Source organism: Kogia breviceps, chromosome 8, assembly GCF_026419965.1.
Source record: "Kogia breviceps isolate mKogBre1 chromosome 8, mKogBre1 haplotype 1, whole genome shotgun sequence".
Lineage (NCBI taxonomy): Eukaryota > Metazoa > Chordata > Mammalia > Artiodactyla > Physeteridae > Kogia > Kogia breviceps.
In genome coordinates, this window is record NC_081317.1 from 95,301,865 (window position 1) to 95,373,953 (window position 72,089).

At 38.6% G+C, this 72,089-nt stretch overlaps 1 protein-coding gene across 1 annotated transcript; it reads right to left on the reverse strand.

Moving 5' to 3' along the window:
* Nucleotides 1–26,115: 26,115 nt before the first annotated feature.
* On the reverse strand, nucleotides 26,116–53,959 carry DIRAS2 (DIRAS family GTPase 2). Its single transcript, XM_067039802.1, has 2 exons — nucleotides 53,790–53,959; nucleotides 26,116–27,647 (listed from the first exon to the last, which is right to left on the reverse strand). Exon 2 carries the CDS (start codon nucleotides 27,609–27,611, stop codon nucleotides 27,012–27,014), a length of 600 nt encoding a protein of 199 aa, XP_066895903.1. The 5' UTR covers nucleotides 27,612–27,647; nucleotides 53,790–53,959; the 3' UTR covers nucleotides 26,116–27,011.
* Nucleotides 53,960–72,089: the final 18,130 nt, after the last annotated feature.

Genomic DNA, 72,089 nt, shown 5'->3' on the forward strand with positions numbered 1-72,089 from the left:
ATGACCACACAGAGAAAAAGTGGTTAGAGGGTGGTATCAGGCAGTTCTCCAAAGTAATATGAATGGTCAAAAAATTTTTGAAAATTTATCAACATTTCTTGCAAATTAAAGTCAGACCTAATTTTTGCATATCAAATTGACTATTTTTATTATTATTATAATTCATAGGATTGGTGAAACTTCTGGTAAAATGCATTTATACCTTGATGTTGGAGTATGAATGTACATATTTTTGGAGTTCATAAACTGCCAAGTCTCATAAAACAAAATTAAATGTAAAAACCTTAACCCTATCATTTTCTTTCTTTTTTAAAAAAAATTAATTGGAGTATAGTTGATTTACAATGTTGTGTTAGTTTCAAGTGTACAGCAAAGTGAATCTGTTATACATATACATATATCCACTTACATATATCTACTCTTTTTTAGATTCTTTTCTCACTTAGGCCATTAGAGAGTACTGAGTAGAGCTCCCTGTGCTATACAGTAGGTTCTTATTAGAACCATAAGTTTGTTTTCTACATCTGTGACTCAACTTCTGTTTTGTAACTAAGTTCATTTGTACCTTTTCTTTTAGATTCCACATACAAGCAATATTATGAGATATTTGTCTTTATCTGACTTCATTCAGCATGACAATCTCTACGTCCATCCATGTTGCTGCAAATGGCATTATTTCATTCTTTTTTATGGCTGAGTAATATTCCATTGTATATATGTACCACACCTTCTTTATCAATTCCTCTGTTGATGGACATTTAGGTTGCTTCCATGTCCTGGCTATTATAAATAGTGCTGCAATGAATATTGAGGTGCATGTATATTTTCAAATTATGGTTTTTTTCTGGATATATGCCCAAGAGTGGGATTGCTGGATCATATGGTAGCTCTATTTTTAGGTTTGTAAGGAACCTCCATACTGTTCTCCATAGTGGTTGTACCAATTTACATTCCCACCAACAGTGTAGGAGAGTTCCCTTTTCTTCACACCCTCTCTAGCAATTATTGTTTCTAATTCTTTGATGATGTCCGTTTGGACTGGTGTGGATGAGGCCTCATAGTAGTTTTGATTTGTGGGTCCCTGATAATTAGTGATGTTGAGCTTCTTTTCCTGTGCTTTTTAGCCATCTGTATGTCTTCTTTGGAGAAATGTCTATTTAGATCTTCTGCCCATTTTTTGATTCGGTTGCTTGTTCTTTGATACTGAGCTGCATTGTTATTTTCTATCTACACCAACTACAGCAGAAACAGCCCAACTCTAAAGACTCTGCAAAGCTTCTTTAAAATGTGATTGCAAAAGTCTCAGTTAAGAGAGTCTTCAGGGACTCTTGAGAAGATGGTGAAGGAGTAAGACACGGAGATCACCTTCCTTCCCACAGAGACATCAGAAATACATCTACACGTGGAACTGCTCCAATAGAACACCAACTGATTGCTGGCAGAAGACCGCAGACCTCCCAAAAGGCAAGAAACTCCCCCAAGTACCTGGGTAAGGCAAAAGAAAAAAGAAAAAAACAGAGACAAAAGAATAGGGACAGGACCTGCACCTGTGGGAGGGAGCTGTGAAGGAGGAAATGTTTCCACACACTAGAAGCCCCTTCGCGGGCGGAGACTGCGGGGGGCGGAGGGGGGAAGAAGCTTCAGAGCCACGGAGGACAGCGCAGTAACAGTGTGCGGAGGGCAAAGCGGAGAGATTCCCTCACAGAGGATCGGTGCAGACAAGCACTCACCAGCCCGAGAGGATTCTCTGCTCACCCACCGGGATGGGCGGGGGCTGGGAGCTGAGGCTCGGGCTTCAGTTGGATTGCAGGGAGAGGAGTGGGGTTGGCTGCGTGAACACAGCCTGAAGGGGTTAGTGCACCACGCCTAGGCAGGAGGGATTCTGGAAGAAGCCTGGAGCTGCCGAAGAGACTAGAGACCTTTTCTTGCCTCTTTGTTTCTGGATGTGTGAGGAGAGAGGATTAAGAGAGCTGCTTAAAGGAGCTCAAGAGATGGGGGTGAGCCGCGGCTATCAGTGCAGACCCCAGAGACAGGCATGAGACTCTAAGGCTGCTGCTGCAGCCACCGAGAAGCCTGTGTGCAGGCACAGGTCACTATCCACACCTCCACTTCCAGGAACCTGTGCAGCCCGCCACTGCCAGGGGCCCGTGAACCAGGGACAACTTCCCCGGGAGAACACACGGCATGCCTCAGGATGGTGCAATGTCACGCAGGCCTCTGCCACAGCAGGCTCACCCCGCACTCCGTGCCCCTCCCTCCCCCCGGCCTGAGTGAGCCAGAACCCCCGAATCAGCTGCTCCTTTACCCCAGTCTTGTCTGAGCGAAGAACAGACGACCTCGGCGACCTACAAACAGAGGTGGGTCCAAATCCAAAGCTGAACCCCGGGAGCTCTGCAAACAAAGAAGAGAAGGGAAATTTCTCCCAGCAGCCTCAGAAGCAGCAGATTAAAGCTCCACAATCAACTTGATGTACCCTGCATCTGTGGAATACGTGAATAGACAACAAATCATCCCAAATTGAGGAGGTGGACTTTGGGAGAAAGATATATTATTTTTTCCCATTTTCCTCTTTTTCTGAGTGTGTATGTATATGCTTCTGTGTGAGATTTTGTCTGTATAGCTTTGCTTTCACCATTTGTCCTAGGGTTCTGACCATCCAGTTTTTTTTTACTTTGATTTTTTTTTTTTTTTTTACTTTTTAAAATTTTTTTCTTAATAGTTATTTTTTCTTCTAATAACTTTATTTTATTTTATCCTACTTTATTTTATCCTCTTTCTTTCTTTCTTTCTTTCTTTCTTTCTTTCTTTCTTTCTTTCTTTCTTTCTTTCTTTCTTTCTTTCTTTCTTTCTTTCTTTCTTTCTATTTTTTCTCCATTTTATTCTAAGCCACGTGGATGAAAGTCTCTTGCTGCTCCAGCCAGAGTCAGTGCCGTGCCTCTGAGGTGGGGGAGCCAACTTCAGGACACTGCTCCACAAGAGACCTCCCAGCTGCATGTAATATCAAATGGCAAAAATCTCCCATAGATCTCCATCTCAACACCACGACCCAGCTTCACTCAATGACTGGCAAGCTACAGTGCTGGACACCCTATGACAAACAACTACCAAGACAGGAAAACAGCCCCATCCATTAGCAGAGAGGCTGCCTAAAATCATAATAAGGGCATAGACACCCCAAAACACACCACCAGACGTGGACCTGCCCACCAGAAAGACAAGGTCCAGCCTCATCCACCAGAACACAGGCACTAGTCCTTTCCACCAGGAAACCTACACAATCCACTGAACCAAACTTAGCCACTGAGGACAGACACCAAAAACAACAGCAAATATGAACCTGCAGCCTGTGAAAAGGAGACCCCAAACACAGTAAGATAAGCAAAATGAGAAGACATAAAAACACACAGCAGATGAAGGAGCAAAGTAAAAACCCACCAGACCTAACAAATGAAGAGGAAATAGGCAGTCTACTTGACAAAGAATTCAGAATAATGATAGTAAAGATGATACAAAACTTGGAAATAGAATAGATAAAATGCAAGAAACATTTAACAAGGACCTAGAAGAACTAAAGAGGAAACAAGCAATGATGAACAACACAATAAATGAAATTAAAAACACTCTAGAAGGGATCAATAACAGAATAACTGAAGCAGAAGAACGGATAAGAGACCTGGAAGATAAAATACTGGAAATAGCTACTGCAGAGCAGAATAAAAAAACAAAATGAATGAAAAGAACTGAGGACAGTCTCAGAGACCTCTGGGACAACACTAAACGCACCAACATTTGAAATATAGGGGTCCCAGAAGAAGAAGAGAAAACGAAAGGGACTTAGAAAATATTTGAAGAGATTATAGTTGAAAACTTCCCTAATATGGAAAAGGAAATAGTTAATCAAGTCCAGGAAGCACAGAGAGTCCCATACAGGATAAATCCAAGGAGCAACACACCAAAACACATATTAATCAAACTATCAAAAATTAAATACAAAGAAAACATTAAAAGCAGCAAGGGAAAAACAACAAATAACACACAAGGGAATTCCCATAAGGTTAACAGCTGATCTTTCAGCAGAAACATTGCAAGCCAGAAGGGAGTGGCAGGACATATTTAAATTGATGAAGGAGAAAAACCTACAACCAAGATTACTCTACCCAGCAAGGATCTCATTCAGGTTTGATGGAGAAATTAAAACCTTTACAGACAAACGAAAGCTGAGAGAGTTCAGCACCACCAAACCGCCTTTACAACAAATGATAAAGGAACTTCTCTAAGCAAAAAACACAAGAGAAGGAAAAGACCTACAACAACAAACCCAAAACAATTAAGTAAATAGGAATAGGAACATACATATCGATAATTACCTTAAATCTAAATGGATTAAATGCTCCCCCCAAAAGACACAGACTTGCTGAATGGATACAAAAGCAAGACCTGTATATATCCTGTCTACAAAAGACCCACTTCAAACCTAGGGACACATACAGACTGAAAGTGAGGGGATGGAAAAAGATATTCCATGCAAATGGAAATCAGAAGAAATATGGAGAAGCATTTCTCATATGAGACAAAATAGACTTTAAAATAAAGACTATTACAAGAGACAAAGAAGGAGACTGCATAATGATCAAGGGATCGATCCAAGAAGAAGATATAACAATTGTAAATATTTATGCACCCAACATAGGAGCACCTCAATACATAAGGCAAATACTAACAGCCATAAAAGGGGAAATCGACAGTAACACAATCAGAGTAGGGGATTGTAACACCCCTTTTACACAAATGAACAGATCATCCAAAATGAAAATAAATAAGGAAACACAAGCTTTAAATGATACATTAAACATGATGGACTTAATTGATATTTATAGGACATTCCATCCAAAAAGAACAGAATACACATTTTTCTCAAGTGCACATATCTTGGGTCACAAATCTACCCTTGGTAAATTTAAGAAAATTGAAATTTTATAAAGTATCTTTTTGACCACAAGGCTATGAGACTAGATATCAATTACAGGAAAAGACCTGTACAAAATACAAACACATGGAGGCTAAACAATACACTACTTAATAATGAAGTGACCACTGAAGAAATCAAAGGGGAAATCAAAAAATATCTAGAAACAAATGACAATGGAGACACGATGACCCAAAACTTATGGGATGCAGCAAAAGCAGTTCTAAGAGGGAAGTTTATAGCAAGACAATCCTACCTTAAGAAACAGGAAACGTTTAAAATAAACTACCTAACCTTGCACCTAAAGTAATTAGAGAAAGAAGAACAACAAAACCCCAAATTTAGCAGAAGGAAAGAAATCATAAAGATCAGATCAGAAATAAATGAAAAAGAAATGGAGGAAATGATAGCAAAAATCAATAAAACTAAAAGCTGGTTCTTTGAGAAGATAAAGAAAAATGATAAACCATTAGCCAGATTCATCAAGAAAAAAAGGGAGAAAACTCAAATCAATATAATTAGAAATGAAAAAGGAGAAGTAACAACTGACACTGCAAAAATGTAAAAGATCATGAGAGATTACTACAAGCAACTCTATGCCAATAAAATGGGCAACCTGGAAAAAATGGACAAATTCTTAGAAATGCACAACCTGCTGAGACTGAACCAGGAAAAAATAGAAAATATGAAAAGACCAATCACAAGCACTGAAATTGAAATTGTGATTAAAAATCTTCCAACAAAGAAAAAGCCCAGGACCAGGTGGTTCCACAGGCGAATTCTATCAAACATTTAGAGAAGAGCTAATACCTATCCTTCTCAAACTCTTCCAAAAGATAGCAGAGAGAGGAACCCTCCCAAACTCATTCTATGAGGCCACCATCACCCTGATACCAAAACCAGACAAAGATGTCACAAAGAAAAAGAACTACAGGCCAATATCACTGTTGAACATAGATACAAAAATCCTCAACAAAATACTAGCAAACAGAATCCAGCAGCACATTAATAGGATCATAAACCAGGATCAAGTGGGGTTTATTCCAGGAATGCAAGGATTCTTCAATATATGCAAATCAATCAACGTGATACACGATATTAACACATTGAAGGAAGAAAACCATATGATAATCTCAATAGATGCAGAGAAAGCTCTCGACAAAATTCAACACCCATTTATGATAAAAACCCTGCAGAAAGTAGGCATAGAGGGAACTTTCCTCAACATAATAAAGGCCATATATGACAAACCCACAGCCAACATCATCCTCAATGGTGAAAAACTGAAACCATTTCCACTAAGATCAGGAACAATAAAAGGTTGCCCACTCTCATCACTCTTGTTCAACATAATTTTGGAAGTTCTAGCTCCAGCAATCAAAGAAAAAAAGAAATAAAAGGAATGCAAATCAGAAAAGAAGAAGTAAAGCTGTCCCTGTTTGCAGATGACATGATACTATACATAAAGAATCCAAAAGATTGCTACCAGAAAACTACTAGAGCTAATCAATGAATCTGGTAAAGTAGCAGGATACAAAATTAATGCACAGAAATCTCTGGCATTCTTATACACTAATGATGAAAAATCTGAGAGTGAAATTAAGAAAACACTCCCATTTACCATTACAGCAAAATGAATAAAATATCTAGGAATAAACCTACCTAAGGAGACAAAAGACCTGTATGCAGAAAATTATAAGACACTGATGAAAGAAATAAAAATGATACTAATAGATGGAGAGATATACCATGTTCTTGGATTGGAAGAATCAACATTGTGAAAATGACTCTACTACCCAAAGCAATCTACAGAGTAAATCCAGACACTATAAAACTCTTAGAGGAAAACATAAGCAGAACACTCTGATATATATCACAGTAAGATCCTTTTTGACCCATCTCCTAGAGAAATGGAAATAAAAACAAAAATAAACAAATCGACCTAATGAAACTTAAAAACTTTTGCACAGCAAAGGAAACCATAAACAAGACCAAAACACAATCCTCAGAATGGGAGAAAAAATTTGTAAATGAAGCAACTGACAAAGGATTAATCTCCAAAATTTACAAGCAACTCATGCAGCTCAGGAACAAAAAAACAAACAACCCAATCCAAAAATGGGCAGAAGACCTAAATAGACATTTCTCCAAAGAAGATATACAGATTGCCAACAAACACATGAAAAAATGCTCAACATCATTAATCATTAGAGAAATGCAAATCAAAACTACAATAGATAGCATCTCACACCGGTCAGAATGGCCATCATCAAAATATCTAGAAACAATAAATGCTGGAGAGGGTGTGGAGAAAAGGGAACCCTCTTGCACTGTTGGTGGGAATGTAAACTGATACAGCCACTATGGAGAACAGTATGGAGGTTCCTTAAAAAACTAAAAATAGAACTACCATACCCAGCAATCCCACTACTTGACATATACCCTGAGAAAACCATAATTCAAAAAGAGTCATGTACCACAATGTTCATTTCAGCTCTATTTACAATAGCCAGGACATGGAAGCAACCTACGTGTCCATCAACAGATGAATGGATAAAGAAGATATGGCACATATATACAATGGAGTATTACTCAGCCATAAAAAGAAGGGAAATCGAGTTATTTGTAGTGAGGTAGATGGACCTGGAGTCTGTCATACAGAGTGAAGTAAGTCAGAAGGAGAAAAACAAATACCGTATGCTAACACATATATATAGAATCTAAGGAAAAAAGATGTCATGAAGAGCCTAGGGGAAGGGCGGGAATAAAGACACAGACCTACTAGAGCATGGATTTGAGGATATAGGGAGGGTGAAGGGTATGCTGTGACAAAGTGAGAGAGTGTCATGGACATATATACACTACCAAACATAGGGTGGATAGCTAGTGGGAAGCAGCCGCATGGCACAGAGAGATCAACTAGGTGCTTTGTGACCACCTAGAGGGGTGGGATAGGGAGGGTGGGAGAGAGGGAGATGCAAGAGGGAAGAGATGTGGGAACATATGTATACATATGTATGTATAACTGATTCACTTTGTTGTAAAGCAGAAACTAACACACCATTGTAAAGCAATTATACTCCAATAAAGATGTTAAAAAAAAAAAAAGAGAGAGAGAGAGAGAGTCTTCAATTAATCGAGTGTTTAGGGAAATTTAATTTCCTGGCTTAATTGAGCACTAAGCAGAAAAACTTCTCCAAATGTTTTCCCAAAGTATACAAGACACACTTTCTTGACTTAGTAAACCTGATTTAAATTTTCTTCTATAATTAAGTCACTGACAGTGCCTCGAGCTTACTATTCTCCTCACCATCCAATAGCACACAGACTGCTTGGTGTTTTATAGACATTTTTAGTTTTTTTCCAATCTTCTACTAATTAAGGCTGAAAAGGACATCTCTGAGCAGAAGATTATTTCTTCTGTATTTCAAATTAGTTTCAGATATGCCTAAAGTGGAATGTTAGGTCACTGGGTTATAACATATTTCAGAGTTTTTTTTAATGCTTCCAAAAATGTTTCCAAAATGCTGAATAAGTTTTCACCAAAGTGTTGCCAGCCCTCAGTATTATAATATTTTAAAAATCTTAAAATACAATTGTTTGTGATAAATATAACAATAAACTGGTAACTGACGAGCCGGGACACCAGTGAAGAAGATTCTAGTCAAAGTAGGATGAAGATGGGTAGCAAGCAGGAGGGGAAGAAAACACTCAGAGAACAAAGTCTCGGAGGAGAAAAGAGGTAAAACACTTGCATACATTGCAAGCAACAGTGTCCTGGTAAATTTTTAACAACCAGCTCTTCAGGAAAGGAAGGGGAGGGAAGGAGAATGGAGGGGAGAGAAGGAAAGGAAAGCCCTAATCTGCAGAGATTGTTAGGATGTACATGTTTCTGTTGTGGCTGACCTCAACTCACTTAACTTGGAGTTAGGAAAAAATGCACGTAGTTGACTGTTGTGATGCAGTAGGAGCTGGCACCAGCACACCACTGACTACAGGGACCAAGGGGACTATTAGAAGGGGTAGTAAGGATGAGGATCCTTGGGTGTGAATGTATCACCGCATCCTCCACACCGTGCCCTGTGAGACTTGCCACCCAACAGTTCTGGACACTTACAGGGACCTCTAAACAGAGAGCTGGGGGCTGGATGCTCTGTGTGGTCAAGAAAAACACATATCCCTTGACCATGGCACAGCTGAACCCCACATGAAATTTCCTATGCTTGAGAAGAGGTGTCCTCTAGGAACCATCATGTTCCCTAATCTTTTCATGAGGTCTTTTTCAATCTGACCAGACAACAGATGCCTTGAACCATGCATCAGACTTCATAGCCTAGTCAGTATCTCTCTGTTTTTTAAAACATTTATTTATTTATTTGGCTATCTTAGTTGTGGCACGTGGGATTATCATTGTTGCATGTGGGATCTTTAGTTGTAGCATGCGGAATCTAGTTCCCTGATGAGGGATCGAACCCAGGCCCCCTGCAGTCTTAACTGCTGGACCCCTGCAGTCTTAACTGCTGGACCACCAAGGAAGTCCCCATAGTCAGTATCTCTTATTGGTCATCTATTTCTACTAAATTTGAAAAACCTAACAACCTAACAATGATTTTGTCTATGGAGCCAGTAACACTCAAAAGCCAGAAGTTAAAAATTTCAATGGAGAGATCATAGCAAATGGATTCTTAATGTAGTCACTTATTTCATTTGGCTTTAGAAAGAGCTTCTTCATTGGCTGTTTGTTTGGTTTTTAGCATTTGGATATGGTTTTAAAATAGTCATTGGTTTATTTCGCTAACAAAATTAGAAAAACATAAGATATTGGGAAAATGTTGATGATTGAGGCTTCTCATGAAATCTTGATATCCTATCCATGACAGAGATTGCCAGTGTATTTATCATGTCTTGTATTTTCTGTAGTTCTGATGCTTTGACATCTGGAGCTTTATTGACCCTGGAAGGACTGTCCATCCCAGGGTTAGCCAATTCCCAGAGACAATAAACAACTCACCTATGAGCACACTTTTTTAATGCAAGTCAACTGATGCAGAGCCCACATCCCAACCACCTCCTTTCTGGGGCTTTCACACTCAGGCCCTTCCCTAATCACCCCAAAGCCAGATAACAGACAACAAAAGACAGCCCTTTGGCTCCAGTCTGCTGAAATTATTCAAACTAGCCAGTCCTAAACTTGTTCACCCTGTCTTGCTCAGCTCATTCCTTCCCACAGAAACCACAATAAAGGCTCTTGTCCACATTTTCCCTTCTCATTCTGCCTCCTGGTACTTCCCTGATGCTCCCCCACCCCACAGCATGGCATGTCAATGCTCCACTTCTTAAGATCTATGAGTATAACAAACTATCTTTTCAATGACAATTGTTTCCTGATCTGTTGGTCTAACCATACCCGAAAAATAATAAAACCTACATTTTAAAATAGCCAGTTGCCTCTCAATACCCATTTCCCCCTTCTTAATAGCAGATCCCCAACTTCTAGAAAAGCACACTGCCTCCCAGATAGAAAGTCTTTCGTAAGTGTTCCTAGCCACTAGCAGTGGTTATATGAATAAGTTCTTCTCAGCAAGGGGCCAGAAGTGTTGTGGATTATGCATATTTACCTTTGTGTCCATCCTCTTACTGTCAGCCTGCAGAGAGTTTGATGGCTGGAGTACCAGAAACCATAATGGGCCATTAGTATGTGTCCTACACTCCAGAGAAGGGGAAGCTGAATCATCTAATGAATCTAGATTCCTCATGATTTCATGAAGCCATTGGACTCCTTTCAGTGAGAAAGAAAAAAAAAAATCTATTTTGTTTCAATAACTATCATTTGAGATTTTGCTGTTACATTCAGCCAAATAAGTACATATAATACGTTCTCCTTAATGTAAAAATATCATAATATCTTGACCTGAAGTAAGAGTTCAAGCCTGTCAAGGTACTCAATGTGTCCCCAAAATATGTCACTTGATCATGCTACTGACATTATCAGTATCCAAAAGAAAATAGTTTAACTCATCTTTAATGTCAAAAACTTGGTAAGTGCCTTTTCTTTCAGCTGTCAACATACTAAGGTGCTGAAAAGCAACATGCTATATGTCCTGGCCTCTCCACTTTTTCTAAACTTAGAAGACTGCCAAGGTACTGGTGTCTATGATTTGATCGTATTCCCAATTTTCACTTTTTCTTTGAACCATGAATAAGGAATGTGAGGCAGATCATTAACCACCAACTGCTCTGGAGAATAAAGCAGTACATGATTTGGGACTCAGGTGAAACCTTTCCCTACTGGTTCTGACCACAGTGTACCTTCTGCAGAACATGTTTCCGTCTACAAAATAATCACAAATTAAACAAATGACAACAGAACATCTTCTTTTATAGCATGAATTCTCTGTTGACCCCCCATGTGTCCCACTAGTACACTATGAACTGATTCAAGTATGGAACAGAATCAGCAAACACACTAACACATTGGTCACTGTCCTTCTACATGGTAGGCCATTAGTATTACACAATATCTAACAATAAATAAAGGAATTTTAACCAAAAAACAGTTGTGCTTTCTCTCTGAGAACATCTGTAATAAACAGAGAGTCTGGTCTTATAGGTCCCTCTGTGATAGTATGACTTGTGTCTCTTTCTATGACAAAAATACAACTTATGGCTTATTCATTTTCTTTATTAACAATTCATTAATTTCACACTTAAAAATATTATTTTGTATTTGTTCTGTAAAAATATGAGATCATGATTGCTTTACTCATGATGGTAAAATTTTGATGAATTGATAAACTTTCTGAAAGGACAACTCATTGACCTGATGAGTCCAGACACATAATATCAAATTGTCAGATATTTTCCTCTTATTTCTTTTTTTTTAAACATCTTTATTGGAGTATAATTGCTTTACAATGGTGTGTTAGTTTCTGCTTTACAACAAAGTGAATCAGTTATACATATACATATGTTCCCATATCTCTTCCCTCTTGTGTCTCCCTCCCTCCCACCCTCCCTATCCCACCCCTCTAGGTGGTCACAAACCACCTTCCTCTTATTTCTTAAACACCTTTGTTTAAAGGGTGAGGGAGGAGATTCCTGTCTTAGAAAATTATCATGCTCACAGATTGACAGATTCACTATATTCATAGAGACACTCCCAGTGCTTTATGACATTATATGTTTAGTGTTTTGCTATTCTTTCATCTTGCCATTATGCTTCATTGAATCATGAGTTAGACATTAAAAAATGCAATTTAACAAACCAAGAAAGTCCATGCAACAAGTATGAAAACACACTAGCAAAGGTGAAGTACCAGCCCAGAGAACGTGACAAATCTCATTGCCTCTGGAACAGCTGCTGAGAATACAACTATTAGGAACTCAATGGGATTTCTGTGAAAGTCAATTTGTTTTATAGTTCACATTTGTAAAATGTATAGAATTAAACAAAAACTGTTTCACTGTCTTTCCCTTGAAAACAATGAAAATCCCTACAGGCTACTCAATTGACCACACTTTGAATCATTCTGGCTTATGGAACAAAAGCAAGACATCCTGGAATGCCTGAAGAGGCCTCCAATGGACCAACTTTTCTGCATAATTTCTGTAAACTAATTTATTTTTAGTTGACATTAGTCAGCCTAAATTTGAGAATTTTAAAAAATAACCTGTCAAAGGAGAATTAAAAAAAAAAAAACATTTACAAGTGTGACTCTGGCATGTTCTAAGAATTTCATCCTTTATAGTACCATATTTATTTGTATTGTATAGGTTTTATTTATTCACTTGCTATTTTAAGAGGAAAAGTTTGATGAGAAGGAAATGCTAATCTTTGAGATCGTAAACCAGGAATAATGTATTAGTCAAGATAGAGTGGTTACACTTCTGTAACAAACAACACCCAGAATCTCAATAACGCACAAATAGACAAAGGTCTGTTTCTCCCTCGGCGTATGTATACACTGCAGGTTAGCAGGAAGCTTTGCTCCCATCTCACCCTTGTCCTCACTCTGAGATGCTGGCCAATGGACCAACCCCTGTCTGGAACATCACCACTCCTGGGCAAGAAGTGAAGCAGAGCTCAGAAGGGCCCCTTATTGAGGATTAAATGCTCCAGCCTAGAAATGACAGGTATTTCTTCCATGCACACGCCTTGGCCAGAAATGGTCAGATCCAACCTGATGATAAGAGCACCAGGAAGTGCAATCCTACCCTTATCCAGAGTGGGAGGGTGGAAATTGTTTGGAGAACTGCACAGAATCCCACCATGAGTGATTAGGTGGGGTTGGCTGCTCCTTCTAACAAGTGTTTACAGGGCATTCCTGGTCCAAAGTACGACTCAGGTTGCCAAGAGAGTTCAACAATGATTTCAGGTTAAATAGTATGGAACAAATCAGGACAGACTCAAAAATCAATTCAGAGTAACAAAACATGTCATAAGAGCCAGAAAAGACAGGAAAAAATGAATCAAGAGGAATTCTGAATAGGGAGAGAAGTCTTTTTTGATTTAAATGACTGGGGAAGTCTTCACAGAGGAGATTTTGGATGGCAGTCTTAATATAGGAAAAGATTTTAATTTTCAGGGATGGGACCAGGAGACAGAAAGAAGGGATTTCTGATCAGAAAAAACAGCATGGTAAAAGAAATGCATTTTGACACACCCACTTTATAATTGTATGTTGTCAGTTTTACAATGACAATGATATCTTAAACAAAGTTCATTTCCTCACCCTCCATGGAGTTCCTGATACTTACCTTATGGTTGTCTTATTGGGGTATTGGGGATACTTACTTATATCAATAGTATCTAACTCTGAAGGCTGTTTTATTACTGTGGTTGACTGGGGGCTATTGAGCACTTGGAGAGGTACTTCCTGAAAGCTATGTGTCTTTGTTATTAGATGAACCACAAAGAATGTAATCTTGAATTCTGACAGGAGGGAAATAAACATTTCACATCTACTTTATATCCCTTGTTGCCCCTAATTAAGAAACTGCAGAACTTTCATTGTAAATTCATTATGAGTGGCTCTATCTCCACTTAGCTTTTTTCTGACCCCTAGATCTCTCTCTTTATAGCAATTCAGCTGGAAGTTGGTAGTTTACATAAAATTTCAATACCTAAGCTAACTACCCCCCATGTTATTTGGGGCAAAGGAAGTGTGAGGAGTTACAAGAGCAAACCAATAAAAGCAAAAATAATAATGATAACTATCATTATGATAATAAAAGCTACTTTTAAATATCTGAGTCACATGCCTTCCTCTTTGGGTCCACCAATGACTAGTGATATACTAGGATGGGAAAAGACTTCTTTTAGTTAGGAAAAAGTAATGCAATTGGAAAGCAAATGAGAGAAATACAGAAATGTGAAAATAGGAGAGCATGCGAGGTCATATCCCACCTGTAGCAGGACAGCTGTGGGGTAGAGCCATTGCCTCAGGACAAAGGAATGAGGTAGCCACTGAGTGTTGAATGTAAGAAGTGCTGAGCACTGATCACATTCATGGTATCAGAATCAGGGCAACAGCAAATCAACAGAGCTAAGGTATGATTGATAAGGGGGCCATGGGACTTTGGTATTTGCAGGCACTGAAGAAACATAAGGAGTTGTCAAGAATGGAGCACATGGCATGCTGGGATTGGGCTAGGTAAGGATGGGACACTCCAGACCACTGCTGGAGTTCGGACCCAAGGCCAGGGAGATCACCTCACAGTTAGAGCTGACCAAACTGCTCTAGGTGGTGTTGTGGGTGGGCACTCTCTACCTGGATTATAATTTCCTCTCAAAGCCAATCTTGGGACATGCTACACATAGAGGAGGTTATGACCCTCACACCAATTTCACCACTTTGCTTCCTGGAAAATATTCATTGAAGGGGAACTTAATTTAATAAGCATCTCCCACACCCCAGGAAATTTATGAAGCTGACAGGCCTTCTCAATTAAAGCTGGCTAACAGTAGTGGTTCTTAATCTCTATCCCACATTCCAAGGCCAAAGCCACATTCCAGACCTACTAAATCATGATTTCTGGGGGGTAGGGCATGGATATTTATTGGGCTCAGGGCAGGCCATGACAAAATATGTCAAAGTGGCATATTGATTATTTTGAATTAAGGTTCCTTAACAAATAGCCAGTGCAAGAAGGACACTCTGAACCTCCTTTGTCCCCATGAAAGCAGGAAATAAATCTCCAATGTTAAAGGTATGCTTCTCTGCACCAGGAAGTACAGAGAGACCTTTATCACCAGAAATAGGGAATTCAGGGCCCAGTATGTAAACAAACTCTGTTTAGATTCTTCACTAATTAGTACCCAAATCTAAGTTTCTTTGTCATGTCAGTTCTCAAAAAATGTAGTTTCTTTGTCTAAAAGGTATAAAAGCTGTCTGCTTTGGTCACTTCTCTGGGCCTCATATTCCTATGGAGCCCCCATAAGTACATAATTAAATTTGGGTTTTCTCCTGTTAGTCTGCCTCGTGTCATTTTAATTATTAGACAAGCCAAAAGAACCTAGAAATGTAGAGGAAAGTTTCTCCTTCCCAACAATTGGCTTAGTTGGCAGGATCTTCACTGGCTGGAAACTACTTTCTTTCAGGACTGGTGCAGGTAAAGAGATTCTGGGAACTCTGATAAACCACCACAGAATGTAAGAATTCTTATTGCATGAGCCTCCTGAATCTCTGTTTGCAAGGTCTGGTGGAAGTAAAAGTGGTGAGAGTCCTTTTTTCTCTTTTTCTAAATGTATTTATTTATTTATTTACTTGTAATTTTTATTGGAGTATAGTTGCTTTACAATGTTGTGTTAGCTTCTACTGCACGGCAAAATGAATCAGCCATACACACACACACACACACACACACACACACACACACACACACACACACACACACATATATATATATATATATACATCCCCTCCCTTTTGGATTTCCCTCCCATTTAAGACACCACAGTGTATTAAGTAGTTCCCTGTGCTCTACAGTATGCTCCCCTCAGTTGTCTATTTTATACACACTATCAATAGTGTATATGCGTCAATATCAATCTCCCAATTCCTCCCACCCCACCCTTTTCTTTTTCTATATTTAGATTAGCGGAAAGTATTTGTAGAATTTGTTCCTTGGATTTGACAGCTCTGGTGAAAATTTGGTAATGAGTACACCTATTCATCCCCTTTTTTTCCTAGAGATGGTCACTGTTTTCTCTTTTCTCTGTCGTGTTGTTCGTCATAAGGAGGAAAAAAATAGGGCAGAACGCTGGCATGGGCCCCATAAGGCTACTGTTCAAGCTGACCTCTGGTACGTTCAGGGAGCTCAACAGACCCACATCTGTTTAGATAAATTTTGCTGGGTGTCTCCTAGGTAAAAACTAGATGAGGTTTTTCCTTTTATTTTACCTTATGTTCTGAGACCTTGGCTTTGTGACCAGTGAGAATATATTTTCTGGCCTCTGCTATTTGGGAGGTGCAGCTTACTGGGGTGCATCTGGTGGCCAGGTGAATGAATAGACTGGAGTTCCAAGACACAAAATCAGAAGCAGCACTCTATCTGTCTGTGCCAGCTTTCAGGGGAGTTTGTCACAAAGGGTCACAGTCCATCAGGGGCCTTTGTTGTCTCAACTATCGTTGTTTTGTTAGTGCTGGAAAATACCATTCCATTAGCACCTGCTTGGTGTCATAGATTATTAGGTTTGTAACTGGATATATCTCATGGTTTCCCTGTGAGAACTGAGACACCATTTTCACCGCACCATCCTTACTTACCACCTGTGCAATTAAGGTCTTTACTTTCTCAGGTTATCTTTGAGAATGAACTTGTTGAATCTTGTGAGGGCTGAACTCTTTTGTGAGATGCCTCCTGCATCCTTGGTTAAGCCATAAAAAGGCTTATTATTGGTTTGGGTCACTATTAAGATCCAGCATGCCAATAGCCAGATGATAACCCTTTAAATTAAAAATCTAAATTGATATTTTTTACAATTGTCTTATTGGTATCTGTGGACAGACCAATTAAAAAGTGGATACAAAGAGATATAACAGCTAACCTTACAGACTCCCTAACAAGATGAAAGAACAAAAATTAAACTTAGAACAAAATTGAAGTTCTCATCCAATATAAATGTCCCTTCTTAAAATATAACCCCATCTCCTCAGCAAATTCCCTTAACTCCCAAAACTCCTTCACCTTTCCCAGAAAAGCCCTTAAACACCCAACTGCTTATTTTAACTTCCCTTTCTCTACAAGATTTACAGAGAGAGGTCCAGCCTAATTTCTAGAACCAAGGTCTACAGGTTACTCATATTAGTGCTCTAACCAGGAAATAAATTAAGCAGCAGCACCACCCAGGATGGACAATAAGGTTTTGTCCTCCTGTCCTCCCTTTTGCTGAGCCCTATAATCAGGCTTACCAGCTTCTGGTCTTCCTATGCAATGTCCTTTGCAGATATATGTCCTCTAGACAGCAAAACATAAAAATAGGGCTTCCCTGGTGGTGCTAGTGGTTGAGAGTCCGCCTGCCGATGCAGGGGACACAGGTTCTTGCCCTGGTCCAGGAAGATCCCACATGCGGCAGAGCGGCTGGGCCCGTGAGCCATGGCTGCTGAGCCTGTGAGACTGGAGCCTGTGCTCCGCAACGGGAGAGGCCACAACAGTGAGAGGCCCACGTACAGCAAAAAAACAAAAACAAACCATAAAAATATTTTGATTTCCATCTTAGCTGGAAGTTTTCTTCCTGATATAAAAAAGCAAATTCAAAATAGTGTGATTGAGTGAGCAAATCAACCTCTAAACATAATGAAAAAGCCTACCCGATTCTTTGAAGACAGCTTACAGAAATGCAAAAAAGTGTAAAATCAACAATATTCATTTACTACTTGAGTCTTTAGAAAAACAAAAGCGTAATTCTGAAATATCCCAAATCCACTCAGATATTTTCCTATTTACCAACAAACATTTGCAGATATTACAGAAATCAGGATATTGGATTTATAATTGGTCTGTACTTAATAAAAAGAAGAAAAAGTTTAGATAGTAATTACCCTAGAGTTCTATAATAGTCAAATACACTCCAAACTCCTAAGAGAAAACTTATATTCTTTCTGTCTTCTGAAGTTGTAAATTTTACCATGTCTATGTAAACATCCTGGAAGGTAATTAAAAATCTGCCCAGACTGAAGAAAAAAAGTGGGGTGGTGGGGGGAGTTGCCTTTTTAAAGTACATACTGTTGGAAAGACTGTCTTGTCCAAAATCTAGTGCTCCGCCTTCTTAAGATTACTTGTCAAAGACAAACACAAAGCTTAAAAGTCTTCCCCATAAAGCGTACAAAGCTTTAGCCATCTGCACATGTAAACTTAACTTATTCCAACTGTTATTTATAAACTAGTGAGTTTTATATTGTTATATGTAATTCATGACTGAAATTTTAAAATGAGAGCTATAAGATCTCTGTTTGTGTTTGTCTGTATGTATGTCTATGTATGTGTATTATAGATATAGTATTTTTCTACCTTTAGGTACAATTGCCAAATTTAATTTGTAAAAGAGCTCTATTTTATTGGCTTAAAATTAAGCACTTATCAATTAAGTATATTTAAATCTCATAAATATAATAGAAACTAACCCATATGTTTTTCAAATTTATGTGATCTAGGATAATTTTTGGTAAATAAAATCTAGTTTAAGTTTGTTGGTTTAACTAATGCAGGCGTGTCTTTAGAGTCATCAACATTAAGTATAATACTTTTTTTCTACCTAGGTTTACTAAAACTCGAATAAGTTTATCTTATCTCTGTTACAAAATTTGTCATCATGAAAAATAAGGTGATGGTTAATAGCTTGAATGTCTTGTTAAATCTTCAATCTTCAGGCGTAATCTAAGTATGATTATTTTTTTTAATGAATTAAATAGATGTAAATGAGATAAGAATGTTTAGATGAACTTTTTAAGTTAAGTTGATTGCTTTACGATATATCCATTTAGTTTCCCAAATCTCTTTAACGTCCACCCTTAGAATTTTGCTAATTGAAATGATAGGGATTTATTAAATGTCTGATAATTTCCAGATAAGATAAAATACTGAGACATTAATTGCTGAACAAGTCGATCTAATTTTGACTTCTTATTACAGAGTCTAAAGATATTTGAGTCTATTCATAAATATGACATAGGCCACATTGAAAATTTGTGCTATGAGGAAATGTATGTTTCTAGAAATTATGAAATGTATTCATAAATTTGCCAGTCTAAAGACTGCTGGTGTAACAGTTCACAACTGCTTACTTCATAGTTTTCACTAGAAATTAAAGTTTCTAAGGGTTAAGAATTCTAATTAATATATGTGATTAAAGCTACTGGAAATAATAAGGGAAACAACTTTATATGCAAGGAAAGTAGGTTGTGTTTTTGGTTAGAAAAGGTATGAGATATGAAGATGCATTTTTGTTGAGGGAAAATAAAATAATTTTTTCCTAAAATAAATCTGAATGGGAAAAAAAACAAGGGATGAAGTAAAATGGACATAGAAAGTTATAGAAGGTTTATGAAAAAGGAATCTAAGAAAGAAAATGTATGTGTGATCAATGAATTTGTTATAAAGTCTTTAAAAATAAGCTTTAATATCAATAATGTACTTAGGTAAAACTAAACCTTAATTTTCCTTCATCTGCTAAAAGAAAAAGGTTTATTGGACTATTGGTCTGCTCTTGTGAAAGTTTTTTTTTTTTTTATCTTTAATGTAATCTTCCTAGAAAAACAAAGATTCTATGTTTTGCCTTTATCGGCTTTTTGATTATTTTAAAAAAATTAAATCTTTTCTATATTAAAATGCTAAATCTTTGTATAACTATTTAACTTTCTGTATTTGCCTGTAAAGTCTTTATTTGTTATCATGGTTAAATGAATAAGTATTGTTTCACAATAAATTATGATCCTATTTGACCAAGTGTTCTAAAATCTCTGATATTTTTGACAAACTTCCCCCAAAATCAAATTCTAAATGAAGTCTTTTTGACCAAAAACTAACTTGGAGAATTTCTAGAGGGCCCCTGGAGCATCCCAAAGGATATATTCTCTCTCCTTACAAAAGGAGAGAGATTAAACTAATTAGGTGTATTTGATAAGTTAAATTACATGGGAAACATTATCAAATAAGTGATAATAAACCTTCTGAGGTTATATTGTATGGGTAAATGTTATTAATGTAACTGTTCTAGAAAATATATAAAATTCCTAAAAATCTGATATGTCCTAGTATAATGTTATTGTTTGTAATTCTAATTACTATTTTAAAATGTGTGTCACAAAAATAACCAAATTTCCTTGTCAATTACATTAATGAATTCTCATTTGATAATCATGGTCATTTTTAAGTCTTTTTGCTTTTTCAAATATGTTTCATCTTCAGAGAAATTCATGGAAAGGACTCTTAACATATTCTAAAATACTGTCTCTGATAACTTTCAGACTGTACCACTAAATTTGGTAAAAAGTTACAAAAAACTAATAGAGAAACAGATGGCTTCATAGAACTGCTAACTAAAGATCAAGATCAACAAGAATTAATTACATGGGACTGTGAATAGGATGATTATAACTTTTATGACTTTTTTGTTTGAAACACTGTTAATTTTTGTTAATGTTTTGTTTTCCAGACATAGAAAAACTTTCCTTTTAAACTATGACTTACAGAAGTTTGGTAAATTATTCCTTTGAAGCAGAATTGAAACATTTATCTTTTTCTCCCTACCTGATTCCTCCAGAATTTGAAAATTCAATGAGTATTCTTTATGGCAATATAGTTATTTGCATAAGTTCACTAAGAATCTGTTCTCTTTATAACAGGACAAAACTGGAAGCACTGGCTATATTACCAAGGCTTTGACTGAAATGTCATGCCTTTGAGAGAGGCATGCATAAACTCAGATATGACTAAACAGGTTTAAGGAACTAAGGTTGACTTAATGGAGCCAATAAAGCCCCTTGAAAACAGTCTGGTACCTTGCTTACAGGGTTCCCAGATAGCCTAACCAGGTAAAAAAGGTCACTTCCTGGCAAGTCCAGGAACCTCTGAACATGTTGGTGGACCTCAAAATCAAAGGAATTAACCCAAACCTTTAGATATTGCAGGGGAAATCTGATGACAAACGAGTCCTTAGCTTTGCCTCCTAGTCTTGTGAAGCATTTAAAAGTTCAATCTGGGATTCCTTATGAAAAATTCCAGCAAAGCAGAATAAAAGAGTCTATGTGGTCAATCACTATTCTTGCTGCACTTATGTAAATAGCCAGGCCAAGTGTAATGAAACTAGACTCATTTTTCAAATAAGTTAATCTTAACTTGTTTCTCTTTGGTAAAAATGAGGGTGATGTTGAGAGAGAAAAATTATGTCTCAGTAATATTCTTTTGTGGATATTAGATTCTGTTTCTGGAGAAGGGGGTGCGGGAGAATGGTCATGTCCCATCTCTCCTGCGAGTTGGGAGAGTTCTTGGGGCGGGTTGCCAAATGAGGAAAGAATTCAAGAGCGAGCCATAGTAAAGTGGAAGCGAGTTTACTTAGAGAGATACACATTCTATCTCACAGCAGAAAGATACACAGCAGAAAGTGAATGCAGGCCATCTCAAGTGAGAGTGGCCCTGGGCTGTGGAGGTGATTCGTTTTTATGGGCTGGGTAATTACATACCTTAACGAGGGGGAGGAACATTCTAACAATTTAGAAGATGGGGTGGGGATTCCCAGGAATTGGGCCATCTCCCAGTTTTTGGGCTTTTATGGTCAGCCTCAGAACTGTCATGGCACCTATGGGCGTATCACTTCTCATGCAAATGTATTACAGTGAGCATATAATGAGGCTCAAGGTCTACTGGAGATCCAATCTTCTACCTAGCTGGTTCTTGGGCCTCGTTGGTTCTAACTAGTTTTGTACATAATTAAATTTTGTTTTTCTCCTGTTACTCTCATGTCAATGTAATTATTAGGACTGTTACTGAGTCCAAGTTCACTCTGTTCGCCACACGACAGGCCAATAAATAGGGAGACGAAGCGTTGGGGCAAGGAATAGTGACTTATTCAGAAAGCCAGCAGACTGAGAAGATGGCGGACTAGGGTCCCCCAAAAACCATCTTATCGGGGCCTGGATGCCAGTTTTTTTAATAGAAGAGGCCTGGACGCCAGTTTTTTTAATAGAACAGAGACTGGGCGGAGGTGAGGGAGTAAAGTAAAAAGGCCACTTATCTTGCAAAATCGAAGGGGAGGTGTTAAGTTCTTCTTTTCTGCAGCCATTCACAGGTGGGCAGGGTCAGAATATCTCTCTGTGGGCTGAACAAAGGCCTTTTAGTTTAACAGTCAGGCAGAGGGGCATGGTTCCCTGTGGCAGGCCATTACGTATGCTTACAGCTATAGACAGTGATTATAATAACAAAAGCAAAGAAAAGCAAAGGTTAAAGTAAAAGAAACATATCCAACATGGAGTCAGAATTGGCTCTTCCCTGTTATAGGCCAGACAGAAGAACCTAGAAGGGTAGAGGAAAATTTTTCCTCCCCAACAGTTTCAATACGTTTCAAAACTCCACAATTCCAATGTGTAACAAAATTGGAGTGTAAGTAGATTACAACCTTGCTACGCAAACCATGGTCAGTGGGCCAGGAGCATCCATAGAACCTAGGAATCTGTTAGAAGTGCAGATTCTTAGGCCCCACCCCATCCTGCTGACTCAGACTCTGCTGAAGCACAAGGTCTCAAGTGCTTTATTTGCACATTAAAGCTTGATAAGCACTGGATGGGATGCCCTTTAATGGAGCCTAATGGGGTCTGCTGGTTGTTAATTATTTCTGTAAATGGAGAAATCCCTGAATAATGTAGTATTAATGATCTTGGGAGGGGGAGGAGGGCTGGAGTATGCCGAGAGCCAGACTGGAGAAAGCTGTTAAAAAGGCTTAAAGAAACTGAAAGCTTCTGGCTGATTGCTGTATCTGCATAGATTAATTTTCACACTGCCACAGACCTTAGAAACAGAGTCTTACATAGTCCGAGGGTTTTTATTTCCATTGAAGGCTCAAAATGTGACAAGATAGCTCCAACTGCTTTGTGCTTATAGTTAATTTAATTCTCATGGCCACTCATACTGCGGATGCTAATAATTCCCATTTTGCAGAAGCACAGGGAGGTTAAGAACCTACCCACGGTCATCTAGCTATTCAGTGGCTGAATGATGGTTTTGTTTCATTGATAGTTGTTGTCTTTCAAAATCAGAAGTCAGGTTTATTTTATAGTTGGTGCTGAGAAGAAAGAGTAAGGACCAAGGGTGTCAAACAGAAATTGTGCCCGGGAACAGTGCTGGGGCTTTGTACATCAACTCCACTTAACAGCCTGGCTTTTGTGAGGAGGCCAGGAGATTTGGGGGAAACAGGATTAAAGAGGAGTTTTTCTCCACTTCACTACTCCTATTCTAAGCCAAGGAGGGGCCCTGACCCTACTCCTCCCCTCTCACCTCACTCTGCCCGGAGCATCATGTCAGCCCAGTGACAAATAGTGAGGAAATTTCCTTAAAACACTGCAGGGCAGCTGCGGTTGCCAACCCCAGACCTGCAGGACCTGACAATCTCCTATGTGGTCAACAGGTGCAAGAAAGCAGCTGCAGAAGAACTAGGGCAAGACCATCACAGACCCGCTATGCCCTGAAGAGTAAGAAATACCACCACCTTCCAGCCATGTGTCAGAACCGAAGCTTTATTTTAATATTCTTATTTTCAGAACATCACTGGCAACTAGAAACTTGTATGCAAGAATGATTTTTATAACTGTAAATAAAATCGATCATGGAATTGTAACAGTAAATACACCTTAAATATAAATATACACATTGCTATCCCACATGTATAAAAGTCATGCTCTGTAAATGTTCTGTCCACACACTGTCTTTGTGGGGCACTGAATTCCAGGATGGATCTTTGAGGGTTTACATGTGCCCCATTAGTTATGGACATTTCCAGAGAGCTTATGTAGGAGCAACACATTACAAATTTTGAAAAAAAAGTTAAGTATCACAGCATTTTTGGGGGGATATTTAATACTTCTGTTCTATAAAGAGAGCATTTCTTAAATATTACAAATGGTGAAACAAATATACTAGCTTACAGATATGTACAATGTACTACTTTATACTTCAAAATGCAGGAAGATAAATTATATATATTATATATATATATGTATATATATATAATTTTAGATCTAATGAACAATTCAATATTGCTCTTGTGTTGGTCTTGCTGTATTGCATGCATGCCCAGGGCATGCCCATGGCTTGTCACCAGATGGAAGAGGGACTGGCAGGGACAGAACGGGACCCGTGGAGCCCCAAGCTTATTCCTGGGGTGCCATCTTCAAAGCAATATTTTGAGTTTTGTAACTTACTGTGGCAAGGTCAAAATCTTCTGTGTCCATATTCAATGCAGGACGTGTCCTCAAGAACCACAACTACTTATTTGGGGACTGGCCCACATAAATGCTAAAAACATCTGGTTCAGTGGGACTAACTCCTCGAGCCCTGAATGTCCATTGGGGAACTCCGAAAATATTATTTTGAGATAATCATCTATATCCTCAGTGCACTTCATAAAAAATGATCTCAGAATAAAGACCCATGATTGAAGCATAAATGACCTTCCAATAAGCTCACAGGCAAAATACAAAGGAAAAAAATGTGTCCTGAATGAGATCAGATTTTCAATAATTACAAGCTTCTCATATTGATCAAGCTGTAAACACTTAAAAATGTAGACACGCCTTGAGAGGGCTAAATGAATTTCTAACTTGGATTAGGAAGAATGGGGCAGTGACAGGGAGCCCACACATTGGGAGCCTTATGGACGTTACAGCCTGTGGCAAACATCACATTTTACCATTAGTTTAACCCACCCAAGATCTCTAAAGTTCATTTTGGCCATGAAGTCCTATTTCTTCTTCCACTTAACCCATATCCAGATTACAAATGGATGACATCTCTCTGAGAATAGAAATCGAAAAAAAAAAAGGTAGGGACAAGTTGAAAAGCAAATGTTCTAGAAAACACACCAATGAGATCTCACTGTGAAGGCTGTGGAACAGCCACTTGGAACAGAAGGAGCCCATCAGAAGGTGTGTCCATTGGGACTTGGAGAGGGATTTGGTGGCACCCAGGCCACTTCTCTACCCTCCCTGCCCAAGTTCTGTTCTAGGAGGCCAGAGAGGTAGGCTGACCATGGCGCCAATGGTTCTCAAAGTTCTCTACCTCTCACACACTAAATACATCACAAGGATGAGTTATTAGCAGAGGAGAGGGGATGAGATGAAGGCAAGAAAATTTAACCAGATAAAGGTTAATTTAGGATCTGTTGAGAGCACAGAACTGCCCAATAGTTGCTGCAGCAGGAGGCACAGGAAAGACACAGCAAGTGCAGGAGAGAAGGGTATGTGCAAACGTCCAAACTTGACCATCCTGCCCGAGCTGGGCACTGCTGCCCAGCAGCCGAGAAGCTCCCCTTACATGATCCTGAGGGCATCACTCTCTCTGCCTGCCAGGCAGGCGACAGGAAGGTGTGCCTAAAGGGAAAATTCCAGAGGAGGCCAGAGTGGGATGCAGACTGGAACAAACAGGAGAATTTACAGGCTCTGTCAGTGGGAATTTTCAGGAAGCAGAGCCAAAGCAGCCTTGAGGATGGCAGAAGAATAAGCTGAGTGGGCTATGCCCGGCCTGTGACAGAGCCTGCCAGACCCATTTCCACCCAGCACGCAGGAACCAGAAGTGGCCGCAATTTGGCTTGAAGGATTGAGGATGCACACGAGATCATTAGGAGGAAAAGATAATCATTTCCAGAGTGAACCCTGCATTGAACAGCTCTTAGAAGACATTTCTAATGGAACATGCATGATAATCTATTACTTGAATGCATTTCCCAGGAATATACTCGTTATAGATAATTATCAAAAACACAGTGAACAACCTTTGTTTCAACGTATTTCATTAAGATGCAAAGTATGGCACAGACATGTCCGTGTCTGTTAGAAAATGGATGCACTTCTGGTCTTCGGATGGCCTTTGTTGGCTGTTACCCAGTTGGACACAAATCGAGTTATTGAAAAGAAGAAAATCATGTTGGAGGACAAAAATGTCTAAAAAATAGCTACTTTAATTGCTTTTATTTAAAATCTGAGGGCTGGAAGAGTTATATCCCTCATGGGTCAAAGGAAGGAAACGTCACATTTCTAAAACTCTCAAAATATAACACACAGGAGCGTTATTGCAATGTTTTAGTACTGTCACAATATCCTTACGCAAACATTTTAAACGGAAATAGAAGAATTTCTGACAGAGCGGCACACTCTTAGAGAATTCATCATTGTATGTGAAAAGAAATACCCTAAAAGGCTAAAATGATATCTGCTAATAACTAGACTTAGTGAGGTGAGGACCTCCCCTCAGAGTGGCAAGGCTCACAGGTCAGCTGGGAACTGACAATGAACGTCCTCTGGTGGGTAGAGAGGCTGTGTTATTTTTAATTCAGTAAAAGAACCATGGAACCGAACAACTTTGGCCTGGTCTTCTCACCTCTTCCCACCTCTCCCCTCCCCAAGGGTTGTCACTGGCTTCTGAGCAGAGGGGATGCCTGGTTTGGGGGTGGTGCCTGCAGCTCTGGGTTACCATGCTCTCACATGCACGCAGATGGTATTTCCCCCTATTGGCACACGCTGCTTCCGAGGGCACAAGCCCTCACGCCTCCTGATGGCAAACGATGCCTCCAGAAATGGCTGGCACCCCACTCGGTTCCCTGCGATGCTGAGCATGTTAGTTTTCATTTTAAGCATTTGTCAGATTCCCTGATTCTGGAGAGGGGGTGCTTATTGGTGGTGGTGTAAAATGCCCTCTGAGGACAACAGCGCACATCTCGGTCAAAATGCAATATTTAACACGTGGGCATCTGACATGCTACCCTGACGACTGTGGGTTTCATGTGGAGGGGGAGGGGAGGAGAGGGAGACACACAATTCCTGCTCCCACGGGAGGGAGTTCACATGATCACGCACTTGCCCTTGAGCTTTTCTTTCCTCTTCTGCTGCTTGCTCTTTTTCCCGTCGATCTGGAGGCTCACGGTCCTGCGCTTCTCCAGGTTGAGCAGCTCCTGGAAGAGCTCCTTCACGTTGTGGTTGAGCTTAGCTGAGGTCTCCATGAAGGCGCACTTCCACTTGCGGGCCAGCGCCTCGGCCTCGCTGCTCTCCACCTCGCGGTTCGGGCTCTCGTCACACTTGTTCCCCACCAGCATGATGGGGATGCTCTCCACATCCCCTTTGATCTCACAGATTTGTTCATAGATGGGTTTGAGCTCCTCCAAGGACTGCCGGCTGGTGATGGAGTAGACCAGAATGAAGGCATGCCCTTTGGAGATGGACAGCCGCTGCATGGCAGGGAACTGGTGGCTGCCCGTGGTGTCCGTGATCTGCAGGGTGCAGATGCTCTTGTCACAGCTGATGACCTGCCGGTAGGTGTCTTCCACAGTGGGGATGTAGCTCTCCCGGAATGTACCTTTCACAAACCGCAAGACCAGAGAGCTCTTGCCAACACCACCTGCGCCGAACACGGCCACCCGGTAATCGTTGCTCTGCTCTGGCATGTTGCTTGAGGGCTCCAATGATCAACTAAGAAGCACCTAGCAAAGGAACCAGATGTTTGAGAAAATTAGTAAAAGAAAAATCTAGGAAAAGGTTGCTTTACCCTCTCTTGATAGCTTAAAACAAAATTGAAATGGTACAGTTTGCTTTCATTTTCCCAACACAAGAACAATTCAAATTTCATTTTATAATTCTGTAATTCTAAATCCAATAAGTATAGCTAATCCCCGGTTTTTAATAGGGCTGTTGATCTACTGAGTGGCTAACTGGAGCCAGTCTATTTCTCCTTATTGGACCATGGTTCTGAGCAGCTTTGCTCTCACATCACCCTGTGCCCAGGGAAAAGATGCCAAGTCAGTCCAAGGGAAGCAGAATCCAGGAAAGGTAATGGGGAGATGGAAATTAACCAAGCCCCAACACACACACACACACACACACACACACACACACACACAATCACAATCACAGCAGATCTTTACTATTTAACCTGAAGTACTGTGAATACCCAATACACTGGTCATAATATGTAATTTTTTAAAAGTACAAGGAGGAGGTTAAAGGCAAGGAGAATGCAATTTTTACTCAGTGTTTACATTAACTCACCAGCCTGCAGAACTGGTGTCATTATCCCTGTTGTGAAATGAGAAAACACAGAAGGAATAGGGGAATGTAATGTCCCTGACTTCACACATCCAGTGAGAGGTGAGGCAAGGATGCAAACTGCAGTATCTCTGTCCCACAGGCTGCTGTACCACAAGTTGCTGGACAGAGAGCTGGTCACAGGGGCCTGGGCACTACTCAGGCCATGGTGTGGACTCTCATTTAGCAGTAGGAGTTGACAGTTAACTAAGAAGCTTGGAGGGTCCTTTTATTAATCAAATTTAAAATGATTATGGGTGCTCTATTTTTAAGAATTATAAGAAGTCAAGTGTTACTAAGATAGTGATATAAACCACTATTAATGGTCATTAAAATGGAGTAGAATGGGGTTTCCCTTCATCACAAACATCACCCGTTTCCTGACATACATATTATCAAACATCTTTCATCCTGTTCCTTCTTTGGTAAGAAAGGACGTATGACATGCAAAAAAGTAGAGAATCAAGAAACAGTCAACATTTTTAAAACAAAGTAGACACGTAATACGGTAATATAAAGCATGGAACCCATTTTCTCCAGGCAACATTCTGCTGACTTTCACTTTTCTAATCTTAGAGTAACCAAGGGACAGTAATAAAAGGCAGTGCTCAAAGTCATTTTCAGAGACCAGTAAAAATTAAATATAATTAGCCATGGAAGGAAATGGGTATGTGCAGCTAATGTCTACTGGCAGACAGATCAGATCAAAGCCCAGGATTGTGGCATCTCATCTCCTGATTTCTTTCTGAGTTCACCATGTACATTTGCCTGCAAATCTTCTCAGTTAAATACTCAGCTGTTCTTGTGCACACTTTGGAATCCCTAATCTTTCAAAAAACTGAAGAAGCATCTATATGTGTATATATATATATATATATATATATATATATATATACATAAATATATATGTATGTATGTATAACTGATTCTCTTTGCTGGACACCTGAAACTAACATGACATTGTAAATTAACTATACTTTGATGTTTTAAATGGTTACAATTTTTTTTAAAAAAAGAACAAACTGAACCCACAGGAAGAAAAATGAAAGATAAGATTACAGTAGAAAGTAATAAAGAAGAGAAAACCAACAGAAAAAATTAATAGAACCAAAATCTGTTTTTTTAAAATATCAACAAAATTAATTTTTGCACTAGACTGAACAAACAAAACAGTAAGACTCAAATTATTAAAATCAGGAATGAAAGAGGAAACATTACTGATCTTGCAGAAATAAAGATTACAAGGGCATGACCAACTGTAAGCCAACAAGTTAAATTCCTCAGATGAAACAGATGGAAACTACTCAAGCTGACACAAAAAGAAATCAAAAATCTGAATAGAACTTTAATTGGATAGTAATCAAAAAACTATCTAAAAAGAAAATGCCCAGGTCTAGATGGCTTCACTGGTGAATTCCAGCAAACTTTTAAAGAAGAATTAATACCAATTCTTCACAGTCTTCCAAAAAACTTAATAGGAGAAAACACTTCTTAATCTTTCTGAATCCAATATTACCCTGATACCAATACCAGACAGAGATGTCATGAGAAAACTACAGACCCATTTCTCTTATGAATATAGATATAAAAATCAACAAAATACTAGCAAATTGAATCCATCAATATACAGAAGGATTAACAACATAACCAAGTAGAATTTATGCCAGCAATGCAAAGTTGGTTTCATATATATACATATATATATATAACTTGTATATAACATAACATACCATATCAATAAAAGACAAAAACCATGATACCTCAGTAGATACAAACAATTGACAAAATTCAGCACTCCATTATGTTAAAACAAAAACACTTAAACCAGCAATAAAAGGGAACTTCCTCAACCAGATAATGGGCATATAATGAAAAATACCAAACTAACACAATACTTAATGGTAAAAGATTGAATGCTTTCTCCCTAGGATCAGGAAAAAGAGTTTCCACTCTTACATCTTCTATTCAACAATTTACTGGGGGTTTTAACCAGGAGAATTAGGCAAGAAAATAAAATAAAAGCCATCCAGATTGGAAAAGAATGAAACAAAACTATATTGCAGGTGGCATGACTTTGTAGACAGAATATCTTAGGGACTCCACTAAAAACTATTAGAACTAATAAAATAGTTCAACAAGTTTTCAGAATACAATACCCATTTAAAAATTAATTGTATTTCTACACACTTGCAATGAACAATCTAAAATTAAGAAACTAATTCCATTTATAATATCATGAAAAAGAATAAGATACTTAGGAATAACCTTAACAAAGAAGTACAAAATGTATACTCTGAAAGTTACAAAATATTGTTGAAAGAAACTGAAGACCTACATTAGTGGAAAGACACCCATGTTTATGTATCAGAGGACTTAATTTTGTTAAGATAGCAATAGTCCCTGAATCACCTACACATTCAATGCAATCCCTAAGAAAATCCCAACTGACTACCTTACAGAAATTGACAAGCTGATCCCAATATTCACAGGAAAATTCAAGAGACCCAGAATAGTCAAACCTATGTTGACTGAAAGAAATAAAGAGCAAAGTTGGAGAACACATACTTCATGATTTCAAACTCACTATAAAGCTACAAAAATCAAGACAGTGTGATATTGGCACAGGATAGACAAATATATGAATGAAAAACTTCAGAGTCGAGAAATAAACTCTTACTTTTACAGTCAACTTCTTTTTGACAAGGATGTCAAGAAAACTCAATAGAGAAAGAATAGCCTTTTCAACAAATGATGCTGGACAACTGATATTCACATACAAAGGAATGAAATTGGATCCCTCCCTTATACCATATACAATAATTAACTCAAAATGGATCAAAGACCTAAATGTAAGACCAAAAACTATAAAACTCTTAAAAGAAAATATAGGCATAAATTTGTGATCTTTGATTTGGCAGTGGTTTCTTAGATGTGATATCAAAAGCATGAACAAGATTAAAAATAGGTAAATTTGATTTCAAGAAAGTAATAGGCAACCCAGAGAAAGGGAGAAAATTTCTACAAATAATATATCTGACAAGTGATTAATTCCATAACATATAATAAACTCCTGCTATTCAATAACAGCAAGGAAAACCCAAAAAACTAAAAATGAACAAAGCACTCGAATAGACATTTCTCTAAAGAAGCTATACCAATGGAAAATAAGCACTTGAAAAGATATTCAACATTACTATTACTAATTATTAGGGAAATGCAAATCAAACCACAATGAAATACCACTTCACAGCCACTTGGAAGACTTTAACAAAAATCACAAATTAAAAAAAACAAAAATAGAAAATAACAAATGTTGGCAATGTTGTAGAGAATTTGGAACCCCTGTGCATTGCTGGTTTCAATGTAAAGTGGTATAGCTGCTTTGGAAAACATTCTATCACTTCCTCAAAAGCTTAAACAGGGCTTCCCTGGTGGCGCAGTGGTTGCGAGTCCGCCTGACGATTCAGGGGACACGGGTTCGTGCCCCGGTCCAGGAAGATCCCACATGCCGCGGAGCAGCTAGGCCCGTGAGCCATGGCCACTGAGCCTGTGCTTCCGGAGCCTGTGCTTCGCAATGGGAAAGGTCACAACAGTGAGAGGCCCGTGTACCACAAAAAAAAAAAAAAAAAAGCTTAAACAGAATTACCATAAGACCCAGTGTTTTCCATAATTCTATACCCATGGGAAATGAAAACACAGCCACACAAAAAATTTTATGTGCATATTCATAGCAACATTATTCATAATAGCCAAAAAGTGGAAAAAAATCCAAATGTTCACCAACTAATGAAGGGATAAGTAAAATGTGGTAGATCCATACAATGAAATATTATTCAAGAATAAATAGATACGAAGTACTGATAGGTGCTATAGCATGGATGAGCCTTGAAAATATGATGCTAAATGAAAGAAGCCAGTAACAAAAGACCACACATATTGTATGATTCTATTCATATGAAACATGCAGAATTGCAGATTTATAGACAGAGAAAGGATATTTGTGATTGCCTAGGGTTGGGGTGACATGGGCATTGGGGAGAAATGGGAAGTGACTGGACAGAGTTTCCTTTTGAGTGATGAAACGTTCTAAAACTGACTGTGGTAATGACTGCACGACCCTGTGAATATACTAAAAACTACGAAAGGGTATACTTTAATTGGGTGAATTATATCTCAATAAAGCTGTAGTTTTAAAAAAGACATTGTATAGGGCAGCAGTCCACTGTATGTGATGACACTGTCTACTGATTCTGAAACTGATTCGGTGGGAGAAATAACGTGCTAAACATTAACAGGCTCAGCTTTATTCTTAATACCAGATGATGGAAACAACACACATCTTCACAGTAGAAATGATAAGCAAAGAATGGAATATTCATACTATAAAAAGCAATACATTGAATTAATTTATTCATACCATAAGAAAAAGCAACGCAAAGAACAATACAAAGAATAATACATGCAACAACCTGGTTGAATCTGACAGTTGAGATGTGTTAGGCAGCCTGCTGGGTGCTAGAAATGTGCATATTTTCACATGGGTGGTGGTAACAAAGGTGTTAACACTACACTGTTATAAGGTAAGGTTATATAGATTATTCTGAATGATTTTATTCTTCTAAAATTATCATGGAAATAAAATCACAATTTTTAAAAAAAATTTAAAAACTGGGAAATCTAATAGGATTCATTCTCAGACCCCAGTAAAAGGAATAATATTGTTAGAGTTCAAGTATGATAGACCTGGAAAGTAAGGCTTTGATTTTTAGTAGGAAGTTGTTCAAAGATAGGGATATTGAATAATATTCCCCAAACTGAGAAGGAACTTCGAGACTGAAAAATGAAGCAGGCAACTCCATAAAGTAGAATTATGAAGTTTATTGAAGTGAACTTACATACAGGTTGGATCAGGCAGACAGCAATCCAGAAGCATTCATAGCTGCACTTCCCCCCTGCTGAAAAGGGTACAGGGGAATTTAAAGGGGCCAAAGTGAAATATAGAATCTGACCACCAAGTGAGAAGCACGTCTGTACCTGTCAGGAACTGGGATTTTTTCCTCCCCAGCAGGGGTCTCATGAACATCTGTGCCAGCAAAGGCACTCTTCCAGTTTTCATCAGATGAAGGCAAGGGTAAAAGTTGATAGGAAGCTTATCTGGCTTGGATGTATTCTTTGTGAGTTAGGCAAAAGCTCAATCATGCAGAGAAGAGAAGGGGTAGGATTGCAGAACTAAGATGGAGCTGACAAAATGGAGTCAGTGTGGCTCAGCCTCACAGAAATAAAAGGAAGACTGGCAAAGTTTCAGTTAAGTGGTGTTGGAGAGTACAAGTCATCCTGCAATGGGTATGAGAGTGACGAGATGAGATGGCTACAAAGACAAGTGTAGATTTCTCTTTAAGGAAATTTGGAGATTAAGGAAAGGAGAAGGGACAATTGGCAAAGGTTAAGGTAAGGGTTAGATGGGTGGGAAAGAGTATCTGTATGGGTCTGCCGATGGATATCTGATGGAGCAAATCTGGAAAAAAACAGGAGCCACTGGGATTCAGGATGCACACACAGCAGGTTGGTCTTCAGGGAGAGAAGGAAGGGTAGGTGATGGCAGAGAAGCCCCGATTAAACCTTCCCAGACCAACCCTGCTGTTCAGCTTAAAAACTTTAAAAAGAAATAAATTTTTTAAAAAATGATATAATGCATGGTACTTGGTTAAAAGAAGAATAAACAAAATTGTAAAATACTCCTTTATCCATACCCAGACGCCTTCCTTAGGCCGCCCTAGTCTCTCTTTCCAGAAATAACCACTGTTAAAAAGAATGGAAACTCAGTTGTTTCCTGGTGTTCACGGTTAAATTTTAAATGATGCATTCATTGCTTGAATAATAGATCTTAATGTCTTGACTTACTGACTTTGGAACATCTCTCTCTATGAAATTAGCACTATACCTTCCTCCATTGCCTAATTTTGTTAGGTATACTGTTTTTAAAGTACATATCAGTATTTATGTTTTCCAGATATAATATTTTGTAATTTGTTTCAAAATTTAAATTGTCTTCTGTGGTTCTTCTGCAGGTTGTTTCTAAACCCTATCAATAAACAGCATTAAAAGGACTTTGTAAAGATTTTTCATTGCAGAAGTAGACAGGACTGGACCCACTGAAAGGGAAAGGTCATTTTCATTAACTTTGCTGATTGCATAATTTTCTGTGTCAGCAACACTGGGGTCTTTTTCTAGCTTTTTTGTTTGTTTTTTGCTTAAGTAATACAACTTTTGTATTTCAGTATATCACCTTCCTTGGACCCATTTTACGCTTTGGTACAAACATTACTGATAAATTCTTTTAGATGATGTTAAAATTTCTGAGCTCATGTCCTCACTTGATTGATAGAATTCTGCAGTCAAACTAAGTTCAAATTCTTTTTTCTTCAGATTTAAAAAATTATTTAATTTTATCATCCATGGTTACTGACATGAAATGCAAAGCCAGTACAATATTCTTTCCTTTGTAGCAAAGTTGTATTTTTCTCTTCTCTTTGGCAGGGTTAGGATATTCTCTTTATTCTGGGAGTCATGACATTTCACTAGGATATATCTAGAACTGCTTTTTAACTATGGTGGTTTTTTTGGGGGGGCGGGGGAGTGAAGTAGATGGTTAAAAACCTAACCCTTTCTGCAGCTTGGGAAATTTTTCTTTTTCTTTTTGAAATTACATCATCCCAATCCCTATATCTTTTTCCTCTTTCTGAAACTTGTATTACAGGATGGACCAAGTATACATGTTCTTGATTTCTCAAAATCTTTTCCTTATGCTGTCAATAAACTTTCTCATACTCTGATATTTTTCTTTTTTATTTTAACATCTTTATTGGAGTATAACTGTTTTACAATGGTCTGTTAGTTTCTGCTTTACAACAAGGTGAATCAGTTATACATATACATATGTTCCCATATCTCTTCCCTCATGCGTCTCCCTCCCTCCCACCCTCCCTATCCCACCCCTCTAGGTGGTCACAAAGCACCTAGCTGATCTCCCTGTGCTATGCAGCTGCTTCCCACTAGCTATCTATTTTACATTTGGTAGTGTATATATGTCCATGCCACTCTCTCACTTTGTCCCAGCTTACCCTTCCCCCTCCCCATATCCTCAAGCCCATGCTCTAGTAGGTCTGTGTTTTATTCCCATCCTACCCCTAGTCTCTTCATGACATTTTTTTTTTCTTAGATTCCATATATATGTGTTAGCATACAGTATTTGTTTTTTCTCCTTCTGACTTACTTCACTCTGTATGACAGACTCCAGGTCTATCCACCTCATTACAAATAACTCAGTTTCATTTCTTTTTATGGCTGAGTAATATTCCATTGTATATATGTGCCACATCTTCTTTATCCATTCATCTGTTGATGGACACTTAGGTTGCTTCCATGTCCTGGCTATCGTAAATAGAGCAGCAATGAATATTTTGGTACACAACTCTTTTTGAATTATGGTTTTCTCAGGGTATATGTCCAGTAGTGGGATTGTGGGGCCATATATTTTTCTTTTTCACAGAAGCACTTTGTTATCTCAGGAAAGGTGATATGATGCAGAATTTCAATAAGAATGCTAATTGAGATTTGTTGCTGCTGTGCTTATCTGAGATACCTCTGGTTTCATTTCTTCATTGTGTTCCTTCTCTTTCATATGGTTGGCTTCACCATATGTCTGTTGGTCTCTTGTAGCCCACTGATTTAAAGAAGAATCATATTGGCTGGGAAAGGCAGCTAGAGTGCGTTCTCTTGATGCGCATATCTGTTCACCAACAGCCTAGCCCCTATATAGGAAGGCTGTCTGGAATGACTTTACATATGCCCTTCTATTTTCCTTTTCTTGAACTTGTTTGCACTATACTGTCTCTACAGTCTCTTACACTTCTAAAAAGCGTATACATAAACAGACAAATGAGGGAAAGTATCAAGGAAAGGCAGTAAACTATCCATCCCAAAGCATCATAAAATATAAAAATGTGTGTTTTATAATAAAGATTCAAAATGAGACATTTTAAATACTGAAAATCAGGTTAGAGGTGCAATATTTTGATTTATAAGAAGTATACATTTGGTCATTCAGACGACCAAAATATATTTCTCATATATATTTGGTCTTTGTCTATGGTTCCTGGCTCACAGCTCCCCAAACTCTTGGAATTTCATGAGTGGTAAGAGCAGTGGAAGCATCTTTTGTTATAGTATTCGGCCTCTTGTCCTTTGCTCCTAAAAACACTTCAGAACAATAAAGGTATAATATGAGTGTCTTGTTATTCACAGCAAGCCCCTTTCCATCGCCTGGGTTGAGGTTAATAAGGTGACTTTGGGAAAGTACTTAAAGACTAGGGTTTGGTTGCCAGGATAACTAACCAACTTTCAGCCCCACCTCCCACCTCCTGGGAGGAGAAGGGGAAGAGAGAGCCTGGTGGTTGAATCAGTAGCCAATGGCCAATGATTTAATCAATCATACCTGTGTAATGAAGCCTCCACAAAAACTCAAAAGGACAGGATTAGGGGACCTTCCAGGTTGGTGAACACATGGAGCCATGGGGAGAATGGTGCACCTAGAGAGGGCATGGAAGCTCTGTGCCCTTTCCCCATACCTTCCCTATACATCTCTTTCATCTGGCTGTTCCTGAGTTGTATTCTTTTATCATAAACCAGTAATCTAGTCAGTAAAATGTTTTCCTGAGTTCTGTGAGCCACTCTAGGAGATTAATCGAACCTAACGAGGGGCTAGCAGGAACCTCTGATTTACAGCTAGTTGGTAACAACCTGGACTTGGCAATTGGCATCTGAGGCAGGGAGCAGTCTTGTAGGTGAGCCCTCAACCTTTGAAGGCTGATGCTGTCTCTGGGTGATAGTGTCAGAATTGAGTCAAATGGAAGGACACCCAGCTGGTGTCTGGAGAATCGTTGGATGTGTGGGGAAACCTCCTCCACATTGTAATTGGGTGCAGAATTATCAGAGGCTTATCCTAGGCCCACCTAGGATTGTAGGGAAAATGGACTTTGATTTCCTGAGTCACGAAAGTTGACTATTCAAGTATCCTTTGGAAGACACATTAAATTCATGTGCATGAGATTAAAAATAAAAAAAGAAGAAGAAAGAAGCAGCAGCATCTCAGGTAAAACCACCGTCTTTATCTGCATTATATCCTGATTTAAGCCTGCTTCAAAAAACAAATAATTGAAACAACAAGGTGCTACTGTATAGCACAGGGTCTTATATACAATCTCCTGGGATAAAGCATAATGGAATAGTAAAAAAAAGAATATATGTGTATAACTGAGTCACTTTGCTGTACAGCAGAGATTGGCACAACATTGTAAATCAGCTATATACTTCAATTAAAAAAAAACAATGACAAATGCAGGAAAATAAAAAACCAGTTGAAACCAGAGAAAAATCATAGATTACAAGAATTCAGCTGTCAGCCTTTGGAAAAGCCAGACAATTTAGTATACTATCCTGCCAAAAAGTCCCATCAACAGACTGAGATCAAGGGCACCTGCATTTCCTGAAGTTTATACAGGCTATTAACTGCTCAATTTTTGCCTTGGTTTTCCACAATGCTTTCTCCTCAGGTAGATTTGTCTTCATTACAACACTTAAACTTTATTACCTTTAAGCAAATTCCATATTTAAAGTTGGTACTTGAGAGCCTATATTTAAAACTACTACTAATAAAAGGCAAATGGGTCATTTAAGTAAAAATAAGGACTATTGCTGATACTACAACATAAATAAGTATAACTTAAAAAGAAATTAACAATTTTTAACAGAACATACATTCTCTAGGTAAGAGAGAGTACTTTGACATATTTTTAGAATCTTAATTTAATTAAGGATCCATTTCATGTACCTTCTTAGCTGAACATAAAAAATGAGAGATTTATTAGTGAGAAATGCCTGCCTGATCATAAAGAAGAGCTAAATATCCATGGCTCATCCTTCTCCAAAGAAGCAGAATCCTTTTTTCAGGAATCTTGTTTCATAGTGTTATGGAGACACCCACCTTAGCAGTATTAGTGCAGGTGCTAAAGCAGGTGACACATCTGCACCCAGATAATGGAGACCCCATCCCATATATGGGGGGAATCCCTAGGCACTCATCACAAGACTCATAATATCTGTAACAATGAAATAGAGAAGTTGTTAACATTTCTTGGAATGGAAGATCGGTAGAACAAATTATTCTTTAAGAGTTTCATTACTGAGAGGCAAATAAGCTCACAGCTTAGGCACAGAAATATAGTTCACTGATGCCTGTCTAAAACTATTCCACTAGGGGAAAATATGACGGCCAAGAAGCCCAAACAGCCAAATAAAATTCACTTAGTGACATTGTTCAGACTGAGCCTATGTTTGGTCCATTTTCTGCTTATTTCTTTTCTACGTGGGTAAGAGAAGTAAAAAGGTAAACTATGTGGATTAAAAAGAGTATTGTCCTAGTCAAAGGATCAGTTACCGAGCTTGACCCTGAATGCCCAACGCAGCATGATAGCCATGTGGGGAGATAAACACCAAAAGATGAAGACAGCTGGAGGATGCAAACTCTGCCAGCAAGGAGAAGAAATTGTTCAAAGCCAAGGGTGATGGCTTAAGGTGCTGCTGTGTGCAGCCTGGGGCCCTTCCTTCACTGTCAACCTATTGGAACATGATTCTATACGTATACTTGGTTAGGTAGATTTTTAGTTTTAGCCAAATGAAAGTTTACAAAATTGGCAAGTGAATAAAAAAGATTCCTTCACACAATCATGAACTAGTTTGTTACTCATGCTTTTGGCGTTATATCTCAGAATACATTGCCATCATGAAGATGTACCCCTACATTTTCTTCTAAGAGTCTTATTGTTTTCGTTTTTATATTTAGGCCGTTGATCCATTTTGAGTTAATTTTTGAATATGGTGTGAGGGGATCCAACTTCATTCATTTACCTGTGAACATCCAGTGTCCCAGCACTATTTGTTAAAGAGACAGGGCTTCCCTGGTGGCGCAGTGGTTGAGAATCCGCCTGCCAATGCAGGGGACACGGGTTCGTGCCCCGGTCCGGGAAGTTCCCACATGCTGCGGAGGGGCTGGGCCCGTGAGCCATGGCCGCTGAGCCTGCGCGTCCGGAGCCTGTGCTCCGCAACGGGAGAGGCCACAACAGTGAGAGGCCCGCATATCACAAAAAAAATAAAGAGACAGTTCTTTCTCCATTGAATGGTCTTGATCCCCTTATCAAAACTCAATTAACCGTAAATGTAAATTAGGCTTATTTCTGGACTCTTAAATTTATTCCATTGGTCTCTATGTCTATTCCTATGCCAGTACCACACAATTTTGTCTACAGTATGTTTATAATAAGTTTTGAAATCTGTAAGTATGAAGCCTGAGCTTTGTTCTTTTTTAAGATTGTTTTGGCTATTTGGCGCCCCTTGCAATTTGTTATGAATAGATAAATTGGACTTAATCACAATTAGAAACTTTTGTGCAACAAAGGACAGTGTCAGGAAAGTTAAAAGAGAACCTACACAATGGGAAAAAGTGTATCATATACCTGATAAGAATCTCATATCCAGAATATATAGAGAACACTTACAACTGAATAGTAAAAAGAAAAACTAATTAAAAAATGGATAAAGAACTTGAATAGATATTCTCCAAAGAAAATATACAAATGGCCAATAAGCACATGAAAAGATGCTTAGCATCACTAGGTATCAGGGAAAAGCAGATCAAAACCACAATTAGATATCACCTCACACTCACCAGAATGGCTACCATCAAAAATCAAAACAAAAACACAAACAGAAAATAACAATGTTGGGGAAGATGTGGAGAAATTAGAATCCTTGTGCAATTCGACTAGGAATCTAAACCAGTGCATCCACTGTGGGAAAGCTTTAACAAAGCATTACCGTATGATCCAGCAATCCTCTTGTGGGTATATACTCAAAATAGTTAAAACAGATATATAATTGTTATACAGATATACAACTGAAACAAGTGAAGAGATATTTATATACCCGTGCTCCTAGCAGCATTATTCACAACAGCCAAAGCAACCTAAACGTCCATCAACAGATGAATAAACAAAATATAGTATACATACACAAATGAATATTATTCAGCCTAAAAGGGAAGAAAATTCTGGCACATGCTACGACATGGATGAACCATGAGAACATTATGCTAAGTGAAATAAGCCAGTCATAGAAGAACAAATAACATATGATTCCACTTACATGAAATACCCCTAGAGTAGTCAAGTTCATAGAGACTGAAAGTAGAATGGTGGTTTACCAGGGGCTGGGGGGAGGGGAGAATGGGGATTTATTGTTTAATGGGTGCAGAGTTTCAGTTTTGCAAGCTGAAAAGTTCTGGAGATGGATGGTGGTATGACAATGTGAATGTACTCAATGCCCCGGAATCGTACAACTGAAATGGTAAATTTTATGTTATGTATATTTTACTACGATAAAAATACATGACCGTAAGTAAAATATTTTTAGCAAAAACAAAACTATGAATAAAAAACCACACTCATAACGTGAGCACAATTATCAGCACTGGCAGAGCAGACAGTCCTTCTCCTGTGTCATCCACATTACACAGTAATAGCAATAAGGATCTAATCCAATCTGACCAGGCTAAAAAAGTCTAATTTCTTCAGAAGACCAATTAAATTTTGCACCTACTTCCAGGCCCTAATTTTGTACTGTATCAATGGTACTGTGACACATCACTCTTAGCCACTGCGTTTAAAACTAAGCCCACAGGACTGCATTGTCCAGTATTGTAGCCACTTGAAACTCAGCTAGACTGAATTGAGAGGTCCCGCACTGGATTTTGAACACTTAGTGTAAAAAAGAATGTTAAATATCTCATTCATAAGTTTGATATTGATGACAAGTTGAAATGATATTTCATATATATTGGGTAAAATAAAACATGATTTAAATTAACTTCAGTTGTGTATTTTTTTTAGATGTGATTACTAGAAAATACACAATTACATATGTGGCTCACATTGTTTATCTATTGGGTTGCACCACTGCAGAACAAATCTCTACACTTTTTTAGCAAAGTTTAACACATTATACTTAATCCAGTATGTTACAAAATTTAACTAAACTTGATTTTTTTAAAGGCTTAGAATCTTCTTATTATTAATATTGAAAGGCAAAATGCCACAAGTCATTGGAAAAAGTTATTTTTCTGCCATAATATATAAAATAATACACCAAAATGCATGATGACAAACTAAAATGCATGCCTTTCTCAGAGTCCTGTATGAAGATAATTAGAAAACAATACTGAAGGTGTAAAGAACCAATATTAGAAGTTTCACAGGGGAGATATTTACTAAACAGAGCAAAGCAGAGATATTTCAAACGCACTTCAGCACATCTATTATTTATTGGAATGATTCTCTTTCAATAATAAGATACTTATTCTTCTCTCGGTATCTATTTATTTGTTTTTTCTCTCTTGGTCTTTATTTATTTGTGTTTTCTCTCTCCCTCTCCCTCCAATATCAGTGCCATTAAGGCAGGGACCCCGTGGAATTCACCCACCAGCACATTATTTTATCCAACCCAATGCCGGACACATCAGAAACACTTTAGCACATGTTGATTATCTGCTGTTGAAATACATTTTTGTGAGCTGACCAAGGAAAATTGTACCAGAAAAGATCAATGAACTCTTTAAAGTAACAAAATCAAGTTTTGAAAAATCTACGTAAGAGTAACCGCTCATAGGTTGGCAATGTCCAGTGAAATAAAAAATTACATGAGGATCTGTGGTGACATTATATAGACAGAACCAGAGGTGAATGAATTTATTGCATTGTTCATCAGTCAGTTCTTGCAGCAAAGAAGCTGAAGCCAAAATTAGGCAGGAGCTTCTGGATATCATGCATTTGGATATTTTATTTTTTAATATATAGAAATAAGACCTTTACGATGTAGTAAATTCCTTACAATACTTTATAAGATGAGGAACCACCATGAAAATATTTTCTACTACATGATGGTTCACTAGTCATCTTGCCGCAAAGAAAATATGTGTTGCAGAACTAAAAGGCAAGTCGTGTTTTTCTATTACACAAAAAGCAATTGTTCTACATTCATAACCATTTTCTGGGTGGCAGGTGGCTGTTAGTAGTATGCCACACAGCAGGTATTTTCCAAAAATAAGCACACTTCTCCATCCCTGTAATAGAAAGATGACATTTTAAAACATGAGGGAGGGATCAGTACCTGCTTTGGAAAAATAACTGTCCTATGGAGAGAGCATTTTGAAAAGAGAGGTAATGGTGGAGGCATTTTTATACATGATTTTACCAAAAGCAATGCAAACGTTTCCCTTAAAAGCTCTCTTATCTGCACAATTACAAACTTGAAAATCATTATTTTGTCATCTTAAAAGTCTTTCAAATGAAGGGTTTCCATGGCTGTGAGTGCATTGATCAAAACACATCAATGCAGTATCTTTCAGTTACATTTTGTACAGTGGACATCAGAGGAGGCCAGAAGCCAGAGAAGGGCTCCCTGGCAAGCTGCTATTGGAGCAAAGATTTGAGAAAAGTGGTGGTGTGAATTCTGAATACCTGGGAGATGAACTTCCCTGGCAGAAAGAACAGCAGGTGTAAACACAGATGCTAGCGTGACATGTTCTAGGAACAGGGAGGATTCTAGAACGGAGGGAGGGAGGAAGGTAGATGAGGCCAGCAAAGTAATGGGCAGGGGATGGGGGTTGGTGTGGAGGCAGCTTTTACTGTGAGAAGGACAGGAGGCCATGGAGGATTTTGAGCAGAGAAGTGATAGGTCTGACTCACGCTGTGCCAAGACCTCCTTGAGGACTCTGAGGGGCAGGAGACAGTCAGGAGGTCTAGCTGGGGTGAGGGTGGTGGCAGGGCAGGTGGGTCAGTGTCATCAATCCTAATTAACAAGCCAGTAAGACTACCTCATACCTCCATCCTTGTTACTCCTCCCCACCACCCAGCTATGATCACCCTCTCACCAGTGTCATCAGGTTTCACGTCTTTAGATGTCATCCACGTGCCAACAATGTCCAACTGCATACCCATGGGCAGGCTTCTTTCTTAAACTGCAGAGTCATATGTCTCTCTCCCTCCTGAACATCTCTACTCTGATGCCTTGGGGACATCCTAAATATAATATGTGCAAAACTGAAACCCCTATATCACCCTAAACTGCTTACAATTTTCTTCATCTCAATCAGTACCCACATTCTCTCTCCAGCTGTCCAGGCCAAAACCCTTGGAGCCCTCCTGAACCCCTCTTGTTCTCCTGTACATCATGTCCATCCCATCAGCAAAGTGTGTCAGCAGTATCTTCAAAACATGCCCAGATTTAGCCACAAATCATCTTCCCCACTGGCCTCACGCTCTTGAAGCAACTGTCACCTCTTACTTGGATCACTGCCACAGCCTCTTAAGTGGTCATTGCTTCAGGCCTTGAGCCACTCCAATCAGCTCCCCACCCAGACACCAGATTACGTCGTTCCTGTGCTTAAAACCCACTGGCTGCCCTATCTCCCTGAGAGTAACAGGTGAAGGGCTCTGCCCCTTCCCGTACTCTCACTTCCTACTATTTTGCACCCCCTAGCTCACTTCATTGCAGCCACATTTGTCTCCTTGTTGCTACTTGGACATGCCTGCCATAATCCTGCCTCAGGGCCTTTGCACTGGCTGTTCCTTCCACCTGGAGCACTCTTCCCCCATTAACTCCCACACACCTAGGTTCACATGTCACTTTCTCAGTGAGAATTTCCCTGACCACCTCATCTGAATTTACAGTTCTAGCCTCAACCCTGGCAGTCTTTAGCCACTTCCTGCTTTTTTTTTTTTTCTATAGCACATATCCCTTTCTGACATGCTTTGCAATTTTCCTTTTTAAAACTGTGTTTATTTCCACTACATTGTACGCTCCATGAGGGGTTTTATCTGTTTCTTTCACTGCTGTCTCCCCAGTGCTTGAACACTGCCTGGCCCATAAAAAGTGCACAGTGAGAATCTGTTCAGTGTGTCAATGAATCTGCACTTTACTTCTAATGAACAAACTGGGAAGGCCAGGCCAAGCAATGCACCTCAGGCGAGAGCAACATGAGCAGAGACCTTGGGCTTCATCTCTACCTGGCATGTACCTGCGGTAGGAACCCCTGCTTTGGTGGTGGGCTGGACGGGATCTCAGACGTGGCTTCCAGGCTACAATGACAGAGGACTAGTGCGGACCATACCACGGTGTCAATGGCAGGGCAGTTCTGCCACTGGAGAGGTCTCGTCCACGGCCCTCTGCTACAGGAGTGTATTAACAAAACCAGACCAAGACCATGTGAGGGCCCTGTGGAGACAGAGCCCTCCAAACACTCGAAGGAGGGTGGCATGAACATCACTGTCAGCAAGAGGAAAGTGATATGAGGTGAAGCTAGTAGAAGGGAGGCATGGCCAAGATCATATGGGCTTTCAGAGGGCAACCCACAGCCATCGAAGGCGTCTGGCTTTACCGTATAAAGAGGACAAGAAGTCTATTATAATCAATTGGGCCCATTGGGATTGACATACACACACTACTATACATTAAATAGATAATTAATAAGAACCTGCTGTATAGTACAGGGAACTCTACTCAGTATTCTGTAATGGCCTATATGGGAAAAGAATCTAAAAAAAAAATGAGTGGATATATGTATCTGTATAACCGATTCACTTTGCTGTATACCTGAAACTAACACAACATTGTAAATCAACTATACTCCAATAAATTTTTTTAAGTGGATGAATAAAATAAAATAAAAAGGTCCCACAACAGACAGTTTAAACTAGAGTGATATCAGGAAAGACAGAAAACAGTTAAAGTGACATCAATAGCAATGAGTGATGGCTGCTGGAGGAAAGAGTTAGACATGGAGTAAGAGAGAATAAAGTGTCAAGGAAAACTCCTAAGGTTTCCAATTGGTGGAACTGGAGAGATGGGATAAGATCAAAGGCCAGGTTTTAGGGGAAAATCATGAGCTTGATTTTCAGCAGACAGAGCACCAAGTGTCTTTGGGACAGTCGAGGGCTCACGTCAAGTGGGCAAGTGGAAATGCATTCAGGGTAGCGCTAGCATTGGGGGGTTGGAATGCACAGGTGGGAGTCATCTGTGCTGAGGTAGCGATTGAAGCCAATCCCTATGGATCAGATGGCTTGTAAGAACAGAGAAAAAAACAACAGGGCTTAGAGACAGCCTCAGGAGACTCCAAATTGTACTGTTTGAAAGGGCAGTGGATCTGCAAAGAATTAAGAGAAGGAGTGAACAAATAGTAGAAACAAAAGCAACTGCACTGAAGGGCATTTTGTGGAAGCCAATGAGAGGGGGGACTTCAAAAAAGAAGAGGGCTTGACCATGTAAACTGATAGGAAGACGTAAAGTACGGTGAGAGCACGAAAGCACCTGCTGGTTGAGAAGCAATGAAGGTCACTGGTGACACTAGCAAGAGAAGCTCCAAAAGTACCCTGGGTGGAAGCTAGATTGCCATAGGTTGAGGAGTGATAGTGAGATGCAGACATTGATACAGACAGCTTAGAAATAGTTCCTGAGACTGGTTGTGAATTGGTGGTTGAGTGGTACCCAGTTTTGATTAAATATAGAGACATGAACATGTTTAAATGTTAATGGGAAGGTAACTGAATATATTAGCAAAATAAAGTGTAAGTTCTGGGAGAGGCTCAAGGAGAAGTTGAGCAAGGATGCTGCAGAATCAGTCTGCTATGGTCAAAGAGAAGATTCTCTCTGGAAGTGGGAGAGCCTCCAGCACTGATGAGATCCCCTGTGACTGTGGGTGTGGAGCTTAAGAGGGGTGGAAGGAAAATACTGAAGTCACCTGGATGACATTTGAACATAAGGTGAGTGAGAAGACTAAACCAGAGGGCAATGACCTTGGTGAGTGTAGAATATCCAGGAGTTCCGAAGCTGACGGAATGAGAAAAGGCAAGGGCATACAGTCGGGAATTGGGAACAATTAATCAGTGAATACGTACTTGTGTCTGTTCTCTGGTTACTAGGCAGGTCAGCAAAATTCACTGTAAAAGGCTATAGCTCCTCATGTGTCTAGAATCCAATGACAGACAACATCAGACAGGCCGTAGTACCACCAGCCCTTAGCAGGCTTCAAGGCCAGGACCCCCAGAGTCATTATATAGATAAATAGCTCAAGACCAGAGTGACAAAATTATCAAGCAGGAATATTCTTGCATGCTCAAAACTGTGAGTTCAGTTAGAGTCAGGACTGCCTGAGGGGAGATGAGCTCAGTCAAAGACCAGAGGAAAAGAGTGCTCGTGAAGCAAGGAACATGGATTTAACCAGATACAAAATAGGGAGTCCTGTAGGTCTGTCTTAAAGACAAAGATGTAAAGAAAAAAGTCAATGTTTTTAGATGAATCGGAGAGTGTACATACTAGGTAAATTAGGAAAAGCTAAAACTAAAGGCCAGAATTCCATCCAGAAGCAAAGTGCAACTATGAGACAATGGGCTTCATGCCAGGTTGTAAAGGAGAATAAATCTGAGATGGTGAGAGAGAGGAACCACTAAGATGCTGGTAATATAGCAACCACCAACACAGCCCAGGAGTCCCCGACCATCTAGCCAGTGTTGAGAGGTCCCAGACAAGCCTGATCTTTAAAACGTCTCTGATTTGGGAATCAGCAGCTCCATTTCACAGATAAGGGAAGTGACAACTTAGGTGGTTAAAGTAACAGTGCACTGATGCACAGCTAGTAAGTGGCAGAACCTGCTTTTCAACTCAGGTTTAGCAAAACCAATAAGACACTCAGGCCAATCCAAATTAGAAACAACTGAACAAGGAGCTCTGGATTTTGAAATGTTGGAGGAAGTTTTTTTTACACTAACACGTAATTTTGCCAAGCAATTTCCAGAACACCTCGTATTTGTTTTAAAAAATGTAACAATGATGTTAGGCAGCGAATAATGGATGACTGTGATGTTTTCTGATTCATCAAAAGGTTAGAGAAGCCTTATAAAAGGTCCACATCAAAAGCTGAACTCTGAGCAACGATACCAGGTGGTTAGTATAAGACCCGCTTGTAGGAAAACATGGGTTATACTTAACGCCATGGATATTTCAATCAGTATTTTAACATAGTCCCAATGCCAGGGGCAAAAGTGTCCTGATAAGGCTGACCAGTGAAGGGCCAGGCCACAAGAGACTGTAGTCAGAGTAGGAGCTCTGATTTTGCCTGGTCTTCACAGGTCTTAGGAAAAGGCAATGAGATGATACAAAAATGTTTATGACTCACATGCCTTTCAAGGCTGAGTTGAAGATTCACAGTTCCTAATTAGTACAAGCCCTGCAATTAAGGTTTGGGTCACACTGGCCATCTCAGGGTTGTAGACCAAGATCCCTGTGTGCCCCAAACCTGGCTTGTGTTTCCATAATGGAAACAGAACAGCTTCAGTGGAACCTGGAATTGTCCTAAAGGGCAGAGCTGGGTAATCGTATGAGAGAAAATTCTCAGAATGTGCATGTAAGAATGAAAATAGTATAGAATAATAATCAATGTAAAAAAAAACCAATATGTCATGTTTGGAAATGACATTTTATATATATACACATATGTCATATATATATATGTCATATGTATATATATATATATATATGTCATATTCATTTCCAATGCATTAACTTGATCAGGCTCGTTTTTTCACATTAACTCACAGAGGCATCTTATGCAACATGATCTCTGTTTCAATCACCAGAAATAGTCAAGAGCACAAATCAAATGGGAAAGGAGGGTTTGTACTGAAACTTAGTAGGTGTTATGAGTTTAGTGGTATCAGGTGTTAACAAAATGGTATCTAGGCAAAGAGGGATAGATATCAACTGACAGCTCATTAGTGACAGAAACACACACACACAAATGCAAGTGTAGTATCCAGTGTTCGTGCAGATCCATATTAGTACATATGCAGCCATACTGTGCTTTTTACCAGCTGCATAGAACTCCTGAGATGGTCCATCATTTATCAACCAGTTTCTCACTGACTGCTTTTTTTGCTCAACAAACATATAATATCTCATCATAGTTTTGAGGCTACATGTAGACTAACCTCCTATAAATGGAACTACTGGATCAAAGTGTATGTGCATTTTAAATTTGGTAGAGATTGCCAGTTGCTCTCCAAAATTACCACCAATTTGCCCCTAAAGGTGTGTGACAGCGCTAGTTCCTCGCACGTGGCATAGCCCAGTGGGCATGTATTATCAATTCTTGGATCTGGATCCTCCCCAATGTAACAAGAAGGCTGTTGCTCATGACTGTTTAAATTGTATTTCTTTAATTTGTGTGAGACTGAGCATTTCTTCATATGTTAAAAGTAATTTGTATCTTTGAGACCTGCATGATCCTGTGCTCTGCTCAGTTTCTTATTAGTTTGCAATGATCGTATCTGTCCTATTTCAAGGCGGTCATTCTCAAGCTGTGCTCAGCAGACCAGCATTGTCCCCCTCACCTGGAACCACGCTCCAACTGCCAGAGCCCCACTGAATCAGAGTCTCTTGGGTTGAACCCAGCAATCTCAGGTTTAGCCACCCCATCAGGTGATTTGAATGCTCAAAATCTGAGACCTACTGTATTAAGGAAATTAGACCTCATCTTAAATAAGTTGAAAATGTTTATTCCCAGCTGCCATTTGTCCTTTGATATTGTTTCTTTTTCCTGGACAGAAATTTAAAATTTCTGTGAAGCCAAATTTAACAAGCTTTTCCTCTTTAGAATCCCAGTTTGGTATCATCCTTAGAAAATTCTTCCCTACTCTGAGATCATTAAACATTCTCTGTATCTACATTTTCATTCTTTATGTTTAAATAGTTGCTCCAACAATCTGATTTATTTCTGCATCTTGAAATTGATGGTATATTTAGGGGAATTTAAATTAACATTTAAAAGAAGGACAGAACAAAGAAGAGGTGCCCAGAGTGCCATCTGTAAATCTACTTGGAATAATCAAAACTATATAAATATGTGGTTGTCATGTCATGGAAAATTTAGATTCTTTTCAAAATCTAGGTCACCCAGTCATTTCTATCATTCAACATTTCCAGGCTCTTTTTTCCTTGCATAGAGCTTACACAGACCTTACATAGATGTACACTTACATACACCTTACAAAAACAGTAAGGTCAGTTTTACATTTTGCAATGCCCTCCCACTACTCTGGTCAAGAACCCAATGAAGCCCAAAGGGGCCTCAAAAGAGAAGCACAATTCTTCTTGAAGTGTAGGGGACTATTCCACAAACACTTTTCTTTAAATCTCAGGGGACTATTTCAAGAAGGCAATGCTATAACCCACTGCTATTATGGGTGTATATGTAAGTGGTGGGGGGAGGGGGTTGGCAGCTGGGTGGTGGTGTTGGGGAGGTGAGTTCAAGTTTATACCAAAAGGGAAATGCCTTTGAGCTGGATTTTTAAGGTAACAGAGACCTGAGAGAACTCCTGACTTTGCTCTGGATGCAGAGTCCTGGATATTGATCATTTTTCCTCTTTGCTCAGCATCATCTGAAGATAAACTCCAAATTCGGAAGTCACAGAGGTGCTCCAGTAAAACACCTCTGAATGTAAAGAGGACATAAGTTACCCCTGCAAAGCCTTCTCTGTCTAAATGCTGATGGCTATCTGGACTCTTCTGGAGCCCAGCTTTGGAAGTTAAGGGATGTGGGGGTAAAGAGGGATGAGGGAGAGAGAAAGACACACAGAGAGACAGAGACACACAGAGAAAGACACAAATTACTATAGGGAGGCCTAATGGAGTGCACCTCTGTTCTCTTATTTCCTCAGAAAAACATCACTTTCCAGACATTAATTAGTTTTAGAAAAACAGTGCATAAACTCCTTTCATACAAAAAAAAAAAAGCTCTCTTTAAATGTCCTGTCATGATTTCCAGGGCAGAAAGCCATGCGATGCGAATGGTACCCAGAACTCATCGATCACACAAGCTATCCAGAGACTGGGTGAAGAAACTGACATCTCTTCATTAAGGTATTCATTTCTGTGTTTCAGGAAGTCGGTACTCATGGATCAGTCAATTATAAAGCATTACATTTCACCAAACTTGATTTAATCGTGTTGAAACAGATAGATACGAACAAAGATATGCATGCTAGTGAAGGATAATATTAAAAGATCTAAATACTAGCTCAGTAGTTATCTATTGATTTTACAATGAGTTTGCTGCTACTTGCCCAGTAATTTAAATATGAAAATTGAATGATCTCCAATGAGGCATGGGGACTCAGGGACTGGACCAAAGCAAACTTGGTGCAAAATGGCAATGCCCCCCACTAAGTCTGCTCTCATTTTTTCTGCTACAGTAGATCTCTAGTCTGCCTGCAGGTTGAATCCACATCTACTGGTCATTTTTCATAAAACCAGGGGAAGTATTTGACCCAATCCTTTTGTTTTACTAATAAAGTAGTAAAAATAGGTTCAAGACTGCACAACTACTCAATCGCAGGGCAGGGTAGGACACAGGTCTTATAGCAATTTGAGATCATTTATATATAGTGTGTAACCAGTTTAATATTTCAGCTTTTAAATTGCTTTGTCAAAAGGTTAACGTTCCATAGTTGTTAGTTGTGCTAACAACTATAGTTAGTTAGTTGTGTTAGTTGTTAGTTCTATAGTTGTGCTGGCCAATATAACAGCCTCTAGCTACATGGGCTATTGACCTCTGGAAACATGGCCAATCTGAATTGAGATGCTCTGTAAGTGTAAGACTTAACATAAAAAATGTAAAATATTAGTATTTTGTATTGACTACATCTTTAAATGGTCATTTTTTAATATTCTGGGTTAAAGAAAATATATTATTAAAATTAATTTCACCTGTTTATTTTTCTATTGTGACTACTAAGACATGTTAAATTATGCATGTGGCTCAAACACTTTATTTCTATTGGACGGTACTGATTTATGGGAAAAAACTGCACTAAGGAGAGAGCTACAGCAATCTTCCTTTCCTGAATTTGCTAGTGACAAGAGCAAAGGAGGAGAGGATGAGACGGCACTTGTTCCGAGTACTTTAAAAAGTACTTACCTGGTCAAGGAAGCCAGACTTGCAAGCCACATAATAAAAATAAAAACTAAAACATAATTTGAAATCAAATAATTTTTACGTTAATCCTTAAATGTGCATGCATGTGTCAATTTTACTTGTAAAAGAACGTTAGCAATTGTGACAACATGACAATCAACACCTCCCCTTTTAAGAGCAGCTATTTTCCTAGAAATATCAGAACCAAAACCAGTGTCTTAGAAATCAGTTCTGCCTTTAAAACGACATCTGTCCATTATAAACATCCATACCAAGCAGATAAATGATTGATAGCTGGATGATAAACAGATGATAGACGTCAAGACAGACAGACTCGATTCACCATATAAGCAGGAATGGGGCACCATGGTCATCTGAACTGAATGTTACAGGTCAGCACTGAGCCCATTTTAACTTAAAACAGCTGGCAGGCAACCTCCTCACCCAGACAGGCAAATGTTCCTCTTTGTAACAAAGAAATTCTCTACTGAAAAAATGGACTGCCTTTATCTTGGGGGAAAATAATGATTTTGTCTAAATTAATGTTATTTTCCAATATACTCATATTTATCAACTATGGCCACAAAATTAGAAAAATGAACATATGTGTTTATTATCACAGCTACACTCTTTTGATAAAAAGAACCCTGTTATTTTTCAAAGGTTTTAATTTTTCAGTAAGATATGCAGGTATGAGATTAGAGACACTATTTACTCCTGAAATAATATATTTCTAATAAAGTCAGGTGTGGTTTCTAGGAGATGCACAGCATGAAATGAATAAAGTCTTCTCTGCTCTTATGGTGAGATGGCACTGCTGATTGCTGAGAATGCTAACTTGCTAGACACAAGCTGAAAAGGGACTTCCACAGCTTGGAATTCAATTCAGGTGTTTTCTGAGTCTCTTCTTTGGAACAACTCTATTAAAGCTGTAACAAGAAAAGATTCTGGAGGTTTCTGCAATAACCGTGCACATATATTTGCCATCTTGCAGAGAACTGAGCAGCAATTCTGTGCGACGGTGGAGACAATCACCTCTCTCCCCCCTTCCTTCCTGTGTTCACCAGGCACCATGGTCCCTATTACCAAATTAAATGCCATGTGTTAAATGGGATGAAAATGCTTCCCTGCTTTGTGTCTTCTGTTTCTATAAAATGAACTATGGATTTTCCTTTACCTCAGCCCATAGGATCTCCTGTATTTCCAGAGATAGAATTCTTGACAATTTGCAATTTCAGGCAACAACCAAAAAATAGTATTCCCCCACAAATTTGTTAAATTTCTTCTAATTTTATCCTCCTCTTTTCTCTCCCTCCCACTCCACCTCTTCGAATCCAAATGCCACTGGAAAAGAAGCGCATTTGGACTGCTTTGGAATGTAAAATGCTCCAGCCTTTTACTGTTACCTAGAAAATCTTCCTTAAAAAGAATATATATTTTTTAAGTTTTTAGTTCAAAGCAAAAAAGGTCCCCTATGCTAAGACTGGCTTCTCACACGTAAGGGGGTCATTCAGAAAACAACGTGGGCAAATATGTAGAATAAATTCCTAAGGAAGGCAAGCTGTGTCACTGCACAGTGGGAAGAAACAATTCCACCACATCGGTGTATTTCACCATTCAATGAATGTAACATGATTCACAGAGCTTCTAGTTTTAAAAGTCTCCCAAACCGCCATAGAACGTGAATAGGAGTTTTAAAGGAGAAAAACAGCATTTTTCAGGACGGAAGACTCAGGCAGGTTCCCACATGGCGAGAAGCCAGCAATGCTTTGCAGGCGACCCCGGGAGCTGTCAGCAGTCATTGTCATCTTAATGGGAACCACAATCTTACAACTAAAGATGGAATGAGGCGCCTTTCCCATCTTCTGTTCTTACAACAACGAAACAGGAAAAAACACTTGTAACGTCATGAAACACATTCTTTAAAAGGAGAATTAAAATATTTAGCCAAGTCTCAGCCAAGCCCGCGAAGGGCTCCGGTCTAGTAGGAAAACACGCTGAAACAAAACAGCAGTCCCTAAAGTGCCTCGCATTTCACTCACTTTGGACCACATCTTTTCAGGACTTTCGTAAATCCATTAAATCAACTTCTACATTAATAGAAACACCTGCACCGTAGAATTTTCTAAAACACGAACTCCCGCTTTAGAAGGAATCCCAAATAATTTGTAAGATGCAGATTTTTTTTAAGGACATGTTTTAGAAAAGTGTACCAACATGCTCACCCTCCCTGACAAGGATACAGAAATGCAGCTTTTTCCCCCCTCGCCAACCCCAATCTTTATATTGCTGACTCGCCCTCCCAGATAGCGTCCCTTCTCGGGGGCTGGCAAACAAGGATGCCAAAGCCGTCGGTGCCCCAGTGAAGAAGCAGCGAAGCCACAGCAAGGGAAGAGAAATCGGTTACCTGAGGATGAACAGAACTCTGCTCAGAGCTTCTTCCGAGCTCGCCTCGCATAGGACAGGGCAGCGCAGGCTGTGAGGATGCGGGCTCCTCCCGCAGGCAGGCGGGGCGCGCGCTCCCTCGCGCCGCCGTGACGATGCTGTCAGCTGCTCGCCCGCCCGTGCGCCCCGCGCCCTGCACCCCCGCGCACCTGCGCCCGCACCCGTGCGCCCCCCGCCCCCGCGCACCTGCGCCGCCCAGCCCGGGCGGGCCCAGGGCGGTCACAGCCTCCCCACAGTCCTCCAGCTCCCCCTCCTTCTTCACCCTTCAATCTCGGACTTCTCAGCTGTGCCAACTGCTGCAGCGGCAGATGCTTCTGCTTAAATGGCGCCTGCTTGCCTCCAAAGAGCTTTTAGGTGCCACCTACTGCGTGCTCCTGGAATAGATGGTCAAGACTGGAATTCTCAGCGAATTCAATGAATTAAAATAATTTCATTGAAAGTGCACCAGATTCTTTTGTTTTAGATTGTTCACATTACCAACTATAATTACTACTAAACGCATAAGGCTCTCTTTCAGTGTCCAGCTACTAAATTAAAAACCTCATTTATAAGGCAGATGAAATCGGGCCATGATGAACAGCCAACCACACATTGCAGATTAATACATTCTAATTTAATAGGCTCCTGTAACAATCTGGGGCTAAAATTGCCTTTACACTGACTAGTTTCACATTAGTATTTCAGGGAAATAACCAGGTATATTTTCTGACACTGATAAAACATGTTGTCAAAGAAGCGTTGACCAAAAACAGGTAAATCAGCAAGAATTAGGTTTATGGCTAACAATTCTGTGCCGACACTTAAAAAAAATGCTTTCCTATAACACTGATCCATATTTAAACTATACTTGAGGAAGATTTCTTCTCCCTATTATAACTCATTCTTTTTTTAATACCAAATTTTCTAAAAGAATTGGGCAATATTTTTTTGTTCTTTAAATTTGATTTTGCTTAAAGAATCGCATTTGTCAGTTCTAAGACTGTTTCCAATTTACAATTTCAGTTAGCATTGTCCTTTGATGTTCATTTCCAAAGTAAATTTCTGCCCTGCTATTCACAGGAAATGTGTTGTTGTGTTGTTGTTTTTAATCTTACTTTAGTATGTATGTAATCAAGCAAATTTATTTTGCTCACTAATTCACCCTAATTCTGACCTTGAAGCTATGGCCATTGGAATATGAATGAAAACCCATTTTTGTTATTTAAGGCTACCATCAGCAAATCTACTATTTTAATGATGCCTGAAAACGGTATCACCCTCTTCCCAGTCTTCTCTTCATTACAAAGGAGTGGATGGCCATTAGGAAAGCTGTCCCAAAGGAGGACTCAGAGACACAGACCCTCGGTGTCTGCCTCCATTTCTTCAATCTGAAAGAACCATCAAATCGAGGTGTTTCCCATGACAATCCCAAAATGTAGGTCATCAGGTTAAACGATAAAATGGAAGTTGAGGGCTGAATAGAGAAGGGTGAAAGATTTAAAGAGGTAAACATATTAAAGGTAAAAAGCAAATTCTGGCACCAAACAAGTAGGGAGCAAGAATGTGGAGGTGGTGAAGGAAGCCAGTTTGATTCTGCAAACTCCACACTGCAGTGGAATTCTTCATTTTGCCACATATAATCATTATTTGTTCTGAGACTATGAAGCAGGGGTCCCAGAGGGCTCATTTAAACAAGGAACAACATACTTCAAACGATGGCCCTGGAGTCTCTTGTCACTCTCCACAAGCCCTGACTTTTCATCAGCCAGAAGGAACAGACTGCTCCCAGGACTACAGTCTCAGGATCTGATGTAATAAGATCCTTAGAAGATTTCTAGGCTTGTTGGAGGTGGGATGCCAGTGTCTCTCAAACTCTAACTTGCATCAGAATCACCTGGGGGGTAGGAACTTGCTAAACAGCCAGCTGGGCCACATCCCAGGTCTTTTGATTCAGCACAGCTGGGGCGGGTCCCAAAATGTGTGATTGTAACATCACACATTTTGACCATGTAACATCATGGTCACCCTGAGGCTGCTTGCAGCTGGGACCCACTGAGCTCAGCCACCCAGGTAATGCAGACACTGATAACAAGTGGTAATGTGCTCAGGTACGGGAAGCATAACATTCCTGTTTTCTAAAGCACATCGAAACTGGCTCAGTCAAGCCAGTGTCCCCCATTCGGAGCAAGCCCCGTGTTTCTCCACAGACTCACACATGTGCCCCAGGACCTTTTGAGGGGGTGTTGTAAAAAAGAAGCTCCCCAGCTGCATTCCCACTTTGCCCTTCGACTTAAGACTCTGCACGGGTACCCTTAGCCTCTGCGCAAGTTAGAAAAAGGACCCTGCTCTAGGTGCACACAATCTCTCCCCACCTCATCCCCAAGACAGTACATGGCTTAAGGGACAGAGGACCCTTTGTGCAAAGAACCTGCCTGGGGCAGATGTTGCCCACGCCAGGTCCCCAGCTGGGCGAGTGGGGCACCTGCTGAACCCCAGTGCCACTCTCGCCCTCTGCTGGTCACCTTTGTACATCATGCAAACTGCACAACAAAGCACATCAACTCTGCTCCTCGTCCGGGGCAGCATAGTCCAGGTGAGGGCTGGCAGTTCCATTGAGGACCTGGGTCTACAGAGCCACAGAGTACCAGACTCCATCAAGGGAGAGGTAGAGCCACATTCTAACAATGGGGTCACGAGCTGAGGGATAAGGCGGGACACACTCTAGTTTGCTGCTGAGCAAGCAAGCACATAATGAAAAGATATACCTTTGGGCTGTGTTCTTTATGTGTCTCGTCTCACTTTCATCCTGTTTTCTCTAAGACAGTGGTTCTGGGCACCAGCAGTATCAGCATCATCTGGGAAATTTTTAGAAATGGACATTTTAGCCCCACCCCAGATTTACTGTAAGAGAATCTCTGAAAGTGGGGCACAGCCATCTGCATTTTAGCAAACAATCCAGGTGATCAGGTAATTGTGATGATGCAGAGTAGAGTTTGAAACACATTGCACTAAAGGTTTTTTTTTTTAATTATATTTTTAACAAATGCGATGTCAACATATCTCCTTACAAATTGTTGAAAGGGTATCATCTGGATAGAATGTGCTCTGGAAGAAATACACCCCTTCCCCAGATATTTCTTGTCCTTCAGATTTCCCCAGCACCATAGTACCTGGCTGTGCAGCCATCCCTTCTAAGGTTCTACCATGTAAGGGCGGGGTGCAGGACTACACTGCCCAGAAGACCAACCCATTTCCCAGCAATCTTGTGAGCAGTCAGGATGTGCACCTCCAGGGCTGGCTCTCTTCTGCTCAAACTCCTACCTCTGTCTTCTTCCCCATGGAGTCACTCCAGCCTAACCCCTGTATAGGCCAGATCCTCCAAACTAAGATCTCAGCCCTGAAATGCAAAAAGGTTTTCACATCTATGTGGAGAAAATAAACCCAGTCCCATGAACATAAGAGAAGAAGAAAATAAAATTTTCATTGATTTTTGTCCACAGGTTCCCTGGCCCCCAAAGAAGACCTCTGAAGTTGGGCTGGGTCTTCAAAGATGTCCCACATTGAGAACCACCCCTGGATTAGTCATTGTATGTATGCTATTCTCCCTCCAGGCCCTTTTGAGGGCAAGTCCCAGGAAGGAAATCAGCTGACAGCCTTCAACAGCAACACTCCAGCTACTGGGGAAAGGAGGCTTCAGTCCTGAAGGGTGATTGTGGTGGTGGGTGGCAGCACCCTCTTTAGAAGCCAAGGGTGTCTTGTAGAGAATGGCATCAATTTATTATGAATAAAGAATTTCAGAGGCAGATCTTTTTACATAGAATAAAAGTTCTATATTATTCCATTAGTTTTCATTCTGCTTCTGTATTTTTAATCATCCCTTTAGGCTCTGTACAAGTGTACCAGATGCTTTTAAGTCTAAGGAGGTTTTGCGTCTCTCCTTCCTTGCCTCCCTCCATACTATATGCAGGCCAAGAAGGACGAAGCACCATGCTTGCTATCTGTTATTAATCTTTTCAGCTTACCCGGGCTACACAGATACTAAAGCTGACATCTGTTTTCTGTAAGCTCAGAGAGTTTCTCATCCCTGCCTTATCTAAGGTTGACCTAGTTCTCTTGGTCTACTAAAATATTAGTGAATACATACAGATGATTCTATCCATAAAAGGCAACCCTGTGTACTGCTCTGCACATCCCTGGATCCAGCCCATCAAACCCTTTGCCTTCCCTTCTCCCCTAACCTTCCATTCTAGCCAATGGAACACTTGTGCCTTATTCATCAAGTTCCTCTAAATCCTACACTGCTTTGTGGGAGAGTCTGCCACCCCTTTGCCCTAATTAAAAGCTGATTGTTCTCCAGTCCCCACTTTTCCTGTAGCATCTCAAACAGAGATTGTTTTTTCTCTCTGCTCCATTACCTCCTTGATCTCAATACATTGTATCTTCCGAGCCATATCTCCCTGTCTGGCTGCAAAATCCTGCCTGCTTTTACACTGTGACAACTTCTTCCCTTCATCTTGCCATGCTTTGGGTCTGGTGGTCTTTCTCTCTACCTGGATCCAGTACCACCTAAAAGACTCATCTCACGCTCTGCTCTCTCCTTTCCATCATCTCCTTGTTTCCAGTGACTTTTTCCCCCACCATACCCCAGCCATCACCACTGATGGACACACCCTGCTCCCTGGCGTCATTATGTAAACATTACAGGACAATGGAATATTGGTTTCAAGCATCCCCCTTTCTAGCCACTCACACAGCCACTCTTCCTCCTTAGCAGGCCAGTTTCTCCACTGTGCTCAGGATTACCTTCATTCTAAGCTTTTGCCTCTTCCACATCATCATTTCTCCCTTTTCTATCTGTAAAATATGTAGCAGAAACAAGTCTTCTGCCCCTCTCACTTTTGTCCCCTTTGAAGAATCAAAAAGACTGACGGTATCATCAGATGAGTCTGAGCTTCTAAGCTCTCTCCCCTCATCTATGCTTGGGATCTCCTGTCTGTTTCCCAAGCAGTGAGGAGGAGTGGAGCCTGGAGGAGAATCCCAGAGCTTTTAGAATCAAGCCCAACATTTATGTTGGCTCACAAGGCTCTCATGATCCAGTGCCTTGCTTCTTCTCCAATTTCATTTCATGCCCTACGTCCCACTGCTCTCAAGTGCCAGCCAAACTGGCCTTCTTTCAATTCCCCAAATGCACCAAGGCTTTCCTCCCATCAAGGCTGTTGCACATGATCTGCATCTCAGCTCTGTGAACATATTTTGCCATGGTCATTCCACTACATTCTTTGCCTCAAATCTATTCCTAAATGCATTGCCTGGAGAGAGGCCTTCCTTGACTGCCCTGTTTAAACTTGCATCATCTCCTGCTGTAGGCTGAATTGTGCCCCCTCCCCCCCTAAAAAGATATGTGAAGTACTAATTACTAGTAACTCAATATGTGACTTTATTTGGAAATAGGTTTGTGGCCACAATAACTGGTTAAGTTAAAATGAGGTCATGCTAGAGTAGAGTGGCTCTTACTTTAATATGGTTGGCATCCTTCTAAGAAGAGAAGAGATCAGCTATGTGAAGATGGAGGCAGAGATTGGAGTGATGTATCTACAAGTCAAGGAAAGCCAAGGTTTACCAGAAAACACCAGATGCTGGAAGAGGCAAGGAAAGATTCTCCTTGGGTTTCAGAGGGAATCTGGCCCTGAGAACAACTTGAAGCCTCTAGAACTGTGAACTGTAGCTTCCAGTCTTCCAGCCTCCGGAACTGTGAGACAACAAATTTCTGTTTCTTTAAGCCCCTCAGCATGTGGTACTTTGTTGCAGCAACCCCAGCAAACTCATATACCATCCATCACCCAGTCCCTAGATTCTGCTTCCTTTAGAGTCTAGATGGTGATTAATTTACATCTTCTATTTGTTTATTTATTAGCTGTTTATACTTATTTATTTTTTTTCTTCCCCTTTTGCCTGTAAGCTAAATGAATGTGGGCACCATGAATGCCTCATTCATCACTGTCCCAGTATGTTGGGTTGAAGAAATTTGAGGGTGAAGTACATAAATGCCATGCCCTCTCCACACAAGATCTAAACCAATTAAGAATATACAGGGGTTGGGCTTTCCTGGTGGCGCAGTGGTTGAGAACCCACCTGCCGATGCAGGGGACAAGGGTTCGTGCCCCGGTCTGGGAAGATCCCACATACTGCGGAGCGGCTGGGCCTGTGAGCCATGGCAACTGAGCCTGTGCATCTGGAGCCTGTGCTCCACAATGGGAGAGGCCAAAACAGTGACAGGCCCGCATACCACAAGAAAAAAGAAAAAGAAAATATACAGGGGTCAAAAAACTTGAGCAAGATGGCAAACTGGAAGGGTCCAGACCCTTGTTCTCCCATGGAAACATCAAGTAAATGACAACAGACTGAGTGAAGTAAGTTTATGGGAGCTCTAAAAACCAGTCAAGAATATGCAGCAACAAAGTGAATGCCCAGTCAAGAAAAGGCCTCACTCAAAGCAGAAGGAAATTATGTGTTGGTTTTGCTCACCCTGATCCCAGTCTGGAGTCAGAGGCAGGAAGAGTGTGGTCCAGAGGAAGCCACCCAATTCCTAGTACCTCCTTTGGGTCAAAAGAAAAAAGTGAACTTATCTGCAACATTCTAGCTTGTCTGGCAGCTGTCCAAAAGACAAAGTTTCTGTCTTGCCTGACTCAGAAATCACAGAGGAATGATGATGAAGGTGTTCAGAGTATGCCACCCCCAAATATACCACTTTGGCATATGAATTATTTTGAGCTGAAGGCAATAGAGAACCAGCAGACTCAGGAAAAGCTCTTTGCTTCCCCCTTACCTGCCTAAGATAAAGTCTAAATTTCCCTATTTGTAAAGGAAATCTACTTTTATACAGGAAATTTCCATTAGAAAAGATATCTATACCAGAAAAAGAGCTATTTCCAAAGATAAAATTTTCCTGAGAGAATCTTATCTGCATAATAAAGCAACATTGATTTAACATACATTTTCTTTCCTTATCTTCCTAAAATGTGCTTTCCCCACACCTAGAAGTGTGGGGAAACCCACACTCCTTTCTTATCTCAGGATGGTATATAAACCTCCATCATCTGGCTGCCTCTCTGAGTCTCATATTTTTGTGAGATTCTGGTTCATATATAAATAATTCAAATTTTTCTTTCTCCTGTTAAACTGTCTCTGTCACCTTAACTTTTAGACACAGAACCTAAAAGAGCAGAAAGAGAAGTTTTTCTTCCTCTACAGTGGCAATATTTTTATATCAGGTGCTACAACACTTGAAAACTGCAGGGAGACCATAGATTACATAGAGGAACACAATAGAACATCTGATGCCATGGGAAAAAGCAGGGGTGATTCTCTTAGGCACATTAAGACATTTAAAAGGAGTCATGGATATGGGAAAATCAGGGGAAAAAGCACATGTACAGTCCCAGAGAAGATGCATGCCCCCAAAAGGCCTAAGAAGATGTTATGCCGGTATGCCAGGCTAATTAGTGAAGGTCTTTCCCTGCACAGAGCCAGTCTGCAAAGACTGGGAAAGTTGGCTGTTTTTTTGAATTGCCCAGTTTTCCAAAAAAGTTCACAAAGCACACAAAGAAATGGGTAAATGTGGCCCATTCAGAGGAATAAAATAAATATCCAGAAATGGACACTAAAGAAGTTATCTAAAGTAGAACATGGACAAAGAACAAAAAGAAATCAGAAAAACATATGAACAAAATAAGAATATCAAAAGAGATCAAAATTACAAAAAACAAACAGAAATTCTGAAGCCTAAAAATACAATTATAGAATTGAAAAATTCATTAAAGAGCTTCAATATCTGAATCAAACAGACAAGAAAAAGAATTAGCATACTTGAAGAGAGGTCATTTCACACATTTTATCATCTGTGAAGAATAAAAAGAAAAAAAGATTAAAGAAAAGTGAAAAGAGCCTAAGGGACTAATGGGGTACCACTAAGCAGATCAATATAGGTATTAGAGGAGTCCCAGAAGTAGAAAAGAGAGAAAGGACCATAGAGATTATTTGAAGTAATAATGACCAAAAATTCCCAAATTTGAGGAAACACATGTATATACAAATACAAGAAGCATAACAAATTGTAAATAATATCAATCCAAAGATACCTACACAGAGACAAATTATAATAAAACTGTCAAAAGTCAAAGGCAAAGAGAGACTCTTGAAAATAGCAAAAGAAAAACAACTTGTTAATATGAAGGATCCTCAATATGATAATCAGAAGATTTCTCAGCAGAAATCTTGTAGGCCAGAAGGCAGTGGGAAAATGCCAAAATAAATGCAACTGTCAACAAAGAAATTCTGTATCCATCAAAACTGTCTTTCAAAAATGAAGGAGAAATTAAGACATTCCCAGATGACCAAATGCTGAGTGAATTTATTACCCCTTGACCAGCATATAAGAAATCCTAAAGGCAGAACTTCAAGTTGAAATGAAATGATACTAGACAGTAACTCAATGCCATATGAAAATATAAAGTTCTCCAGTAAAGATAAAGACATGGAAAAATATAAAAACAAATATTATTGTAATATTGGTTCTTAACTCCACTTTTTAGTCTTTTACAGGACTTAAAGGACAAAAGCACAAAAGCTAATAATAAATCTATGTTAATGGGTACAACATATAGAGAGATAATTTATGACATTAAAAACATAAAGTAATGGGACAGAGCTGTAAGGGAGTAGAGCTTTGTAGGTGACTCAAGTTAACTTGTTATAAATTTGAAATAGATTGTTATACTTTTAGGATGTTATATGTAATTCTCATGGTAATCACAAAGAAAATATTTATAAAATATGCACAAAATAAAATGGAGAGAAATCAAAATGTGTTAATAAAAAAATCATCTTAAAAATGTGGAAGACAGTAAGAAGTAAATGAAGGACAAATAGCTACAAGACACACTGGAAGCACATAAGAAAAGTTCTATCTTATCAATAATTACCTTAAATGTAAATGGATTAAACTCTGCAATCTAAAAATATAGATTGGCAAAACAGACAGAAAACAGGACACAATTGTATCATGTCTATAAAAGACTCACTTTAGAGATAAGGTCACACATAGGTTAAATGTGAAAATATGGGGAAAGATTTTCCAAAAGAGAGCAGGCGTGGCTATACTAATATCAGACAAAATTAGACTTTAAGTCAAAAACTGTTATGAGATAGGAAAGATATATAAGAAGGATACTATATAATGGCAAAAGGGTTAATTCACAATGAAGATAAGACAATTATAAACATATATGTGCCAAATATCAGAGCTCCTAAATATATGAATCTAACATTGACAGAATTAAAGGGAGAAACAGATAGCTCCATAACAATAGTAGGAAATTTTGGTATTCCACTTTCCCTAATGGATAAAACAATGAGAGAGAAGATAATTAACAAAAGAGAGGGTGTGAACAACACTATATACCAGTTGGTCCTAAGGCACATATACAGAATATACCACCCAACTTCCACTCTAAGGTGCGCATGGAGCATTCTCCAGGATGGACCATATGTTGGGTCACAAAATAAGTCTCAATGGATGTAAAAGACTGATTGAAAACAAAGTATCTTTTCAGATCACAATGGAATGAAATTAGAAATCAATAGAAGAAGGAAAACAGAAAATTCACAAATATGTGGAAATTAAACAGCACACTCTTAACAACCAATGGATCAAAGAAAAAATCACAAGGGAAATTAGAACGATGAGATGCAGTGAAAGCAAGGAAAGAGGGAAGAGAGAAGCAAGCAAGAGGGAAACATATAGCATAAATCCTTATATTAAAAGAGAAAGAAGGAAGATCTCTAATCAGCAATCTAATTTTACAATTTAAGGAGATAGAAAAAGAATAAACTAAATACAAAGTTAGCAGAAGGAAGGAAATATAGTGACTAGAGCAGACATAAACAAAATAGAGAATTTTTAAAAATAAAGAAAAATCAATAAAACAAGAGTTGGTTCTTTGAAAAGATCAACAAAATTGATAAAATTTTAGTTAGAATTTACTAAGGAAAAAAGAGAATAGACTTAAATAACTAAAATTAGAAATGAAAGAGGGGTGCGTTACTACAGAATTTATAGAAATACACAGGATTATAATTGAGTACAATGGACAGCATCTGTCTCCAAATTGGGTAAGCAAGATAAATGGAAAAATTCATAGAAACACATAATCTACAAAGATAGTCTTATGAAGAAATAGAAAATCTGAATACACCTATAACTAGTAGGGAAATTGAATCATAATAGAAAACCCCATCCTCATAATTTTCAACAAAGAAAATCCTCAAATCAAATAGGTTTATGGGTTAATTCTACCAAACATTTAAGAAAAATTAACATCAATCATTGCAATCCACCAGGTAAGCAGAATGAAGAAAAGAAAACCATACAACATCATCTAAATTGATGCAAACAAAAGCATTTAACAAAATTTAGCACCCTTTTGCACCCAACTTTCACAACAATTATTTCCTTCTATTTCCTTCTTTACTCGGTGGTGATAGGTGAAGGTTTTTCTCTAATATCAAGAAAAGGATGCCAGCTTTTGTCATTTCTATTTGATATAGTACTGAATGTCCTACCTGGAGCAATTAGGCAAGAAAATGAAATCAAATATAAATTTGAAAGAAAGAAGTAAAATTGTCTCTACTTACAGAAAACATGACCTTATATGTAAAAAAAAAAAAAAAAAAAAAAAAAAAAGGCCTATAGATTCCACACACAAAAAAAAAAACCATTGAGAATTAGTAAACAAATCAATAAAGTTACAGGATGCAAAATTCAGTTGCATTCCTATCCACTAACAATAAACAATCTATAAAGGAAATTAAGAAAACAATTCCATTTACAATAGCATCTGAAAGAATAAAATATTTATAAATAACATTAACCAAGGAGACAAAGACCTGTAGACTGAAAACTATAAAACATCGTTCATAGAAATCAAAGAAGACACACAAATAAATGGAAAGACATCATAGTTCATGGATTGGAAGACCATATTTTTAAGATGCCAATACTACCAAAAGGAATCTACATATTCTATGTAATTCCTACCAAAATTACAATGTTTTTATAGAAATAGAAAAATCAATTCTAAAATTCAAATGGATCTTACGGTACCCTGAATAGCCAAATCAATCTTGAAAAAGAACAAATCTGGAAGTCTCACACTTCTTAATTTCAAAACTTAGTACAAAGCTATGATAATCAAAACAGTGTGATACTGGCATAAATATAGACATAGAGAACAATGGAATAGAATAGAGATCCCAAAATAAACCCTGGCATCTATGATCAAATGACATTAAACATGAATAACAAGACCACTTGATGAGTAAAGGCAGTCTTTTTAACAAATAGTGTTGGGAAAACTGTACATCCACATTGAAAATTGTGAAGTTTGATCCTTGCCTTAATACAAAAATTCCCTTGCCCTAATACAAAAGTTAACTCAAAGTAGACATAAAAATCTAAACATAAGAGCTAAAAAGTATAAAACTCTTAGAAGAAAACGTAGGGGTAAAGTGTCATGACATTGGATTTGCCAATGACACCAATAGATATGACATTAAAAGCACAGGTAAAAAGAAAAAAATAGATAAATTGATTACATAAGAATTAAAAACTTCTGTGCATGAAAGAATACAATCGACAGTGTGAAAAAACAACTCATGAAATGGGAGAAAATATTTAAAAATAATATATCTGATAAGGAGTTAATACCCAGAAACTTAAAAAACTCCTACAACTCAACAGCAACAAAAACAACCTGATTAAAAAATGGGTAAATAATTTGAATAACCATTTCTCAAAAGAAGATATGCAAACTAACAATATGCACATGAAAAAATGTTCAACATCACTAACCATTAGTGAAATGCAAATCAAAACCACAATGAGATATCACCTTACACCCATTAAGATGGCTATTAACAGAAAATAAAAGTTTTGGGGAATATGTGGAGAACTGTTTGTGGGAATGTAAAACACATAGCAGCTACAAGGGGAAACTATTATGTATCCTTAAAAAATTAAAAATAGAATTACTATGATTCCATAATTCCACTTCTGGATAAATATCAAAAATATTTGAAAGGAGGGGCTCATACAAATATTTGTACATCAATGTTCACAGTAGCATTATTCACAATAGCCAAAGGAGGAAATAGCAAAATGTCAGTGATGAATGAATGGATAAACAAAATATGGTATACACTTACAATGTAATATTACTCATTCTTAAAAAGAAAATAAGTTCTGACACATGCTACAGCATGGGTGAATCTTGAGGACATTACATTAAGTGGAATAAGCCAGACACAAAAGTACGATTATGTGAAGTATCTGGGAATAGTCAAATTCATAGAAATGGGGAGTGATGCCATCAAGATGGTATCATGGTACATTTCCAACTTCAACCCCCCTCACAAGAATATCAACTAGCAACTGCCTATAGATAGGAACCTACTATGAAAATCCCAGAACTCAGGGTGAGGCTGAAACACCCCTTAGAAAATGGAGGCCAAGAAAAACCACATTAGAAAAGTTAAGAGGAGTATCTACACTCTGTCTGCATCACCTCTTCCCCAGGCTGGTACAGTGCTATGCTAAAAAATCTCCCCTGGGCCTACAGTTTCTCCAGTGGGAAAAAAGAGAACCCATTGTGGACATCCAGCTTCCCTAGCATTTCAGGAAGCTTCCCAGGGAGCCCACTTGGTTGTCACTTTATGAGAGTTACTGGGGAAATCTACTAAGCTTGACCACTGAGCATCATATAGAAATGGAGGAAGAGGCAGTGCTTACAGCAATTTACACTAAGGTATTGGCTTCTGCTTTCAGTGCCTCCCAATTAGGAATCTCATCCAGCAATTCTGTCCATCTACAGAGCCAAGCCAGTTGCCCTATCTTGCCAGGGAACTTAGTTGGTAGTTCTGCCTGATTTGGGTCCTCAGCCAATGGGATGTACTGGCATGGAGTGAATTCTATGGTCTCACCCAGGTAGGGAGGCAAATTTGCACTCCCCCCCAACTGTACAGCATAGCCTCCAGTTGCACCACACCATGAAGCATAGCCACAGATTCCAGCAGCCATAGAACACATCCTAAGGCCTACCTAGGCAGGGGAGCATATTTGCACTCCCACTCAACTGCTGAGTTGAGCCTCCAATCCTGCCCTTCCAGGAAGTGTAATCACAGATGTCTGACAGTTGCAGAGTTCATCCTATGATCTGCCTGTGTGAAACTAAGTTAGCAGCCCCACCCAACTGCCCAACTGTTAAGCATACCCCCAGGCCCTACATAACCAGGAAGACTAAAAAGTGACCCTGAGCAGCCTCAGATCCCAGTCTTTGGCACCATCAGGCATGGAACCCAGCATATAGCTCTGCTTGGTTGCTGAACACAGCCTGTGGCCTTGCCCACAGAATAGTTGGGGACTTTAATACCTCACTCTCAACAACGGAAGGATCACCCAGACAGAGAATCAATAAAGAAACTGTGGATTTGAACAACACTATAGATCACATGATCCTAAAAGACATATACTGAACATTACATCCACCAACAAAACTATGCACATTTTCTTCAAGCAGCCATTAAACATTTTCTAGGATTGATCATATATTAGGCTACAAAACAAATCTCAATAAATTCAAGAAGATATAAATTATATCAAGTATCTTTTTCTGAACACATTATTATGAACTAGAAATCAATAAGAGGAGGAAAGCTGGAAAATTCACAAATATGTGGAAATTAACACATTCCTGAACAACCACTGGCTCAAAAACAAAAGAAAAAAGTATTTTAAAAATATCTTGAGACAAAAGAAAATGAAATATAACATACCACAAGTTGTGGGGTAAGGCAAAACCAGTTATAAGAGGAAAGTTTAGGTTTATAAATGTAAACACCAAGAAGGAAGAAAGATCTCAAGTAAACAAACTAACATTACACCTCAAGGAACAAGTAAAGGAACAAAGTAAGAGCAAAGTTAGCAGAAGAAAGGAAATAGTTAAGATTAGAGCAGAAATAAGTAAAATAGAGGACAGAAAAACAATAGAGAAGATTAACAAAACTAAGATTTGATTCTGTGAAATGATAAAAAAAGAAATGACACACCTTAACTAGAATAACCAAGAAAAAAGAGAGAGGACCCAAATAAGTAAAATTATAAATGAAAGTACAGACATTACAACAGATAACACAGAAATACATAAGATCATAAAAGACTACTATGAACAATTATACCCAAATTGGACTTGGAAAAAATGGATAAATTCCTAGAAACATATAACCTACCAAGGTTGAATCATGAAGAAACAGAAAATCTGAACAGACAAATAATGAGTTAAGGATATTGAATCAGTAATCAAAAACCTCCCAAAAGCTCAGGACCAGATGGTTTCACTGGTGAATTTTACCAAAAATTTAAAGAAAAATCAACACCACTCCTCAAACTCTTCCAAAAATTAGGGAGGAGGGAACACTCCTAAACTCATTTCACAAGAACATTACTCTAATACCAAAGCTAGATAAAAACATTATGAGAAAATTGCAGGTCAATATTCCTAATGAATATAGATGCAAAAATTCTCAATGAAATACTACGAAACAAAGTTCAACACAGCATTAAAAAGACCATATGCCATGATCAAGTGGGATTCATCATCACATTAACAGAATAAAAAATAAAAATTATATGATCATATCAATAGATATGTTAAAAGCATTTGACAAAATTTGATATCCTTTCTTGATAAAACAATCTCAACAAAGTAGGTATAAAAGGAATGTACCTTGACATAATAAAGCCATATATGACAAGCCCACAGCTATCATACTCAACAGTGAATGGTTGAAGGTTTTCCCTCTAAGATCAGGAACAAGATAAGTGTGTTCACTCTCACCATTTCTATTCTATATACTACTAGTATAGTATCTATCCAGAGAAATTAGGCAAGAAAAATAATTTAAAGACATTCAAATCAAAAAGGAAGAAGTAGAATTATCTGTTTGTAGATGACATGACCTTATATATAATAAACCCTAAAAACTACCAAAAAAACTTAAAACTAATAAACAAATTCAGTAAAGTTGCAAGAAAAAAAAAAACCCAACATACAGAAATCAGTTGCATTTCTATACATAACAGTAAACTAGCTGAAAAAGAAATAAAGAAAAACATCTCATTTATAATAGCATCACCAAAAATAAAATAGATATATAGTTATCAAGGAGGTGAAATTTTTGTATGCTGAAAAGTATAAGACTCTGATGAAAGAAATCGAAGAAGACACAAAGAAGTGGAAAGATATCTCCTGCTCATGGATCAGAAGAACTAATAGTGTTATAATGTCTATGCTACCCCAAACTGTCTATAGATTCAATTCAATCCCTATCAAAACTCCAATAGCATATTTTATGGAAATAGAAAAACAACCCTAAAATTCATATGGAACCACAAAAGACCCCAAATAGCTAAAGCAATGTTGAAAAAGAAAAAACAAGCTGAAGGTATCATACTTCCTGATTTTAAACTACATTACAAGGCCATAGTAATCAAAACAGTATGGTACTGGCATAAATACAGATGCATAGACCAATGGAACAGAATCAAGAGCACAGAAATAAACTCATAAACCCATGCATATAAGTTCAACTAATATTTGACAAGGGAACCAAGATTACTCATTGGGGAATGGATAGTCTCTTTAATAAATGGTGTTGGGAAAACTAGATATCCACATGCAAAAGAATGAAGCTGGACCTCTATCTTACACCACTCACAAAAATTAACTTGAAATGGACTAAGGACTTAAATGTAAGACTCAAAGCCATAAAACTCCTAGAAAAAAAAATATGGGGAAAAATTTCCTTGACATTGATCTTGGTAATGAAGTTTTGAATATGATAACAAAAACACAGCAACAAAACCAAAAACAAATAGAGTACATCAAACTAAAAAGCTTCTCCACATCAAAAGAAATAATCTTCAACAAAATGAAAAGGCAACCTACTAAATGGGAGCAGATATTTGCAAGCCACATATCTGATAAGGGACAAATATTCAAAATATATAAGGTACTCATATATCTTAACAGCAAAACAAAACAAAAATCTAACTAAAAATTGGCAAAGGACACGAGTAGACATTTTTCCAAAGATATACAAATGACCAATAGGTACATGAAAAGGTGCTCAACATCACTAATCATCAAGGAAATTCAAATCAAAACACAATGAGATATCACCTCACACCTGTTAGAATGGAAATTACCAAAAATAGATAAGTCCTGGCAAGGATGAAACCTAGTGCAGTGTAGCACTAAAGGGAATGTAAATTTGTACAGCTACTGTGGAAAACCGTATACAGGTTTCTCAAAATATTAAGAATAAACTATCATATAATCCAGCAATTCAACTTCTGGGTACATATCTGAAGGAAATTAAATTAGTGTCTTGAAGAGATATCTGCACCTCCTTGTCCATTGCAGTATTATTTACAGTAGTCAGGACAATGGAAACAATGTTCATCAATGGATAAATGATAAATCTTTAAAAGAAAAGCTACAGAGGCTGACAAAGATAATGTTTTAAATTTTTATGAACTCCAATTTACCAAATTTTTCTTTTATGATCAGGTTTTTGGTATCAAGTTTAGGAACTCTTTGCCTAGTAGTAGATCTTGAAGATTTTCTCCTATTTTCTTGAAAAGTTTTAATACTTTTACATCTAAATACTTGTTACATTTTGAGTAAATTTTTGCATAATATGTGGGACATAGTTTATGGTTCTTTTGTGTGTGGGGGGGGAGGAGGTCTATGGATGTTCAATTGTACAACATCATATTTTGAAAATGCTCTCTTTTTTCCTTTGAGTTGTTCTTGCACCATGTGTTTAAAAATCAACTGGACATATCTGTATGAGAGTTTTTCTGGATTGTCTACTCTATTCCATTGATTGATGTATCCATCTGCTAAAACCACATAATGTGATTAGTGTAACTATAAAGTGTCTTGTGTCTGTCCCATTTAGTCATTTTTTCAGTCATTTTAGTAATTTTTGTAGTTTGTCTTTTTATATAAAAATTTAAATAATCTTGTCTATGTCTATAATAAGTGTAGCTAGGATTTTGATTGGAATTTTATTATATCTATAGATCATTTGGGGGATTGACTTCTTTTCTATGTTGAGTCTTCATGGACAAAAGATGCTTCTCTATTTATTTGTTTTTTTTTTTCTTTCAATATGGTTAGTTTTCAGCATAAAAGTTCTGTACATGATTTGATAGATTTACACCTTAGTATTTAATTTTTTAGCAATTATAAATGATATTTTAATTGTGGTGTCCATGTGTTCATTTTTAGTATAGAAATACAATTGATTGTTGTATGCTTATCTTATATCCTGTGATCCTGCTGAATTCAACTATTAGTTCTAGACATATTTTTCTGGTTAGTTCTTATGACATTATATATAGAAAATTATATCTATAAATAAGAAAAGTTTATTTTTCCTTTCTGATCTGGATGGCTTTTATTCTTTTCTGGCTTTATTGCATGGGCTAAAACTCCCAGTGCTGTGTTGAATAGCAGATGTGAGATAGAACATACTTGCTTTGTTTCTAATCTTATGGAAACATTGTCTTTACCCATTAAATCGAATGTTAACTTTGGGTATTTTGTAGGTGCTCTTTATCAACTTGAAGAAGTTTTCCTCTATTCTTGTTTTTCTGAGAGTTTTTATCATTAATGAATGTTCAATTTTATCAAATACTTTTTCTTCATTGATTGACATGCTCATATGATTTTTCTTCTTTTTGGCCTTCAATTTAGTGGATTACATTGACTAATTTTTTTTAATATTGGACTAGTTTCCCATGTCTAAATCTTCCAAAGAGGCAGAATTTTGCAAAGCTTTTTGAGAGTAAATTTGAAAAACTTGTTTTCTGGTAAAATATTTTTGAATCAAAATTGACCACAGATGAAATATTAAAACTAAACTTACCAGTTACCAAGGGGAAAAAATAGATGAAGCTCAAAATCTACCCTGCTCTTTGTAAGGGAAAAACTCCACCCTTCTTGTATTTCTTCTTTACTCTCACACTAAGACCACACTCAGAACACTTCTGACACCAGATGTGTGAGTTTTACCCACACTAAGCAATTCTTCTACACCAGTTGGTTGTCTTACAATTTAACTCAGTTCTGAAACTATTTACCTGGAGATAGCATCAGATCTT

Excerpts from the sequence above, each read along its gene's own strand:
- DIRAS2 (XM_067039802.1), bottom strand. The coding sequence starts at position 27,611 with ATGCCAGAGCAGAGCAACGATTACCGGGTGGCCGTGTTCGGCGCAGGT.